This window comes from Phyllobates terribilis, unplaced genomic scaffold (assembly GCF_046119375.1).
Source record: "Phyllobates terribilis strain yellow unplaced genomic scaffold, ASM4611937v1 Scaffold_5__5_contigs__length_657084704, whole genome shotgun sequence".
Lineage (NCBI taxonomy): Eukaryota > Metazoa > Chordata > Amphibia > Anura > Dendrobatidae > Phyllobates > Phyllobates terribilis.
The window spans coordinates 635,987,350-636,059,438 of NW_027362765.1; positions in this window are offsets into that span (position 1 = coordinate 635,987,350).

A 72,089-nucleotide genomic window follows, 5' to 3' on the forward strand; every position below is an offset into this window, starting at 1 on the left:
TCAATGCCCCATCGTAGAGTGGTGGAGGTCGCAGTGGAATAAAAAGACAATATCAATGCCTCGTGGAAAAGATGTGGAGGTCACAGTAGCTTAACAAGACGGTTTTAATGCCCCTTGGAGGAGGGGTGGAGGTCACAGTGGAATAAAAAGACAATATCAATGCCCCTTGGAAGAGTGGTGGAGGTTGCAGTGGAATAAAAAGTCAATATCAATGCCCCGTGGAAGAGACGTGGAGGTCACAGTAGCTTAACAATATAATTTTATTGCCCCTTGGAAGAGTGGTGGAGGATACAGTGGATTAAATAGACAATATCAGTGCCCCTTGAAGGAGATGTGGAGGTCACAGTAGCTTAACATGACGGTTTTATTGCCCCTTGGAATAGTGGTGGAGGTCGCAGCGGAATAAAATGACAATATCAATGCCCCTGGGAAGACTGGTGGAGGTCGCAGTGGAATAAAACCACAATATCAATGCCCCGTGGAAGAGACGTGGAGGTCATAGTAGCTTAACAAGATGGTTTTATTGCCCCTTGAAAGAGTGGTGGAGGTTGCAGTGGAGTAAAAAGACAATAACATTGCCGCGTGGAAGAGACGAGGAGGTCACAGTAGCTTAACAAGACGGTTTTCATGCCCCTTGGAATAGTGGTGGAGGTCGCAGTGGAATTAAAAGACAATATCAATGCCCCTTGGAAGAGTGGTGGAGATTGCAGTGGAATAAAAAGACAATATCAATGCCCCATGGGAGAGTGGTGGAGGTCGCAGTGGAATAAAAAGAAAATATCAATGCCTCGTGGAAGAGACGTGGAGGTCACAGTAGCTTAACAAGACTGTTTTAATGCCTCTTGGAAGAGTGGTGGAGGTCACAGTGGAATAAAAAGACAATATCTATGCCCCTTGCAAGACTGGTGGAGTTCGCAGTGGAATAAAAAGACAATATCAATGCCCCGTGGAAGAGACGTGGAGGTCACAGTAACTTAACAAGATGGTTTTATTGCTCCTTGGAAGAGTGGTGGAGGTTGCAGTGGAATAAAAAGACAATATCAATGCCCCATGGAAGAGTGGTGGAGGTCGCAGTGGAATAAAAAGACAATATGAATGCCTCATGGAAGAGACGTGGAGGTCACAGTAGCTTAACAAGACGGTTTTAATGCCCCTTGGAAGAGTGGTGGAGGTCACAGTGGAATAAAAATACAATATCTGTGCCCCATGGAAGACTGGTGGAGGTCGCAGTGGAATAAAAAGACAATATTAATGCCCCGTGGAAGAGACGTGGAGGTCTCAGTAGCTTAACAAGACAATTTTAATGCCCCTTGGAAGAGTAGTGGAGGTCGCAGTGGAATAAAAAGTCAATATCAATGCCCCGTGGAAGAGACGTGGAGGTCATAGTAGCTTAACACGACAATTGTAATGGCCCTTGGAAGAGTGGTGGAGGATACAGAGGATTAAATAGACAATATCAATGCCCCTTGAAGGAGACGTGGAGGTCACAGTAGCTTAACGTGATGGTTTTATTGCCCCTAGTAAGAGTGGTGGAGGTAGCAGTGGAATAAAAAGACAATATCAATGCCCCGTGGAAGAGACGTGGAGGTCATAGATGCTTAACAAGATGGTTTTAATGCCCCTTGGAAGAGTGGTGGAGGTTACAGTGGAATAAAAAGACAACATCAATGCCCCGTGGAAGAGAAGTGGAGGTCACAGTAGCTTAACATGACGGTTTTAATGCCCCTGGGAATAGTGGTGGAGGTCGCAGTGGAATAAAAAGACAATATCAATGCCCCTTGGAAGAGTGGTGGAGGTTGCAGTGGAATAAAAAGACAATATCAATGCCCCATCGTAGAGTGGTGGAGGTCGCAGTGGAATAAAAAGACAATATCAATGCCTCGTGGAAAAGATGTGGAGGTCACAGTAGCTTAACAAGACGGTTTTAATGCCCCTTGGAGGAGGGGTGGAGGTCACAGTGGAATAAAAAGACAATATCTATGCCCCTTGGAAGACTGGTGGAGGTCGCAGTGGAATAAAAAGACAATATCAATGCCCCGTGGAAGAGACGTGGAGGTCACAGTAGCTTAACAATATAATTTTAATGCACCTTGGAAGAGTGGTGGAGGATACAGTGGATTAAATAGACAATATCAATGCCCCTTGTAGGAGACGTGGAGGTCACAGTAGCTTAACATGACGGTTTTATTGCCACTTGGAAGAGTGGTGGAGGTCGCAGCGAGATAAAAAGACAATATCAATGCCCCTAGGAAGACTGGTGGAGGTCGCAGTGGAACAAAAAGACAATATCAATGCCCCGTGGAAGAGACGTGGAGGTCATAGTAGCTTAACAAGACGGTTTTATTGCCCCTTGAAAGAGTGGTGGCGGTTGCAGTGGAGTAAAAAGACAATATCATTGCCAAGTGGAAGAGACGAGGAGGTCACAGTAGCTTAACAAGACGGTTTTAATGCCCCTTGGAATAGTGGTGGAGGACGCAGTGGAATGAAAAGACAATATCAATGCCCCATGTAAGAATGGTGGAGGTTGCAGTGGAATAAAAAGACAATATCAATGCCCCTTGGAAGAGTGGTGGAGGTCGCAGTGGATTAAAAAGACAATATCAATGCCTCGTGGAAGAGATGTGGAGGTCACAGTAGCTTAACAAGACGGTTTTAATGCCCCTTGGAAGAGTGCTGGAGGTTACAGTGGAATAAAAAGACAATATCAATGCCCCATGGAAGAGAAGTGGAGGTCACAGTAGCTTAACAAGACGGTTTTAATGCCACTTGGAATAGTGGTGGAGGTCGCAGTGGAATAAAAAGACAATATCAATGCCACTTGGAAGAGTGGTGGAGGTTGCAGTGGAATAAAAAAACAATATCAATGCCCCATGGAAGAGTGGTGGAGGTCGCAGTGGAATAAAAAGACAATACCAATGCCTCGTGGAAGAGACGTGGTGGTCACAGTAACTTAACAAGACGGTTTTATTGCTCCTTGGAAGAGTGGTGGAGGTTGCAGTGGAATAAAAAGACAATATCAATGCCCCATGGAAGAGTGGTGGAGGTCGCAGTGGAATAAAAAGACAATATCAATGCCTCGTGGAAGAGACGTGGAGGTCATAGTAGCTTAACAAGACGGTTTTAATGCCCCTTGGAAGAGTGGTGGAGGTCATAGTGGAATAAAAAGACAATATCTATGCCTCTTGGAAGACTAGTGGAGGTCGCAGTGGAATAAAAAGACAATATCAATGCCCCGTGGAAGAGACGTGGAAGTCACAGTAACTTAACAAGACGGTTTTATTGCTCCTTGCAAGAGTGGTGGAGGTAGCAGTGGAATAAAAATACAATATCAATGCCCGTTGGATGAGACGTGAAGGTCAATGTAGCCTAACAAGACGGTTTTAATGCTCCTTGGAAGAGTGGTGGAGGTTGTTGTGGAATAAAAAGAGCATATCAATGCCCCATGGAAGAGACATTAAGATCACAGTAGCTTTACAAGACGATTTTAATACCCCTTGGAAGATCTGTGGAGTTCTGAGTGGTTTAGCAAGACGGTTTTAATGCACCTTGGAAGAGATGTGGAGGTCACAGGAGCTTAACAAGAAGGTTTTAATGCCCCTTGGAAGAGTGGTGGAGGATACAGTGGAACAAAAAGACAATATCAATGCCCCGTGGAAGAGACGTGGAGGTCACAGTAGCTTAAAAAGACTGTTTTAATGCCCCTTGGAAGAGTGGTGTGGGTCGCAGTGGAATAAAAGATAATATCAATGCCCCTTGGAAGAGTGGTGGAGGTTGCAGTGGAATAAAAAAACAATATCAATGCCCCATGGAAGAGTGGTGGAGGTTGCAGTGGAATAAAAAGTCAATATAAATGCCTCGTGGAAAAGACGTGGAGGTCACAGTACCTTAACAAGTTGGTTTTAGTGCCACTTGGAGGAGGGGTGGAGGTCACAGTGGAATAAAAAGACAATATCTATGCCCATTGTAACACTGGTGGAGGTCGCAGTGGAATAAAAAGACAATATCAGTGCCCCGTGGAAGAGACGTGGAGGTCACAGTAGCTTAACAATATAATTTTAATGCCAATTGGAAGAGTGGTGGAGGATACAGTGGTTTAAATAGACAATATCAATGCCCCTTGAAGGAGACGTGGAGGTCACAGTAGCTTAACATGACGGTTTTATTGCCCCTTGGAAGAGTGGTGGAGGTCGCAGCGGAATAAAATGACAATATCAATGCCCCTGGGAAGACTGGTGGAGGTCGCAGTGGAATAAAAAGACAATATCAATGCCCCGTGGAAGAGACGTGGAGGTCATAGTAGCTTAACAAGATGGTTTTATTGCCCCTTGAAAGAGTGGTGGAGGTTGCAGTGGAGTAAAAAGACAATATTATTGCCGCGTGGAAGAGACGAGGAGGTCACAGTAGCTTAAAAAGACGGTTTTAATGCCCCTTGGAATAGTGGTGGAGGTCGCAGTGGAATAAAAAGACAATATCAATGCCCCTTGGAAGAGTGGTGGAGATTGCAGTGGAATAAAAAGACAATATCAATGCCCCATGGAAGAGTGGTGGAGGTCGCAGTGGAATAAAAAGACAATATCAATGCCTCGTGGAAGAGACGTGGAGGTCACAGTAGCTTAACAAGACTGTTTTAATGCCTCTTGGAAGAGTGATGGAGGTCACAGTGGAATAAAAAGACAATATCTATGCCCCTTGCAAGACTGGTGGAGGTCGCAGTGGAATAAAAAGACAATATCAATGCCCTGTGGAAGAGACGTGGAGGTCACAGTAACTTAACAAGATGGTTTTATTGCTCCTTGGAAGAGTGGTGGAGGTCGCAGTGGAATAAAAAGACAATATCAATGCCTCATGGAAGAGACGTGGAGGTCACAGTAGCTTAACAAGACGGTTTTAATGCCCCTTGGAAGAGTGGTGGAGGTCACAGTGGAATAAAAATACAATATCTGTGCCCCATGGAAGACTGGTGGAGGTCGCAGTGGAATAAAAAGACAATATTAATGCCCCGTGGAAGAGACGTGGAGGTCTCAGTAGCTTAACAAGATAATTTTAATGCCCCTTGGAAGAGTGGTGGAGGTGGCAGTGGAATAAAAAGTCAATATCAATGCCCCGTGGAAGAGACGTGGAGGTCACAGTAGCTTAACAAGACAATTGTAATGCCCCTTGGAAGAGTGGTGGAGGATACAGAGGATTAAATAGACAATATCAATGCCCCTTGAAGGAGACGTGGAGGTCACAGTAGCTTAACGTGATGGTTTTATTGCCCCTAGGAAGAGTGGTGGAGGTCGCAGTGGAACAAAAAGACAATATCAATGCCCCGTGGAAGAGAAGTGGAGGTCACAGTAGCTTAACATGACGGTTTTAATGCCCCTGGGAATAGTGTTGGAGGTCGCAGTGGAATAAAAAGACAATATCAATGCCCCTTGGAAGAGTGGTGGAGGTTGCAGTGGAATAAAAAGACAATATCAATGCCCCATGGAAGAGTGGTGGAGGTCGTAGTAGAATAAAAAGACAATATCAATACACCGTGGAAGAGATCTGCAGGTCACAGTAGCTTAAGAAGACGGTTTTATTGCCCCTTGAAAGAGTGGTGGAGGTCGCAGTGGAGTAAAAAGACAATATCAATGCCCCGTGGAAGAGACGTGGAGGTCACAGTAGCTTAAGAAGTTGGTTTTCATGCGCCTTGGAAGAGTTGTGGAGGTCGCAGTGCAATAAAAAGACAATATTAATGCCCCTTGGAAGAGTGGTTTAGGTCGCAGTGGAATGAAAAGATAATATCAATGCCCCGTGGAAGAGACGTGGAGGTCACAGTAGCTTAACAAGACGGTTTTAATGCCCATTGGAAGAGCTGTGGAGTTCTGAGTGGTTTAACAGGAAGGTCTTAATGCCCCTTGGAAAAGACGTGGAGGTCACAGTGGCTTAACAAGACGGTTTTAATGCCCCTTGGAAGAGTGGTGGAGGTTAGAGTGGAATAAAAAGACAATAACAATGCCCCTTGGAAGAGTGGTGGAGTTCGCAGTGGAATAAAAAGACCATATCAATGCCCCGTGGAAGAGACGTGGAGGTAACAGTAGCTTAAACGGTTTTAATGCCCCTTGGAAGAGTGGTGGAGGTCGCAGTGGAATAACAAGACAATATCAATGCCCCGTGGAAGAGACGTGGAGGTCATAGAAGCTTAACAAGACGGTGTTAATGCCCCTTGGAAGAGTGGTGGAGTTTACAGTGGAATAAAAAGACAATATCAATGCCCCGTGGAAGAGACGTGGAGGTCACAGTAGCTTAAGAAGACGGTTTTAATGCCCCTTTGAATAGTGGTGGAGGTCGCAGTGGAAAAAAAAGACAATATCAATGCCCCTTGGAAGAGTGGTGGAGGTTGCAGTGGAATAAAAAGACAATATCAATGCCCCATGGAAGAGTGGTGGAGATCGCAGTGGAATAAAAAGACAATATCAATGCCTCGTGGAAGAGACGTGGAGGTCACAGTAGCTTAACAAGTCAGTTTTAATGCCTCTTGGAGGAGGGGTGGAGGTCACAGTGGAATAAAAAGACAATATCTATGCCCCTTGGAAGACTGGTGTAGGTCGCAGTGGAATAAAAAGACAATATCAATGCCCCGTGGAAGAGAAGTGGAGGTCACAGTAGCTTAACAAGACGGTTTTAATGCCCCTTGGAGGAGGGGTGGAGGTCACAGTGGAATAAAAAGACAATATCTATGCCCCTTGGAAGACTGGTGGAGGTCGCAGTGGAATAAAAAGACAATATCAATGCCCCGTGGAAGAGACGTGGAGGTCACAGTAGCTTAACAATATAATTTTAATGCACCTTGGAAGAGTGGTGGAGGATACAGTGGATTAAATAGACAATATCAATGCCCCTTGAAGGAGACGTGGAGGTCACAGTAGCTTAACATGACGGTTTTATTGCCACTTGGAAGAGTGGTGGAGGTCGCAGCGGAATAAAAAGACAATATCAATGCCCCTAGGAAGACTGGTGGAGGTCGCAGTGGAACAAAAAGACAATATCAATGCCCCGTGGAAGAGACGTGGAGGTCATAGTAGCTTAACAACACGGTTTTATTGCCCCTTGAAACAGTGGTGGCGGTTGCAGTGGAGTAAAAAGACAATATCATTGCCAAGTGGAAGAGACGAGGAGGTCACAGTAGGTTAACAAGTCGGTTTTAATGCCCCTTGGAATAGTGGTGGAGGACGCAGTGGAATGAAAAGACAATATCAATGCCCCTTGTAAGAATGGTGGAGGTCGCAGTGGATTAAAAAGACAATATCAATGCCTCGTGGAAGAGATGTGGAGGTCACAGTAGCTTAACAAGACGGTTTTAATGCCCCTTGGAAGAGTGGTGGAGGTTATAGTGGAATAAAAAGACAATATCAATGCCCCGTGGAAGAGAAGTGGAGGTCACAGTAGCTTAACAAGACGGTTTTAATGCCACTTGGAATAGTGGTGGAGGTCGCAGTGGAATAAAAAGACAATATCAATGCCCCTTGTAAGAGTGGTGGAGGTTGCAGTGGAATAAAAAAACAATATCAATGCCCCATGGAAGAGTGGTGGAGGTCGCAGTGGAATAAAAAGACAATATCAATGCCTCGTGGAAGAGACGTGGCGGTCACAGTAACTTAACAAGACGGTTTTATTTCTCCTTGGAAGAGTGGTGGAGGTTGCAGTGGAATAAAAAGACAATATCAATGCCCCATGGAAGAGTGGTGGAGGTCGCAGTGGAATAAAAAGACAATATCAATGCCTCGTGGAAGAGACGTGGAGGTCATAGTAGCTTAACAAGACGGTTTTAATGCCCCTTGGAAGAGTGGTGGAGGTCATAGTGGAATAAAAAGACAATATCTATGCCCCTTGGAAGACTAGTGGAGGTCGCAGTGGAATAAAAAGACAATATCAATGCCCCGTGGAAGAGACGTGGAAGTCACAGTAACTTAACAAGACGGTTTTATTGCTCCTTGGAAGAGTGGTGGAGGTAGCAGTGGAATAAAAATACAATATCAATGCCCGTTGGATGAGACGTGAAGGTCAATGTAGCCTAACAAGACGGTTTTAATGCTCCTTGGAAGAGTGGTGGAGGTTGCTGTGGAATAAAAAGAGCATATCAATGCCCCATGGAAGAGACATTAAGATCACAGTAGCTTTACAAGACGATTTTAATACCCCTTGGAAGATCTGTGGAGTTCTGAGTGGTTTAGCAAGACGGTTTTAATGCACCTTGGAAGAGATGTGGAGGTCACAGGAGCTTAACAAGAAGGTTTTAATGCCCCTTGGAAGAGTGGTGGAGGTTACAGTGGAATAAAAAGACAATATCAATGCCCCGTGGAAGGGACGTGGAGGTCACAGTAGCTTAAAAAGACTGTTTTAATGCCCCTTGGAAGAGTGGTGTGGGTCGCAGTGGAATAAAAGATAATATCAATGCCCCTTGGAAGAGTGGTGGAGGTTGCAGTGGAATAAAAAAACAATATCAATGCCCCATGGAAGAGTGGTGGAGGTTGCAGTGGAATAAAAAGTCAATATAAATGCCTCGTGGAAAAGACGTGGAGGTCACAGTACCTTAACAAGATGGTTTTAGTGCCCCTTGGAGGAGGGGTGGAGGTCACAGTGGAATAAAAAGACAATATCTATGCCCATTGGAAGACTGGTGGAGGTCGCAGTGGAATAAAAAGACAATATTAGTGCCCCGTGGAAGAGACGTGGAGGTCACAGTAGCTTAACAATATAATTTTAATGCCAATTGGAAGAGTGGTGGAGGATACAGTGGTTTAAATAGACAATATCAATGCCCCTTGAAGGAGACGTGGAGGTCACAGTAGCTTAACATGACGGTTTTATTGCCCCTTGGAAGAGTGGTGGAGGGCGCAGCGGAATAAAATGACAATATCAATGCCCCTGGGAAGACTGGTGGAGGTCGCAGTGGAATAAAAAGACAATATCAATGCCCCGTGGAAGAGACGTGGAGGTCATAGTAGCTTAACAAATGGTTTTATTGCCCCTTGAAAGAGTGGTGGAGGTTGCAGTGGAGTAAAAAGACAATATTATTGCCGCGTGGAAGAGACGAGGAGGTCACAGTAGCTTAAAAAGACGGTTTTAATGCCCCTTGGAATAGTGGTGGAGGTCGCAGTGGAATAAAAAGACAATATCAATGCCCCATGGAAGAGTGGTGGAGATTGCAGTGGAATAAAAAGACAATATCAATGCCCCATGGAAGAGTGGTGGAGGTCGCAGTGGAATAAAAAGACAATATCAATGCCTCGTGGAAGAGACGTGGAGGTCACAGTAGCTTAACAAGACTGTTTTAATGCCTCTTGGAAGAGTGATGGAGGTCACAGTGGAATAAAAAGACAATATATATGCCCCTTGCAAGACTGGTGGAGGTCGCAGTGGAATAAAAAGACAATATCAATGCCCTGTGGAAGAGACGTGGAGGTCACAGTAACTTAACAAGATGGTTTTATTGCTCCTTGGAAGAGTGGTGGAGGTTGCAGTGGAATAAAAAGACAATATCAATGCCCCATGGAAGAGTGGTGGAGGTCGCAGTGGAATAAAAAGACAATATCAATGCCTCATGGAAGAGACGTGGAGGTCACAGTAGCTTAACAAGACGGTTTTAATGCCCCTTGGAAGAGTGGTGGAGGTCACAGTGGAATAAAAATACAATATCTGTGCCCCATGGAAGACTGGTGGAGGTCGCAGTGGAATAAAAAGACAATATTAATGCCCCGTGGAAGAGACGTGGAGGTCTCAGTAGCTTAACAAGATAATTTTAATGCCCCTTGGAAGAGTGGTGGAGGTCGCAGTGGAATAAAAAGTCAATATCAATGCCCCGTGGATGAGACGTGGAGGTCACAGTAGCTTAACAAGACAATTGTAATGCCCTTTGGAAGAGTGGTGGAGGATACAGAGGATTAAATAGACAATATCAATGCCCCTTGAAGGAGACGTGCAGGTCACAGTAGCTTAACGTGATGGTTTTATTGCCCCTGGGAAGAGTGGTGGAGGTCGCAGTGGAACAAAAAGACAATATCAATGCCCCGTGGAAGAGAAGTGGAGGTCATAGATGCTTAACAAGATGGTTTTAATGCCCCTTGGAAGAGTGGTGGAGGTTACAGTGGAATAAAAAGACAATATCAATGCCCCGTGGAAGAGAAGTGGAGGTCACAGTAGCTTAACATGACGGTTTTAATGCCCCTGGGAATAGTGGAGGAGGTCGCAGTGGAATAAAAAGACAATATCAATGCCCCTTGGAAGAGTGGTGGAGGTTGCAGTGGAATAAAAAGACAATATCAATGCCCCATGGAAGAGTGGTGGAGGTCGCAGTAGAATAAAAAGACAATATCAATGCCTCGTGGAAAAGATGTGGAGGTCACAGTAGCTTAACAAGATGGTTTTAATGCCCCTTGGAAGAATGGTGGAGGTCGCAGTGGAATAAAAAGACAATATCAATACACCGTGGAAGAGATCTGCAGGTCACAGTAGCTTAAGAAGACGGTTTTATTGCCCCTTGGAAGAGTGGTGGAGGTCGCAGTGGAGTAAAAAGACAATATCAATGCCCTGTGGAAGAGACGTGGAGGTCACAGTAGGTTAAGAAGTTGGTTTTCATGCGCCTTGGAAGAGTTGTGGAGGTCGCAGTGCAATAAAAAGACAATATTAATGCCCCTTGGAAGAGTGGTTTAGGTCGCAGTGGAATAAAAAGATAATATCAATGCCCCGTGGAAGAGACGTGGAGGTCACAGTAGCTTAACAAGACGGTTTTAATGCCCATTGGAAGAGCTGTGGAGTTCTGAGTGGTTTAACAGGAAGGTCTTAATGCCCCTTGGAAAAGACGTGGAGGTCACAGTAGCTTAACAAGACGATTTTAATGCCCCTTGGAAGAGTGGTGGAGGTTAGAGTGGAATAAAAAGACAATAACAATGCCCCTTGGAAGAGTGGTGGAGTTCGCAGTGGAATAAAAAGACCATATCAATGCCCCGTGGAAGAGACGTGGAGGTAACAGTAGCTTAAACGGTTTTAATGCCCCTTGGAAGAGTGGTGGAGGTCGCAGTGGAATAACAAGACAATATCAATGCCCCGTGGAAGAGACGTGGAGGTCATAGAAGCTTAACAAGACGGTGTTAATGCCCCTTGGAAGAGTGGTGGAGTTTACAGTGGAATAAAAAGACAATATCAATGCCCCGTGGAAGAGACGTGGAGGTCACAGTAGCTTAAGAAGACGGTTTTAATGCCCCTTTGAATAGTGGTGGAGGTCGCAGTGGAAAAAAAAGACAATATAAATGCCCCTTGGAAGAGTGGTGGAGGTTGCAGTGGAATAAAAAGACAATATCAATGCCCCATGGAAGAGTGGTGGAGATCGCAGTGGAATAAAAAGACAATATCAATGCCTCGTGGAAGAGACGTGGAGGTCACAGTAGCTTAACAAGCCGGTTTTAATGCCTCTTGGAGGAGGGGTGGAGGTCACAGTGGAATAAAAAGACAATATCTATGCCCCTTGGAAGACTGGTGTAGGTCGCAGTGGAATAAAAAGACAATATCAATGCCCCGTGGAAGAGAAGTGGAGGTCACAGTAGCTTAACAAGACGGTTTTAATGCCACTTGGAAGAGTGGTGGAAGTCGCAGTGGAACAAAAAGAAAATATCAAAGCCCCGTGGAAGAGACGTGGAGGTCACAGTAGCTTAACAAGACAATTTTAATGCCCCTTGGAAGAGTGTTGGAGGTCGCAGTGGCATAAAAAGTCAATATCAATGCCCCGTGGAAGAGACGGGGAGGTCACAGTAGCTTAACAAGACAATATTAATGCCCCTTGGAAGAGTGGTGGAGGATACAGAGGATTAAATAGACAATATCAATGCCCCTTGAAGGAGACGTGGAGGTCACAGTAGCTTAACGTGACGGTTTTATTGCCCCTTGGAAGAGTGGTGGAGTTCGCAGTGGAATAAAGAGATAATATCAATGCCCCTGGGAAGACTGGTGGAGTTCGCAGTGGAATAAAAAGACAATATCAATGCCCCGTGGAAGAGACGTGGAGGTCATAGGAGCTTAACAAGACGGTTTTATTGCCCCTTGGAAGAGTGGTGGAGGTCGCAGTGCAATAAAAAGACAATATCAATACCCCTTGGAAGAGTGGTTTAGGTCGCAGTGGAATAAAAAGATAATATCAATGCCCCGTGGAAGAGACGTGGAGGTCACAGTAGCTTAACAAGACTGTTTTAATGCCCATTGGAAAAGCTGTGGAGTTCTGAGTGGTTTAATAGGAAGGTCTTAATGCCCCTTGGAAAAGACGTGGCGGTCACAGTAGCTTAACAAGACGGTTTTAATGCCCCTTGGAAGAGTGGTGGAGGTTACAGTGGAATAAAAAGACAATATCAATGCCCCTTGGAAGAGTGGTGGAGGTCGCAGTGGAATAAAAAGACCATATCAATGCCCCGTGGAAGAGACGTGGAGGTAACAGTAGCTTAAACGGTTTTAATGCCACTTGGAAGAAAGGTGGAGGTCGCAGTGGAATAAAAACACAATATCAATACCCCGTGGAAGAGACGTGGAGGTCTCAGTAGCTTAACAAGACAATTTTAATGCCACTTGGAAGAGTGGTGGAAGTCGCAGTGGAACAAAAAGACAATATCAATGCCCCTTGGAAGAGATGTGGAGGTCACAGTAGCTTAACAAGACAATTTTAATGCCCCTTGGAAGAGTGTTGGAGGTCGCAGTGGCATAAAAAGTCAATATCAATGCCCCGTGGAAGAGACGGGGAGGTCACAGTAGCTTAACAAGACAATATTAATGCCCCTTGGAAGAGTGGTGGAGGATACAGAGGATTAAATAGACAATATCAATGCCCCTTGAAGGAGACGTGGAGGTCACAGTAGCTTAACGTGACGGTTTTATTGCCCCTTGGAAGAGTGGTGGAGGTCGCAGTGGAATAAAAAGACAATATCAATGCCCCGTGGAAGAGACGTGTAGGTCATAGAAGCTTAACAAGACGGTGTTAATGCCCCTTGGAAGAGTGGTGGAGGTTACAGTGGAATAAAAAGACAATATCAATGCCCCGTGGAAGAGACTTGGAGGTCACAGTAGGTTAACAAGACGGTTTTAATGCCCCTTGGAATAGTGGTGGAGGTCGCAGTGGAAAAAAAAGACAACATCAATGCCCCTTGGAAGAGTGGTGGAGGTTGCAGTGGAATAAAAAGACAATATCAATGCCCCATGGATGAGTGGTGGAGGTCGCAGTGGAATAAAAAGACAATATCAATGCCTCGTGGAAGAGACGTGGAGGTCACAGTAGCTTAACAAGCCGGTTTTAATGCCTCTTGGAGGAGGGGTGGAGGTCACAGTGGAATAAAAAGACAATATCTATGCCCCTTGGAAGACTGGTGTAGGTCGCAGTGGAATAAAAAGACAATATCAATGCCCCGTGGAAGAGAAGTGGAGGTCACAGTAGCTTAACAAGACGGTTTTAATGCCCCTTGGAAGAGTGGTGGAAGTCGCAGTGGAATAAAAAGACAATATCAATGCCCAGTGGAAGAGACTTGGAGGTCACAATAGCTTAACAAGACGGTTTTAATGCCCCTTGGAAGGGTGGTGGAAGTTGCAGTGGAATAAAAAGACAATATCAATGCCCCGTGGAAGAGACGTGGATGTCTCAGTAGCTTAACAAGACAATTTTAATGCCCCATGGAAGAGTGGTGGAAGTCGCAGTGGAATAAAAAGACAATATCAATGCCCCTTGGAAGAGACCTTGAGGTCACAGTAGCTTAACAAGACAATTTTAATGCCCCTTGGAAGAGTGGTGGAGGTCGCAGTGGAATAAAAAGTCAATATCAATGCCCCGTGGAAGAGACGTGGAGGTCACAGTAGCTTAACAAGACAAATTTAATGCCCCTTGGAAGTGTCGTGGAGGATAAAGAGGATTAAATAGACAATTTCAATGCCCCTTGAAGGAGACGTGGAGGTCACAGTAGCTTAATGTGACGGATTTATTGCCCCTTGGAAGAGTGGTGGAAGTCGCAGTGGAATAAAAAGACAATATCAATGCCCCATGGAAGAGACGTGGAGGTCACAGTAGCTTAACAAGACAATTTTAATGCCCCTTGGAAGAGTGATGGAGGTCGCAGTGGAATAAAAAGACAATATCAATGCCCCGTGGAAGAGAAGTGGAGGTGACAGTAGCTTAACAAGACAATTTTAATGCCGCTTGGAAGAGTGGTGGAGGAGATAGTGGATTAAATAGACAATATCAATGCCCCTCTAAGGAGACGTGGAGGTCACAGTAGCTTAACATGACGGTTTTATTGCCCCTTGGAAGAGTGGTGGAGGTCGAAGTGGAATAAAGAGACAATATCAATGCCCCGTGGAAGAGACGTGGAGGTCATAGGAGCTTAACAAGACGGTTTTATTGCCCCTTGAAAGAGTGGTGGAGGTAGCAGTGGAGTAAAAAGACAATATCAATGCCCTGTGGAAGAGACAAGGAGGTCACAGTAGCTTAACAAGATGGTTTTAATGCCCCTTGGAATAGTGGTGGAGGTCGCAGTGGAATGAAAAGACAATATCAATGCCCCTTGGAAGAGTGGTGGAGGTTGCAGTGGAATAAAAAGACAATATCAATGCCCTGTGGAAGAGACGTGGAGGTCATAGTAGCTTAACAAGACGGTTTAATGCCCCTTGGAAGAGTGGTGGAGGTCGCAGTGGAATAAAAAGACAATATCAGTGCCCCGTGTAAGAGACGTGGAGGTCACAGTAGCTTAACAAGACAGTTTTAATGCCCCTTGGAAGAGTGGTGGAGGTTACAGTGGAATAAAAAGACAATATCAATGCCCTGTGGAAGAGAAGTGGAGGTCACAGTAGTGTAACAAGACGGTTTTAATACCCCTTGGAATAGTGGTGGAGGTCGCAGTGGAATAAAAAGACAATATCAATGCCCCGTGGAAGAGACGTGGAGGTCATAGGAGCTTAACAAGACGGTTTTATTGCCCCTTGAAAGAGTGGTGGAGGTAGCAGTGGAGTAAAAAGACAATATCAATGCCCCGTTGAAGAGACAAGGAGGTCACAGTAGCTTAACAAGATGGTTTTAATGCCCCTTGGAATAGTGGTGGAGGTCGCAGTGGAATGAAAAGACAATATCAATGCCCCTTGGAAGAGTGGTGGAGGTTGCAGTGGAATAAAAAGACAATATCAATGCCCCGTGGAAGAGACGTGGAGGTCATAGTAGCTTAACAAGACGGTATAATGCCCCTTGGAAGAGTGGTGGAGGTCGCAGTGGAATAAAAAGACAATATCAGTGCCCTGTGTAAGAGACGTGGAGGTCACAGTAGCTTAACAAGACAGTTTTAATGCCCCTTGGAAGAGTGGTGGAGGTTACAGTGGAATAAAAAGACAATATCAATGCCCTGTGGAAGAGAAGTGGAGGTCACAGTAGCGTAACAAGACGGTTTTAATGCCCCTTGGAATAGTGGTGGAGGTCGCAGTGGAATAAAAAGACAATATCAATGCCCCTTGGAAGAGTGGTGGAGGTTGCAGTGGAATAAAAAGATAATATCAATGCCCCATGGAAGAGTGGTGGAGGTCGCAGTGGAATAAAAAGACAATATCAATGCCTCGTGGAAGAGATGTGGAGGTCACAGTAGCTTAAAAAGACGGTTTTAATGCCCCTTGGAAGAGTGGAGGAGGTCACAGTGGAATAAAAAGACAATATCTATGCCCCTTGTAAGACTGGTGGAGGTCGCAGTGGAATAAAAAGACAATATCAATGCCCCGTTGAAGAGACGTGGTGGTCACAGTAGCTTAACAAGACGGTTTTATTGCTCCTTGAAAGAGTGGTGGAGGTTGCAGTGGAGTTAAAAGACAATATCAATGCCCCGTGGAAGAGACGAGGAGGTCACAGTAGCTTAACAAGACGGTTTTTATTCCCCTTGGAAGAGCTGTGGAGTTCAGAGTCGTTTAACAAGACCGTCTTAACTCCCTTTGGAGGAGACGTGGAGGTTACAGTAGCTTAACAGGACGGTTTTAATGCCCCGTGTAAGAGGGGTTCAGGTTAGAGTGGAATAAAAAGACAATAACAATGCCCCGTGGAAGAGACGTGGAGGTCACAGTAGCTTAACAAGATGGTTTAAATGCACCTTGGTAGAGTGGTGGAGGTCATAGTGCAATAAAAATACAATATCAATGCCCCTTAGAAGAGTGGTTAACGTCGCAGTGGAATAAAAAGACAATATCAGTACCCCGTGTAAGAGACGTGGAGGTCACAGTAGCTTAACAAGACGGTTTTAATGCCCCTTGGAGCAGCTGTGGAGTTCCGAGTGGATTAACAAGACGGCTTTAATGTGCCTTGGAAGAGATGTTGAGGTCACTGCAGCTTAACAAGCCAGTTTTAATACCCCTTGGAAGAGTGGTGGAGGTTACAGTGGAATAAAAAGACAATATCAATGCCCCGTGGAAGAGACGTGGAGGTCATAGTAGCTTAACAAGACGGTTTAATGCCCCTTGGAAGAGTGGTGGAGGTCGCAGTGGAATAAAAAGACCATATCAATGCCCCGTGGAAGAGACGTGGAGGTAACAGTAGCTTAAACGGTTTTAATGCCACTTGGAAGAAAGGTGGAGGTCGCAGTGGAATAAAAACACAATATCAATACCCCGTGGAAGAGACGTGGAGGTCTCAGTAGCTTAACAAGACAATTTTAATGCCCCTTGGAAGAGTGGTGGAAGTCGCAGTGGAACAAAAAGACAATATCAATGCCCCTTGGAAGAGACGTGGAGGTCACAGAAGCTTAACAAGACAATTTTAATGCCCCTTGGAAGAGTGGTGGAGGTCGCAGTGGACTAAAAAGTCAATATCAATGCCCCGTGGAAGAGACGGGGAGGTCACAGTAGCTTAACAAGACAATATTAATGCCCCTTGGAAGATTGGTGGAGGATACAGAGGATTAAATAGACAATATCAATGCCCCTTGAAGGAGGCGTGGAGGTCACAGTAGCTTAACGTGACGGTTTTATTGCCCCTTGGAAGAGTGGTGGAGGTCGCAGTGGAATAAAAAGACAATATCAATGCACCGTGGAAGAGACGTGTAGGTCATAGAAGCTTAACAAGACGGTGTTAATGCCCCTTGGAAGAGTGGTGGAGGTTACAGTGGAATAAAAAGACAATATCAATGCCCCGTGGAAGAGACGTGGAGGTCACAGTAGGTTAACAAGACGGTTTTAATGCCCCTTGGAATAGTGGTGGAGGTCGCAGTGGAAAAAAAAGACAACATCAATGCCCCTTGGAAGAGTGGTGGAGGTTGCAGTGGAATAAAAAGACAATATCAATGCCCCATGGATGAGTGGTGGAGGTCGCAGTGGAATAAAAAGACAATATCAATGCCTCGTGGAAGAGACGTGGAGGTCACAGTAGCTTAACAAGCCGGTTTTAATGCCTCTTGGAGGAGGGGTGGAGGTCACAGTGGAATAAAAAGACAATATCTATGCCCCTTGGAAGACTGGTGTAGGTCGCAGTGGAATAAAAAGACAATATCAATGCCCCGTGGAAGAGAAGTGGAGGTCACAGTAGCTTAACAAGACGGTTTTAATGCCCCTTGGAAGAGTGGTGGAAGTCGCAGTGGAATAAAAAGACAATATCAATGCCCCGTGGAAGAGACTTGGAGGTCACAATAGCTTAACAAGACGGTTTTAATGCCCCTTGGAAGGGTGGTGGAAGTTGCAGTGGAATAAAAAGACAATATCAATGCCCTGTGGAAGAGACGTGGATGTCTCAGTAGCTTAACAAGACAATTTTAATGCCCCATGGAAGAGTGGTGGAAGTCGCAGTGGATTAAAAAGACAATATCAATGCCCCTTGGAAGAGACCTTGAGGTCACAGTAGCTTAACAAGACAATTTTAATGCCCCTTGGAAGAGTGGTGGAGGTCGCAGTGGAATAAAAAGTCAATATCAATGCCCCTTGGAAGAGACGTGGAGGTCACAGTAGCTTAACAAGACAAATTTAATGCCCCTTGGAAGAGTGGTGGAGGATAAAGAGGATTAAATAGACAATTTCAATGCCCCTTGAAGGAGACATGGAGGTCACAGTAGCTTAATGTGACGGATTTATTGCCCCTTGGAAGAGTGGTGGAAGTCGCAGTGGAATAAAAAGACAATATCAATGCCCCATGGAAGAGACGTGGAGGTCACAGTAGCTTAACAAGACAATTTTAATGCCCCTTGGAAGAGTGATGGAGGTCGCAGTGGAATAAAAAGACAATATCAATGCCCCGTGGAAGAGTAGTGGAGGTCACAGTAGCTTAACAAGACAATTTTAATGCCCCTTGGAAGAGTGGTGGAGGAGATAGTGGATTAAATAGACAATATCAATGCCCCTCTAAGGAGACGTGGAGGTCACAGTAGCTTAACATGACGGTTTTATTGCCCCTTGGAAGAGTGGTGGAGGTCGCAGTGGAATAAAGAGATAATATCAATGCCCCTGGGAAGACTGGTGGAGGTCGCAGTGGAATAAAAAGACAATATCAATGCCCCGTGGAAGAGACGTGGAGGTCATAGGAGCTTAACAAGACGGTTTTATTGCCCCTTGAAAGAGTGGTGGAGGTAGCAGTGGAGTAAAAAGACAATATCAATGCCCTGTGGAAGAGACAAGGAGGTCACAGTAGCTTAACAAGATGGTTTTAATGCCCCTTGGAATAGTGGTGGAGGTCGCAGTGGAATGAAAAGACAATATCAATGCCCCTTGGAAGAGTGGTGGAGGTTGCAGTGGAATAAAAAGACAATATCAATGCCCTGTGGAAGAGACGTGGAGGTCATAGTAGCTTAACAAGACGGTTTAATGCCCCTTGGAAGAGTGGTGGAGGTCGCAGTGGAATAAAAAGACAATATCAATGCCCCGTGTAAGAGACGTGGAGGTCACAGTAGCTTAACAAGACAGTTTTAATGCCCCTTGGAAGAGTGGTGGAGGTTACAGTGGAATAAAAAGACAATATCAATGCCCTGTGGAAGAGAAGTGGAGGTCACAGTAGCGTAACAAGACGGTTTTAATACCCCTTGGAATAGTGGTGGAGGTCGCAGTGGAATAAAAGACAAAATCAATGCCCCGTGGAAGAGACATGGAGGACATAGGAGCTTAACAAGATGGTTTTATTGCCCCTTGAAAGAGTGGTGGAGGTAGCAGTGGAGTAAAAAGACAATATCAATGCCCCGTTGAAGAGACAAGGAGGTCACAGTAGCTTAACAAGATGGTTTTAATGCCCCTTGGAATAGTGGTGGAGGTCGCAGTGGAATGAAAAGACAATATCAATGCCCCTTGGAAGAATGGTGGAGGTTGCAGTGGAATAAAAAGACAATATCAATGCCCCGTGGAAGAGACGTGGAGGTCATAGTAGCTTAACAAGACGGTTTAATGCCCCTTGGAAGAGTGGTGGAGGTCGCAGTGGAATAAAAATACAATATCAGTGCCCCGTGTAAGAGACGTGGAGGTCACAGTAGCTTAACAAGACAGTTCTAATGCCCCTTGGAAGAGTGGTGGAGGTTACAGTGGAATGAAAAGACAATATCAATGCCCTGTGGAAGAGAAGTGGAGGTCACAGTAGCGTAACAAGACGGTTTTAATGCCCCTTGGAATAGTGGTGGAGGTCGCAGTGGAATAAAAAGACAATATCAATGCCCCTTGGAAGAGTGGTGGAGGTTGCAGTGGAATAAAAAGATAATATCAATGCCCCATGGAAGAGTGGTGGAGGTCGCAGTGGAATAAAAAGACAATATCAATGCCTCGTGGAAGAGACGTGGAGGTCACAGTAGCTTAACAAGACGGTTTTAATGCCCCTTGGAAGAGTGGTGGAGGTCACAGTGGAATAAAAAGACAATATCTATGCCCCTTGGAAGACTGGTGGAGGTCGCAGTGGAATAAAAAGACAATATCAATGCCCCGTTGAAGAGACGTGGAGGTCACAGTAGCTTAACAAGACGGTTTTATTGCTCCTTGAAAGAGTGGTGGAGGTTGCAGTGGAGTAAAAAGACAATATCAATGCCCCGTGGAAGAGACGAGGAGGTCACAGTAGCTTAACAAGACAGTTTTTATTCCCCTTGGAAGAGTTTTGGAGTTCAGAGTCGTTTAACAAGACCGTCTTAACTCCCTTTGGAGGAGACGTGGAGGTTACAGTAGCTTAACAGGACGGTTTTAATGCCCCGTGTAAGAGGGGTTCAGGTTAGAGTGGAATAAAAAGACAATAACAATGCCCCGTGGAAGAGACGTGGAGGTCACAGTAGCTTAACAAGATGGTTTAAATGCACCTTGGTAGAGTGGTGGAGGTCGTAGTGCAATAAAAATACAATATCAATGCCCCTTGGAAGAGTGGTTAACGTGACAGTGGAATAAAAAGACAATATCAGTACCCCATGGAAGAGACGTGGAGGTCACAGTAGCTTAACAAGACGGTTTTAATGCCCCTTGGAGCAGCTGTGGAGTTCCGAGTGGATTAACAAGACGGCTTTAATGTCCCTTGGAAGAGATGTTGAGGTCACTGCAGCTTAACAAGACAGTTTTAATACCCCTTGGAAGAGTGGTGGAGGTTACAGTGGAATAAAAAGACAATATCAATGCCCCGTGGAAGAGACGTGGAGGTCATAGTAGCTTAACAAGATGGTTTAATGCCCCTTGGAAGAGTGGTGGAGGTCGCAGTGGAATAAAAAGACAATATCAGTGCCCCGTGTAAGAGACGTGGAGGTCACAGTAGCTTAACAAGATAGTTTTAATGCCCCTTGGAAGAGTGGTGGAGGTCGCAGTGGAATAAAAAGGCAATATCAATGCCCCGTAGAAGAGACGTGGAGGTCACAGTAGCTTTACAACACGGTTTTAATGCCCCTCGAAGAGTGGTGTAGTTCGCAGTGGAAGAAAAAGAGCATATCAGTGCCCTGTGAAAGAGACATGGAGGTCTCAGTAGCTTAATAAGACGGTTTTAATGCCCCTTGGAAGAGCTGTGGAGTGCAGAGTGGTTTAACAAGACGGTTTTAATGCCCTTTGGAAGAGACGTGGAATTCACAGTAGCTTAACAAGACGGTTTTAATGCCCCTTCGAAGAGTGGTGGAGTTTACAGTGGAATAAAAAGACAATATCAATGCCCGGTGGAAGAGATGTGGAGGTAACAGTAGCTTAACAAGACGGTTTTAATGCCCCTTGGAAGAGTGGTGGAGGTCGCAGTGGAATAAGAAGAAAATATCAATGCCCCGTGGAAGAGACGTGGAGGTCATAGTAGCTTAACAAAATGGTTTTAGTGCCCCTTGGAAGAGTGGTGGAGGTCGCAGTTCAATAAAAAGACAATATCAATGCCCCATAGAAGAGACGTTGAGGTCACAGTAGCTTAGCAAGATGGTTTTAAGGCCCTTGGAAGAGTGATGTAGGTCGCTTTGGAATATAAAGACAATATCAATGCCCCGTGGTATAGACATGGAAGTCACAGTAGCTTAACAAGACGGTTTTAATGCCCCTTGGAAGAGCTGTGGAGTTCAGAGTGGTTTAACAAGACGGTTGTAATGCCCCTTGGATGACACATGGAAGTCACAGTAGGTTAAAAAGATGGTTTTAATGCCCCTTGAAAGAGACGTGGAGTTCAGAGTTCTAGACCGAACTACTAGGGAAGCCCACAACAACACCACTATTGCGAACTGATCAGTGTGAACAGGTTATTAATTGGATAGCAGATAATACTTGCAGTCACCTGGGCACCACCACCTCCGGTCTGTCTTCCACACGGTTAAGTCTTAGTAGCCGTGAGTCTCGACCGCATATTCCTCCTCACCCTGATGCTCCTTCCTCCCACCATGCTGAGTGTCGTCAAACAGCAACTGATCCCACATTTGGACACTCTGAAGAGCTGTTCACTGGTTCATTTCCAGATTTGTGCCCCTCTCCTGCTCCGCTTGAAGTGGTGGAAGAGGAGATCCCATGTAGCGATGGCCAAATATTTGAACAGCCAAGGCCACAGGAAGGCGACACTGGCAATTTGTCACAAGAGGTGGACGATGACAAGACACAATTGCCACGAAGTGAGGAGGAGGACCGTGGTACAGAAGTGGAAGAGGAGGAGGTGGTGGATGATCTAGTAACTGACCCAACGTGGCAGGAGGACATGCAGAGCAAGGCCAGCAGCACACAGGGGGAGGGAGGCAGAGTACCGCAATAGGCAGGAAGAAGCAGTGTGGTGGCCACAGACAGAAGGCGGGCAACCATTCCCCGTAACACCAACACGAGGGATGTTGCCAGTACAACCGGTAGGTCTTTCAGAGTCTGGAATTTTTTTAAAGACTCTGCTGATAACCCAAAAAAAAGGCCATTTGTACCACCTGCCAGGCCAGCATCAGCAGGGGTGACAAAACTACCAGCCTGACCACCACCAGCATGATCAGGCACATGTCATCAAAGCACCCGACTTAGTCGGGCTAACCCCAGGGTCCACGACCAGTGTCAACGGGTGTCACCACTGCTTCTTCCGCTGTTGTGCGTGTAAGAGAACCCCCTGTTGTGCGTGCAAGGCAATCCCCGGTCCATACTGCATGCAAAGATGCTCCCTCCTCTCAGACTTCTTGTTATGGCAGTTTCTCAAGAAACAGCATCAATGTCCACGTCCAGGTCCCACCGCAGAGTTCAATTGTCCATATCCCAGACCTTTTAACGAAAGCCCAAATTCACAGCCAACGCCCCACAGGCCACAGTCCTAAATTCGCACATTTCACAACTGCTTGCGTTGGAAATGCTGCATTTTAGGCTGGTGGAGACGGAATCCTTCCGCAACCTTATGGCGGTGGCCGTCCCCTCGGTACTCGGTCCCCAGCCAACACTATTTTGCCCAGTGTGCCATCCCCGCACTACACAATCACGTGTCTCAAAACATCTGCCGTTCCCTCAACAACGCAGTTACTGGGAGAGTCCACCTGACAACGGACACGAGGACAAGTGCTTGTGGCCAAGGACGGTACATCTCCCTGACGACACACTGGGTAAACATAGTGGAAGCCGAGACCCAGTCGGACCTTGGGACAGAACACATCCTCCCCACACCGAGGATTTCGGGCCCTATGTCAGTCAGAGTTGCCCCCACAGTGTACAGCTCCTGCGGATCATCCTCCTCCTCCTCCTCATATTCAGCCCCCATCTCAGATATCACCACACCAGTTACAAGCTGGAAGCACTGCAGTACTGCCTCAGCCAAGCGGCAAGAGGCTGTGCTGAAACTCATAAGCTTAGGGGATAAACCTCACACTGCTTGTGAGTTTTGGACAGCTGTGAAAGAGCAGGCTGATCTGTGGCTGAGACCGCTGAACCCACATCCAGGCATGGTCATGTGTGACAATGGCCATAACATGGTGGCGGCTCTGAGGCGAGGCGAGATCACACACGTACCATGCCTGGCTCATGTGCTTAACCTCGTGGTTCAGCGGTTTCTTAAATCGTACCCCGAGTTGCCAGATCTGCTCGTCAAAGTACGCCGCCTGTCAGCTCATTTTCGGAAGTCGGCTACAGCTTCCGCCACCCTTGCTGTGTTGCAGCAGCGTTTGCAGCTTCCGTCACACCGACTACTGGTGTGTGATGTCCCCACACGTTGGAACTCTACCCTCCACATGTTGCAAAGGATTTGTGAGCAGAAGAGAGGAGTTGTGGAGTACCAGCTGCAACAAGGCCGTCGATATTCAGGTCAGACTCCACACATAAGACCTCAGGAGTGGACCTGGATGTCTGACATATGTACCATCCTGACAAACTTTGAGGAGTCCACCAAGATAGTGAGTGGCGATGACGCCATCATTACCGTCAGAATCCCACTTGTCTGTCTTTTGCAACGCTCTCTGCAGAGAATTAAAGAGGAGGCATTGCAGCCAGAGTATGATGACATGGATCAAGAAGCCGTAGCGGGTGATTACATACAGCCCAGCCTCATCTCATCCCAACGTGCACTGGGGGACAATGAGGGAGAGGAGGAGGAGGAGGCAGAACAGGAGCTGGTATCATGCGCTGTAGATGGTAGTACCTGTACAACTGTCATACTGTCGGTTCAGCGTGGGTGGCCTGAGGACAGGGGGGGAGGAGAAGGAGGAGAGCATGGTCAGTCGTCATCTTGGTGAGGACATGGAAGTCTTGCCCATTACCAGTCTGGCGTGCATGGCTGACTTTATGTTACGCTGCCTTAACCGTGACCCTCGCGTTGTCAAAATGTTGAGTGACAGTCATTACTGGTTGGTGACACTTTTAAACCCCCGCTACAAGGAGTACTTTCACTCTCTTATTCCTGAGGTGGAGAGGTCTACAAAAATGGGGCAGTACCAGAAGGCCCTTTCTGCAGAACTGTTAAAAAAATTCCCACCTGAACAGGCTAGCGGCAGAGGTCACAGTTTGTTACCCAACCAAGGCGTACAGGCAAGAGAGACGCAACTCCAATCCAGCAGAGGCAGGGGAACACTGTCAACGTTCTGGGGCAGCTTTCTGAGACCCGCACAGCTTACAGGCCCTGAGGCGCGGGGTACTCTCACAAGGAGTGGAAAGTTTGAAAAGATGGTGAGGGAGTACCTTGCCGACCGTACGAGCATCCTCCGTGATTCCTTTGTGCCTTTTAATTATTGGGTATCCAAGCTGGACACTTGGAATGAACTCGCTCTGTACGCCTTGGAGGTCCTGGCCTGCCCTGCTGCTAGCGTGTTATCGGAGCGTGTTTTTAGTTCCGCTGGGGGAATTATAACTGATAAGCGCACTTGCCTGTCAACTGACAATGGTGACAAGCTGACCCTTATCAAAATGAACAAGGGCTGGATTGGGCCAGACTTCTCATCACCACCAAATGACAGCAGAGTAACATAAAGTCAAATCCACTGTGTTATTTCGGGAGATGTATTCCCATGCACCGCTTCACACCCAAACATGGGTATACGCTTCCTCATTTTGGCGGTTTTTTGCTCTTCTCCTTATCCTCAGCCTCCACCACTACTATACCACCAGGGTGACCGTGGTCTGTCTTGCCAGCATTGCAAGTTCCTCTGTCCTAATTTTTGGCAGCTTTTGCTTGGAAGGCATAGACAAAGACTATGGGAGACCCACTCCCCAATAATGTGAATAATGTTTTTAATATGCTGTACTGCATGGCTCTTGTAAGTGGCATTAAAATCATCTTGTTAAGCTACTGTTACCTCCACGTCTCTCCCAAGGGTCATTGACATTGTATTTTTATTCCACTGGGACCTTCACGTCTCTTCCAAGGGGCATTGATATTGTCTTTTTATTCCACTGTGACCTCCACGTCTCTTCCAAGGGGCATTAAAACCGTCTTATTAAGATACTGTGACCTCCACGTCTCTTCCAAGGGGCATTAAAACCATCTTGTTAAGCTACTGTCTCTTCCAAGGGTCATTGATATTGTCTTTTTATTCAACTGGGACCTCCACCACTCTTCCAAGGGGCATTGATGTTGTCTTTTTATTCCACTGGGACCTCCACCACTCTTCCAAGTGGCATTGATATTGTCTTTTTATTCCACTGCGACCTCTACCACTCTTTCAAAGGGCATTGAGATTGTATTTTTATTCCACTGCGACCTCCACCACTCTTCCAAGGGGCGTTCATATTGTCTTTTTATTCCACTGTGACCTCCACGTCTCTTCCAAGGGGCATTAAAACCGTCTTGTTAAGCTACTGTGACCTCCACGTCTCTTCCAAGGAGCATTAAAACCGACTTGTTAAACCACTCTGAACTCCACGTCTCTTCCAAGGGGCATTAAAATTGTCTTGTTAAGCTACTGTGACTTCCACGTCTCTTCCAAGGGGCATTGATATTGTCTTTTTATTCCACTGCGACCTCTACCACTCTTCCAAGGGGCATTGATATTGTATTTTTATTCCACTGCGAAGCCCACCACTCTTCCAAGGGGCATTGATATTGTCTTTTTATTCCACTGGGACCTCCACGTCTCTTCCAAGGGGCATTGATATTGTCTTTTTATTCCACTGTGACCTCCACGTCTCTTCCAAGGGGCATTAAAACCGTCTTGTTAAACCACTCTGAACTCCATGTCTCTTCCAAGAGGCATTAAAATCATCTTGTTAAGCTACTGTCTCTTCCAAGGGTTATTGATATTTGTTTTTATTCCACTGGGACCTCCACCACTCTTCCAAGGGGCATTGATATTGTCTTTTTATTCCACTGCGACCTCTACCACTCTTCCAAGGGGCATTGATATTGTATTTTTATTCCACTGGGACCTCCACCACTCTTCCAAGGGGCATTGATATTGTCTTTTTATTCCACTGTGACCTCTACCACTCTTCCAAGGGGCATTGATATTGTATTTTTATTCCACTGCGAAGCCTACCACTCTTCCAAGGGGCATTGATATTGTATTTTTATTCCACTGGGACCTCCACCACTCTTCCAAGGGTCATTGATATTGTCTTTTTATTCCACTGGGACCTCCACCACTCTTCCAAGGGGCATTGATATTGTCTTTTTATTCCACTGTGACCTCTACCACTCTTCCAAGGGGCATTGATATTGTATTTTTATTCCACTGCGAAGCCTACCACTCTTCCAAGGGGCATTGATATTGTATTTTTATTCTACTGCGAAGTCCACTACTCTTCCAAGGGGCATTGATATTGTCTTTTTATTCCACTGGGACCTCCACCACTCTTCCAAGGGTCATTGATATTGTCTTATTATTCCACTGGGACCTTCACCACTCTTTCAAGGGGCATTGATATTGTCTTTTTATTCCACTGCGACCTGCACCACTCTTCCATGGGGCATTGATAATGTATTTTTATTCCACTGCGACCTCCACCACTCTTCCAAGGGGCATTAAAACCGTCTTGTTAAGCTACTGTGACCTCCACGTCTCTTCCAAGGGGCATTAAAACCATCTTCTTAAACCACTCTGAACTCCACAGCTCTTCCAAGGGGCATTGAAATGTTGTTTTTAATTACCTCTAACCTCCATGACTCTTCCAACGGGCATTGCATTTCCTCTTATTTTTGTCAGCTTTTGGTTTTCAATGCATAGGCGAACACTAAGGGAGACCCACTCCCCAATAATGGGTAGAAGGATTTTAATACGCTGTAATCCACGTCTGTTTCAAGGGGCATTGCAGTTCCTCATAATTTTTGTAAAGCCTTCCATTCACTGCTTAGGCCAACAGTGTACAGGAGACCCAGTTGCAATAAATGGAAAAAAAAGGTTTAGTTAAGGCACTCTGACCTCCATGTCACTTCCAAGGGGCGCTGGAGTGCCTTGAAATTTTAGGTAGGCATTGCACTCACTGTATGCCCTATAACTGTGTAGCCGTACTTCTCCTTTTGGTACAGAAACATATGCAAGACATGTGTGGTTGACTGGCCTGATATTGATGTGAATGGTCTATGGTCCTCCTGCTCTTTCTCCTTTGCCACCACCTCATCCATCATTCATCACATGAAGCTTTGTTTTAATGGGAGTCATAGAACTGTGATAGTAGCAGGAAAACATCCAGCAAGGTAGGATATGCACCAAAACGCTGACCACCTCAGGCCTAGCCGCTACTACATACATGCGCTTGCATTCCAAGGAACAGAAAGCTAAGGAGATGGATGGCCTCATGATCATAAATAATTTACTCGTTGTGTAGAAGGCCGACCACTGCTGCTGTCTACCTTCTGAACTTTGTGTTGAAGCCTGATTGACCCAGGACCCGCAATCCTCTATGTCTGGAGGACGTGTTGCATCCAAGTGTCCAACTGTGTCCTGGCTTCCACAATATTAACCCAGTGTGAAGGCGTCAGTGAGATGGACCATCCCAGGCCACATTCACTTGTCCACGAGTTTGTGGTTAGGCTGTCCTTCCCACTAAATGCACTGGGGAAGGCACAGGTAATGTTTTGGTATGCGCGCTTGTGTATAAGGCGCACCGGGACAAATAGGGGCAGCTGGGGACCGAGTGTGGACACCCGGCCGCCGGGCAGCTGGGGACTAAGCGTGGACACCCGACCGCTGGGCAGCTGGGGACTGAGTATGGATACTAGGCCGCCGACGCAGCCATGACGTGGTGGCCAGATTCCGCCTCCACATGCCTAAGAGGCCCAATTTCAAGTGCAAGCAAGCAAGCAGTATGGTATTGCAGCCTGGGGCTGGGTGGGTGGCAGGCTGCATACTTGCGCTTGCATTGCAAGGAATGGGGGAGGTACAATTGAACACAGCCCTGGGACAAGGACTTGAATGGGGATAGTTGAAAGTCTGCAACGACAGGTGCAGGGCGGGAGGCATCTTCGCATGTGCCATGAACAGGGGGTTGGTGTGCACACACTACAGCGGAATAGGCTGTTCATCCCGCTAAATGCACTGGGGAGGGCACAGGTAATGTTTTGGTATGCGCGCTTGTGTATATGGCGCACCGGGACAAATAGTGGCGGATGGGGACCGAGTATGGACACCCGGCCGCCCCCTGGCGGCTGGGGACCGAGTGTGGACACTCGGCCGCTGGGCAGCTGGGGACTGAGTATGGATACCCGGCCGCCGACGCAGCCATGACATGGTGGCCGGCGTCTGCCTCCACAAGCCTAAATGGCCTCATTTCAAGTGCAAGCTAGCAGTATAGTATTGCAGCCTGTGGGTGGGTGAGTGGTTGGCTGCATATTTGCACTTGCATTGCAAGGAATGGGGGAGGTACAATTGAACACTGCCCTGGGACAAGGACTTGCACGGGGATAGTTGCAAGTCTGCATCTTCTGATGCGGCAAGGATCACTTCTGATGGGCACACTTTTAGGCAGTGACCTGGGTGTCAGAGATGCTTCCAGGGGTCTTCCACATGCTGTTCCCGTGTCTTTTCAGCACTGTATGGATGTGTCACACAGCACATTGCCAGATAAGGTTGTAAAATGTTAAAATGACATTTCCCGGTGAATGCATTTGTCACGGTTGAAAGCAATACAAAAGTGCAAAAACACATAAAAAATGCTACTTGTGAACATAGCCCAAGGTGTGGAGGAGTATTTTTGTTTTTGGTTATTTATTTTACCTTATACACAAGTCTTTACCCTGGAAAGGATGTTCCTTAACAAAACAGTTTCAGTTTAGTTTTTGAACGTTTTATTGTGAGCCCGTAAAAGTGGCTTAATACCTCTGACCACATTGTTGACAGCAGTGACCTGGGGGGCAGAAATGCTTCCTGGGGGATCCCCATGCTGTCCCCATGTCATTTGAGCACTGTCACTATCGTTTTGGGCACTTTTTAGGCTTTCTACAGACTGCCGGGGGTGCCGCTACAAAAATGCTCGGGTCTCCCATAGACTAACATTGGGCTCGTTGCTCAGGTCGAGCACCCGAGTATCACGGTGAGCTCGGCCCGAGCTTCGAGCACCCGAGCATTTTAGTGCTCGCTCAACACTAGTCTTTTGGATTTCAACTTTCTTAAAAGGACTGCTGCTACTGGATACCTGTGCTTTCATTGTTTTATCTGCCGTCTAGAGGATCATGGACTGTGGCTACAGACTATACTGGCTGGAGATACGAAATCTGTGGGCCAACCAAAAGTTGGGAGACAGTGAGTATGGCCATATACAAAGCCAGTGGAACTACTGAACCCAGATTGGGAACTTGAGGACTGAGAGAACTGTATTTTGGCCATTTACCTGGAATTGCTTTATTACCATGGCAGTGATCAATAAAATATTGTTGCATCGTAAACCTGCCTAGGTGATTACTTACAACCCACAACCTCAGATCTTTACAGTGGGCTTCCACGTTACTGGTAGTACAAAACTACATTTAGTGTCCACATGTTTGGCAAGGGTATAATTTTCAAAATGGGGCCACTTGAGGGGAGATTCTGCTCTTCTAGCACTTAAGGGCCTTGTATATGGAATCCGCAAACTATTCTAGGAAAATCTGCGCTCCATCAGGCAAATAGCGTTGCGTCCCTCCCGAGTGTCGCCATGTGGCTAAGCAGTACTGTACAGCCACATATGAGGTATTGCCACATTCAGCAGAAATTATGGTTCAAATTTTGGTGTCATTTTTAATCATTATCCCAGTGTGAAAATGTAAAATCTGGGGCTAAAACAATTTTTTTACGGTAAAAATGTAATTATTTTTTCCTCACTGCCCAATGGTATAAAATTCTGTAACACACCCTTGGTGTCAGTATATTCACTGCACCCCTAGATGAATTCATTGAGAGGTGTAGTTTGTAAAATGGGCTCATTTATGGGGGAATTTGCTGTTCTGACACCTCGGGGGCTCTCCCAGTGGGTCATGTCACCGGCAAACCACAACAGTAAAATCTGCACTATAATATGGTGCTCATTCCTTTCTGACCTTTGCACTGTGCCTCAAAAGTAGTTCCCAATTACATGTAGGGTTTTGGCATACTCAGGAGAAAATTGCACAAAAAAATGAGAGGTCAATTTTTCTCCTAGTACCCTTGTGAAAATAAAAAATTTGGGGCTAAAAGAAAATTTGTGATTTTATTATTTTCATGGCTCTACATTGTAAACTTCTGTGAAGCACCTGGGGGTTCAAAGTGCTCACCACACATCTAGATTAGTTCATTGTGGGATCTAGTTTCCAAAATTGGGTCACTTGCGGGGGGTTTCCGCTGTGTAGGCACAACAGGGGCTTTCCAAATGTGACATGGCGTTTTCTGATTATTCCAGCAAATTTTGAATTTAAAAAGTCAAATGGCGTTCTGTCCCATCCGAGCCCTGCCGTGCGCCCAAACAGTGGTTTTCCGCCATATATCAGCATGCTCAGGAGAAATTTCACAATACATTCTGGGGTCCATTTTTATCTGTTACCCTTGTGAAAATAAAAAAATGAGTCTAAATTTAATTTTTTTTTGAAAAAAAGTTAAAGGTTAATTTTTTTCTTCCTCATTGCGTCAGTTCCTGTGAAGCACCTGAAGTGTTAATAAACTTCTTGAATGTGGTTTTGAGCACCTTGATGGGTGCAGTTTTTAGAATGATGTAACTTTTGGGTATTTTCTGTCATATAGACACCTCAAAGTCACTTCAAATGTGTTGTGGTCCCTAAAAAAATGGTTTTGTAAATTTTGTTGGAAAAATGAAAAATCGCTGGTCAACTGTTAACCCTTATAAGTTCCTAATAGTGTTGAGTGAGCAAGCTCGACACTGCTCGGTACTCGCCCGAGCATCACGCTACTCGGGATGTTCGGCGAACACCAAGCATTTCCGGGTTACTTTGGTGGGAGCTCGGGTCTCCGCCCTGCATGTTTGGCGCTCTTTACAGAGCCAATGAACATGCAGTGATTGCCAGCCAGTCACTGTAATGCCAAAGCCATGTTGTTTGTGGGCATTACAGTGATTGGCTGGCCGCACAGCGTCACCTCGAGTATTTAAAACCGGGCGCCGCCATCTTGGACACAGTCGCTCCGGATCAGACAGTGTAATGCTGCAGCCATGTTGGTTGTGGGCATTACAGTGATTGGCTGGCCGCACAGCGTCACCTCGAGTATTTAAAACCGGGCGCCGCCATCTTGGACACAGTCGTTCCGGATCAGACAGTGTAGGGACAGCGCTGCTGATTTAGGGAGAGAAATATCCTGAGAAATAGTTAGTGTAAGGTCTGTAAAGGCTGCCAGATCAAACAGACAGTCCTTCTCAGGACTAATATCCATCCCAGATATCAGGCAGGCAGGCAAGCAGGCTGTATAGGAGACACAGTGGTTATACCAGCAAACGCTGCATTACAGTCCTGTGTGCTCCTGTTGCTGAAATTGCTGGACTTAGCTTCAGGTTTCGGGGGCCAGGAAAAATGCTTTTTTTTCATCTAAATCCTCTTTTTTTTTTCCTCCTTCACACTGTACAAATACCCGTCTTATTAACCTTTTGGTGTACCCCGCCTCACCCCCAAAAAAAAGTGTGTCTCTGATTTTTCAGACACAAATATATCTGTTGAAAATAGTCTGGTGTAGGCCAGAGAGACAGAAGTGTGCTTTTGCTGTTCCACGGTAAAAAATCTCTATTATCCTGCTTTTGGCATTTTTTGCCATAAAAAAATAAATAATAGTGTCTCCTGATTGTTCAGACACAAATATATCTGTTGAAAATAGTCTGGTGTAGGCCCGAGAAATACAAGAGTGGTTTTGCAGTTCCACGGTTCAAACCTCTTATTATCCACTTTTGGGCTATTTGTATCTAAAAAAAACAGTTTGAGTGTGTTGCTCACTGTACAGCCGCAAATATATATATTTTAAAAAGTCTGGTATACACCAGTCAATTATAACTGTGGTTTTGCTGTTCCACGGTAAAAAATCTCTATTATCCTGCTTTTGGCATTTTTTGCCGTAAAAAATAAATAATAGTGTCTCCTGATTGTTCAGACACAAATATATTTGTTGAAAATAGTCTGGTGTAGGTCCGAGAAATACAAGTGTGGTTTTGCAGTTCCACGGTTCAAACCTCTGTATTATCCACTTTTGGGCCATTTGTATCTAAAGAAAACAGTTTGAGTGTGTGGCTCACTGTTCAGCCGCAAATATATATATTTAAAAAAGTCTGGTATACACCAGTAAATTATAAATGTGGTTTTGCTGTTCCACGGTAAGAAATCTCTATTATTCAGCTTTTGGTATTTTTTCCATAAAGAAAAACAGTAATAGTTTCTCCCTGATTGTTCTGATTGTTTAAAAGAGTCGGGTGTAGACCAGAGAAATAGAACTGTGGTTTTCCTCTTCCACGGTTCTAATCTCCTTTTTATTACCCTTTTTCCATTGATAGTGCGAGTGTTAGCTATTTTACTTCCTTTACAATGGGCAAGGTGCGTGGCAAGGGACGTGGAAGTGGACGTTCTGGTGATGGTGCGTGCAGAGGACGGGGCCGTGGCCAAGGAGAAAATGTGCCACAACCAACAGCCACATCTTCTCGCTCCCACTTCTTGACCGAATTACTAGGGAAGCACAGAACAACACCAGTATTGCGAAAGGATCAGTGTGAACAGGTTATTAATTGGATAGCAGATAATACTTCCAGTTACCTGGGCACCACCACTTCCGGCCTGTCTTCCACACAGTCGACTCTTAGTAGCCGTGAGTCTCGACCGCATACTCCTCCTCACCCTGCTGCTCCTTCCCCCCACCATGCCGAGTGTCGTCAGACAGCAACTGATCCCACACTTGGACACTCTGAAGAGCCGTTCACTGGTCCATTTCCAGATTTGTGCCCCTCGCCTGCTCCGCTTGAAGTGGTGGAAGAGGAGATCCCATGTAGCGATGCCCAAATATTTGAACGGTCACAGGAAGTCGACGCTGGCAATTTGTCACAAGAGGTGGACGATGACGAGACACAATTGCCAGGAAGTGAGGAGGATCGTGGTGCGCAAGTGGAAGAGGAGGAGGTGGTGGATGATCTAGTGACTGACCCAACGTGGCAGGAGGACATGCAGAGTGAGGCCAGCAGCACACAGGGGGAGGGAGGCAGAGTACCCCAACAGGCAGGAAGAAGCAGTGTGGTTGCCGCAGACAGAAGGTGGGCAACCGTTCCCCGTAACACCAACACGAGGAACGCTGCCAGTACAACCGGTAGGTCTTCCAGAGTCTGGAATTTTTTTAAAGACTCTGCTGATAACCCCAAAAGGGCCATTTGTACCACCTGCCATGACAGCATCAGCACGGGTGACAAAACTACCAGCCTGACCACCACCAGCATGATCAGGCACATGGCAGCAAAGCACCCCACTTTGTGGGGCGAACCCCAGGGTCCACGACCAGTGTCAGCGTGTGTCACCACTGCTTCTTCCGCTGTTGTGCGTGCAATATAACCCCCTGTTGAGTGTGCAATGCAATCCCCTGTCCATAATGCATGCAAAGATGCCCCCTCCTCTCAGTCTTCACTTGTTATGGCAGTTTCTCAAGAAACAGCATCAACGTCCACGTCCCACCGCAGCGTTCAATTGTCCATATCCCAGACCTTTGACCGAAAGCAGAAATTCACACCTAAATTCGCACATTTCACGACTGCTTGAGTTGGAAATGCTGACTTTTAGGCTGGTGGAGAAGGAATCCTTCCGCAACCTTATGGCGGTGGCCATCCCTCGGTACTCGGTCCCCAGCCGACACTATTTTGCCCGGTGTGCCATCCCCGCACTACACAAGCACGTGTCCCAAAACATCTGCCGTGCCCTCAACAACGCAGTTACTGGGAGAGTCCACCTGACAACGGACACGTGGACAAGTGCTTGTGGCCAGGGACGGTACATCTCCCTGACGGCACACTGGGTAAACATAGTGGAAGCCGGGACCCAGTCGGACCTTGGGACGGAACACATCCTCCCCACACCGAGGATTGCGGGCCCTATGTCAGTCAGAGTTGCCCCCACAGTGTACAGCTCCTGCGCATCCTCCTCCTCCTCCTCCTCATGTTCAACCTCCATCTCAGATATCAACACATCAGTTACAAGCTGGAAGCAGTGCAGTACTGCCTTCGCCAAGTGGCAACAGGCTGTGCTGAAACTCATAAGCTAGGTGAGAAACCTCACACTGCTTGTGAGTTGTGGACAGCTGTGAAAGAGCAGGCAGATCTGTGGCTGAGACCGCTGAACCTACATCCAGGCATGGTCGTGTGTGACAATGGCCGTAACCTGGTGGCGGCTCTGAGGCGAGGCGAGATCACACACGTACCATGCCTGGCTCATGTGCTTAACCTCGTGGTTCAGTGATTTCTTAAATCGTACCCCGAGTTGCCAGATCTGCTCGTCAAAGTACGTCGCTTGTCAACTCATTTTCGCATGTCGGCTACAGCTTCCTTTGTCCTTGCTGTGTTGCAGCAGCGTTTGCAGCTTCCGTCACACCGACTGGTGTGTGATGTCCCCACACGTTGGAACTCTACCCTCCACATGTTGCAAAGGATTTGTGAGCAGAAGAGAGGAGTTGTGGAGTACCAGCTGCAACAAGGCCGTCGATATTCAGGTCAGACTCCACACATAAGACCTCAGGAGTGGACTTGGATGTCTGACATATGTACCATCTTGACAAACTTTGAGGAGTCCACCAAGATAGTGAGTGGCGATGACGCCATCATTAGCGTCAGCATTCCACTTGTCTGTCTTTTGCAACGCTCTCTGCAGAGAATTAAAGAGGAGGCATTGCAGTCAGAGTATGATGAGATGGATTAAGAAACCGTAGCGGTCGATTACACACAGCCCAGCCTCATCTCATCCCAATGTGCTTTGGGGGACAATGAGGGAGAGGAGGAAGAGGAGGAGGAAGAACAGGAGCTTGTATCATTAGACGGTAGTACCTGTACAACTGTCATACCGTCGGTTCAGCGTGGGTAGCTTGAGGACAGGGGGGAGGAGGAGGAGGAGGAGGGCATGGTCAGTCGTCATCTTGGTGAGGACACGAAAGTCTTGCCCGTTACCAGTCTGGCACGCATGGCTGACTTTATGTTACGCTGCCTTAACCGTGACCCTCGCGTTGTCAAAATGTTGAGTGATAGTCATTACTGGTTGGTGACACTTTTAGACCCCCGCTACAAGGAGTACTTTCACTTTCTTATTCCTGAGGTGGAGAGGTCTACAAAAATGGGGCAGTACCAGAAGGCCCTTGCTGCAGAACTGTTAAAAAAAATCCCACCTGAACACGCTAGCGGTAGAGGTCACAGTTTGTTGCCCAACCAAGGCGTACAGGCAAGAGAGACGCAACTCCAATCCAGCAGAGGCAGGGGAACACTGTCAATGTTCTGGCGCAGTTTTCTGAGACCCGCCCAGCTTACAGGCCCTGAAGCGCGGGGTACTCTCACAAGGAGTGGAAAGTTTGAAAAGATGGTGAGGGAGTACCTTGCCGACCGTACCAGCGTCCTCCGTGATTCCTCTGTGCCTTTTAATTATTGGGTATCCAAGCTGGACACTTGGAATGAACTCGTTCTGTACGCCTTGGAGGTCCTGGCCTGCCCTGCCGCTAGCGTGTTATTGGAGCGTGTTTTTAGTTCCGCTGGGGGAATTATAACTGATAAGCGCACTTGCCTGTCAACTGACAATGCTGACAAGCTGACCCTTATCAAAATGAACAAGGGCTGGATTGGGCCAGACTTCTCATCACCACCAAATGACAGCAGAGTAACATAAAGTCAAATCCACTGTGTTTTTTCGGGAGGTGTATTCACATGCACCGCTTCACACCCACACATGGGTATATGCTTCCTCATTTCGGCTGTTTTATGTTCTTCTCCTTATCCTCAGCCTCCACCACCACTATACCACCAGGGTGACCGTGGTCCATGTTGCCATTATTGAAAGTTCCTCCTTATTTTTGTCAGCTTTTGCTTGGAAGGCATAAGCAAAGACTGTGGGAGACCCACTCTCCAATAATGTGAATAATATTTTTAAGATGCTGTACTGTATGGCTCTTGTAAGGGGCATTAAAAGCGTCTTGTTAAGCTACTGGGACCTTCATCACTTTTTCGAGGGGCATTAAAAGCGTCTTGTTAAGCTACTGAGACCTCCATGTCTCTTCTGAGGGGCATTAAAAGCGTCTTGTTAAGCTACTGGGACCTCCACCACTTTTCCGAGGGGCATTAAAACCGTCTTGTTAAGCTACTGGGACCTCCACGTCTCTTCTGAGGGGCATTAAAAGCATCTTGTTAAACCACTCTGAACTCCACAGCTCTTCCAATGGGCATTGAAAAGTTGTTTTTAATTAACTCTAACCTCCACGACTGTTCGAACGGGCATTCCATTTCCTCCTAATTTTTGGCAGCTTTTGCTTGGAAGGCATAAGCAAAGACTATGGGAGACCCACTCCCCAATAGTGGGAATAATGTTTGTAATATGCTGTACTGCATGGCTCTTGTAAGGGGCATTGCAAGTTCTTCCATCCTAATTTTTGGCAGCTTTTGCTTGGAAGGCATAAGCAAAGACTATGGGAGACACACTCCCCAATAATGGGAATAATGTTTTTAATATGCTGTACTGTATGGCTCTTGTAAAGGGCATTAAAACATTCTTGTTAAGCTACTGCGACCTCCACCACTTTTCCGAGGGGCATTAAAACCATCTTGTTAAGCTACTGTGACCTCCACGTCTCTTCCAAGGGGCATTCAAACCATCTTGTTAAGCTACTGTGACCTCCAGATCTTTTCTGAGGGGCATTAAAAGCATCTTCTTAAGCCACTCTGAACTCCACAGCTCTTCCAAGGGGCATTGAAATATTGTTTTTAATTACCTCTAACCTCCACGACTCTTACAACGGGCATTGCATTTCCTCCTAATTTTAGTCAGCTTTTTGCTTTTAAATGAAAAGGCGAAAACTAAGGGAGACCCACTCCCCAATAATTGGTAGAAGGTTTTTAGTACGCTGTAATCCACGTCTGCTTCAAGGGGCACTGCAGTTCCTCAGAATTTTTGGAAAGCCTTCCATTCACTGCTTAGGCCAACAGTGTACAGGAGACCAAGTTGCTATAAATGGAAAAAACGGTTTAGTTTAGGCCCTCTGACCTCCATGTCATTTCCAAGGGGCATTGGAGTGCCTCAAAATTTTTGGTAGGCATTGCACTCATTGTATGCCCTATAACTGTGTAGCCGAACCGCTCATTTTGTTACAGAAACATATCCTACAAGACATATGTGGTTGACTGGCCTGATATTGATGTGAATGGTCCCTGTTCCTCCTGCTCTTTCTCCTTTGCCTCTACCTCATCCATCATTTATCACCTGAAGCTTTGTTTTAACAGGAGTCATAGAACTGGGATAGTAGCAGGAAAACATCCAGCAATCCTCGGAGGAGGTAGGATATGCGCCAAAACGCTGACCACCTCAGGCCTAGCTGCTACTACATACATGCGCTTGCATTCCAAGAAAACAAAGCAGATGCTAACTTCTATCATCATCTTCATCATGGTCCTCACCTTGGCACTCTCAGCTCCCCTGATGGAGAAGCCAGGGCCCAGCGGAAGAGTCTGGTTCTCTGGTGGGCTCGTCCAATGCTGCCCTAAAGCAGGCCGGGCTAAGAAAAGTGTGTGGGGGGATGTTCCATGGAGAAATAGGGGCGGCTGGGGACCGTTTATGGACACCCGGCTGCCCCCAGGTGGCTGGGGACCCTCTGTGGCTGCCCCGGGCGGCTGGGGACTGAGTATGGATACCAGGCCGCCAACGCAGCCATGACGTGGTGGCCAGATTCCACCTCCACATGCCTAAAAGTCCGAATTTCAAGTGCAAGCAAGCAAGCAGTATGGTATTGCAGCCTGGGGGTAGGTGGGTGGGTGGCAGGCTGCATACTTGCGCTTGCATTGCAAGGAATGGGAGAGGTACAATTGAACACTGCCCTGGGACAAGGACTTGAACGGGGATAGTTGCAAGTCTGCAACGACAGGTGCAGGGTGGGAGGCATCTTCGCATGTACCATCAACAGGTGTTTGGCATGCACACACTACAGCGGAATAGGCTGTCCTTCCCACTAAATGCATTGGGGAGGGCACAGGTAATGTTTTGGTATGCGCGCTTAATCTTATGTATAAGGCACACCGGGACAAATAGGGGCGGCTGGGGACTGAGTATGGATACCTCGCTGCCAAAGCAGCCATGAGGTAGTGGCCAGCTTCGGCCTCCTCCAAACTAATAGGCCCCATTTCAAGTGCAAGCTAGCATTATGGCATTGCAGCCTAGGGGTGGGTGGGTGGCAGGCTGCACACTTACGCTTGCATTCCAAGAAAACAAAGCAGATGCTAACTTCTATCATCATCATGGTCCTCACCTTGGCACTCTCAACTCCCCTGATGGAGAAGCCAGGGCCCACCGGAGGAGTCTGGTTCTCTGGTGGGCTCGTCCAATGCTGCCCTAAAGCAGGCCGGGCTAAGAAAAGTGTGTGGAGGGATGTTCCAAGGAGAAATAGGGGCGACTGGGGACTGTTTATGGACACCCGGCTGCCCCCAGGCGGCTGGGGACCGTGTGTGGATACCTGGCCGCAGGGCGGCTGGGGACCGAGTATGGACACCCGGCCGCCCCCTGGCGGCTAGGGACCGAGTGTCGACACCCGGCCGCCGGGTACTGAATATGGATATCAGGCCGCCAACGCAGCCATGACGTGGTGGCCAGATTCTGCCTCCACATACCTAAAAGGCCCAATTTCAAGTGCAAGGAAGCAGTATGGTATTGCAGCCTGGGGGTGGGTGGGTGGCAGGCTGCATACTTGCGCTTGCATTGCAAGGAATGGGGGAGGTACAATTGAACACTGCCCTGGGACAAGAACTTGCACGGGGATAGTTGCAAGTCTGCATCTTCTGATGCGGCAAGGATGACTTCTGATGGGCACACTTTTAGGCAGTGACCTGGGTGTCAGAGATGCATCAAGGGGTCTTCCCCGTGTTGTTCCCATGTCTTTTAGGCACTGTATGCATGTGTCACACAGCACATTGCCAGATAAGGTTGTAAAATGTTAAAATGACATTTCCCGGTGAATGCATTTGTCACGGTTGAAAGCAATACAAAAGTGCAAAAAAGCATAAACAATGCTACTTGTGAACATAGCCCAAGGTGTGCAGGAGTATTTTTTTTTTGTTATTTATTTTACCTTATACACAAGTCTTTACCCTGGAAAGGAACTTCCTTAACATATGTCAAAGGAAAGCAGTTTCAGTTTCGTTTTTGAACGTTTTATTGTGAGCCCTTAAAAGTGGCTTAATACCTCTGACCACGTTGTTGACAGCAGTGACCTGGGGGTCAGAAATGCTTCCTGGGGTGATCCCCATGCTGTCCCTATGTCATTTGAGCACTGTCACTATCGTTTTGGGCACTTGTTAGGCTTTTAAAAGACTGCCGGGGGTGCCGCCGCAAAAATGCTCGGGTCTCCCATAGACTAACATAGGGCTCGTTGCTCGGGTCAAGCACCAGAGTATCACGGCGAGCTTGGCCCGAGCTTCGAGCACCCGAGCATTTTAGTGCTCGCTCAACACTAGCTCCTAACAAAATTTTTTTTTCCCAAAATTGCGCTGATATAAAGTAGACATGTGGGAAACGTTATTCATTAACTATTTTGTGTGACATATCTCTCTGATTTCAGGGCATGAAAATTCAAAGTTTGAAAACTGCAAAATGTTCAAAATTTTCGCAAAATTTCAGTTTTTTTTTAACAAATAAACGCAAGTGATATCAAAGAAATTTTACCACTATCATGAAGTACAATATGTCACGAAAAACAATCTCAGAATCAGCGGGATCAGTTGAAGCGCTCCAGAGTTATTACCTCATAAATTGACAATGGTCAGAATTGAAAAAATTGGCCCGGTCATTAACCTACAAAGTGGCTCGGTCCTTAAGGGGTTAATACAATTGTCAGCTCGCCATTCAAAAAACAAGGCCTCACACAACTGTATGGACTGAAAAACGGAAAGATGACAGGTCTCGAAAAATAGTGACACAAACAAAAAAATGTTTTATTTTTTTGTACAAATTTCAGAATTTTTGTTTTCACCACGAAAATAATAATAAAAAAATTGTGGAAGTTTGATATTGCTGTAATCATCCTGACGTGGATCGTAAGGTTATTGTTACTGCAACATGAAAGCTTAAAAACAACGTTGGAATTGTGTAGGTTTATGTTTGCATTTTCATTGCATTTAGGATTTTTTTCTCCCGGTTTCCAATACATTGTATGGTCAAATGATTGATGTCATTCCCATAAAAAAAATCCAGCAAAAAACAAGCCCTCATACGGCTATGTGGATTGAAAAAAAAATAAAAAAAATGATGGCTCTTGGATGAAAGGGAGGAAAATAACACAAAAAAGGAAAATGGTTGTATCAGGAATGGGATTACAAGGGATTTGTAGCGTGATTAGAAAAGCCAGCACTTGTCACTTTGTGTGTGAACACGGACTGAGGACAATGTGCAATGCGCACACTGTCACCATTCTCCTGTATCGCCAGCACCAGAGGGTGGACACCTGACCACCATTTCTATACTTCTCTCATGTCCCCACTACATTCTCTGGGGCTTTTCTCAATGCTTTTTTATTGTTCTGCTCAGAAAATCCCCTTAATAAGAAGCTAGTTGCAGAGATGTTTTTTTTACAAACACTTTGCAATTTATCCATAAAAGAATTAGTGAATAACATGTTAATGGATGAATTAGAAGCACCAGTGAGTCAGGTCTTAGGGGGCTGTGCCTAGACCCCTTCACTGTCTCTGCCAATATTATATCAGCATATACTGCTGTAGGAAGCCATTATGGCAGCACTCAGAGATGAGAGGACGCCCCCCTCACACGTGTCACTGTACAGTATCCGCCCCCCTGTAATACAGCCTGGAGCTGCCGGGAGGTGGTCGTCACTACAGCACAGACGACTAGACGAGCACCGTGAACGACTGGCTGAATGATTGTCTCCTCACCATGTCTGGAGGCCGTCAGCAAGGAGCCGACAGGAGCTGGTGAGGAGCGGGCTGTGTGCGGGGATATGGCTGACTAGTGGCTGCTTACACTGCAGCGCGGGGTACAGACTGCTACTGTCCTTGCTTCTGCTCTGCTATTATTGTTGTGGGTGTATTAGAAAGGTTTTATTATGGCAGGAGAGAGGCCTGCTCAGGAGAAGGCTGTTATGTCGGTGATTAGGACGTTATGTCGGTGATTAGGACGTTATGTCGGTGATTAGGACGTTATGTCGGTGATTAGGACGTTATGTCGGTGATTAGGACGTTATGTCGGTGATTAGGACGTTATGTCGGTGATTAGGACGTTATGTCGGTGATTAGACATTATGTCGGTGATTAGGACATTATGTCGGTGATTAGGACGTTATGTCGGTGATTAGGACGTTATGCCGGTGATTAGACATTATGTCGGTGATTAGGACGTTATGTCGGTGATTAGGACGTTATGTCGGTGATTAGACATTATGTCGGTGATTAGGACGTTATGTCGGTGATTAGGACGTTATGTCGGTGATTAGACATTATGTCGGTGATTAGGACATTATGTCGGTGATTAGGACGTTATGTCGGTGATTAGGACGTTATGTCGGTGATTAGGACGTTATGTCGGTGATTAGACATTATGTCGGTGATTAGGACATTATGTCGGTGATTAGGACGTTATGTCGGTGATTAGACATTATGTCGGTGATTAGGACATTATGTCGGTGATTAGGACGTTATGTCGGTGATTAGACATTAAGTCGGTGATTAGGACGTTATGTCGGTGATTAGGACGTTATGTCGGTGATTAGGACGTTATGTCGGTGATTAGACATTATGTCGGTGATTAGGACGTTATGTCGGTGATTAGGACGTTATGTCGGTGATTAGGACATTATGTCGGTGATTAGACATTATGTCGGTGATTAGGACGTTATGTCGGTGATTAGGACATTATGTCGGTGATTAGACATTATGTCGGTGATTAGGACGTTATGTCGGTGATTAGACATTATGTGGGTGATTAGGACGTTATGTCGGTGATTAGGACTGCATGTCGGTGATTAGACATTATGTCGGTGATTAGGATGTTATTTCGGTGATTAAGACGTTATGTCGGTGATTAGGACGTTATGTCGGTGATTAGGACATTATGTCGGTGATTAGACATTATGTCGGTGATTAGGACGTTATGTCGGTGATTAGGACTGCATGTCGGTGATTAGACATTATGTCGGTGATTAGGATGTTATGTCGGTGATTAAGACGTTATGTCGGTGATTAGGACGTTATGTCAGTGATTAGGACGTTATGTCGGTGATTAGGACATTATGTCGGTGATTAGACATTATGTCGGTGATTAGGACATTATGTCGGTGATTAGGACGTTATGTCGGTGATTAGGACGTTATGTCGGTGATTAAACATTATGTCGGTGATTAGGACGTTATGTCGGTGATTAGGACGTTATGTCGGTGATTAGGACGTTATGTCTGTGATTAGGACGTTATGTCGGTGATTAGGACGTTATGTCGGTGATTAGACGTTATGTCGGTGATTAGGACGTTATGTCGGTGATTAGGACGTTATGTCGGTGATTAGACGTTATGTCGGTGATTAGGACATTATGTCGGTGATTAGGACGTTATGTCGGTGATTAGGACGTTATGTCGGTGATTAGGACGTTATGTCGGTGATTAGACATTATGTCGGTGATTAGGACGTTATGTCGGTGATTAGACATTATGTCAGTGATTAGGACGTTATGTCGGTGATTAGGACATTATGTCGGTGATTAGGACGTTATGTCGGTGATTAGGACGTTATGTCTGTGATTAGGACGTTATGTCTGTGATTAGGACGTTATGTCGGTGATTAGGACGTTTTGTCGGTGATTAGGACGTTATGTCGGTGATTAGACATTATGTCGGTGATTAGGACGTTATGTCGGTGATTAGGACTGCATGTCGGTGATTAGACATTATGTCGGTGATTAGGATGTTATGTCGGTGATTAAGACGTTATGTCGGTGATTAGGACGTTATGTCAGTGATTAGGACGTTATGTCGGTGATTAGGACATTATGTCGGTGATTAGACATTATGTCGGTGATTAGGACATTATGTCGGTGATTAGGACTGCATGTCGGTGATTAGACATTATGTCGGTGATTAGGATGTTATGTCGGTGATTAAGACGTTATGTCGGTGATTAGGACGTTATGTCAGTGATTAGGACGTTATGTCGGTGATCAGGACATTATGTCGGTGATTAGACATTATGTCGGTGATTAGGACATTATGTCGGTGATTAGGACGTTATGTCGGTGATTAGGACGTTATGTCGGTGATTAGACGTTATGTCGGTGATTAGGACCTTATGTCGGTGATTAGAACCTTATGTCGGTGATTAGGACCTTATGTCGGTGACTAGACATTATGTCGGTGATTAGGACGTTATGTCGGTGATTAGGACATTATGTCGGTGATTAGACATTATGTCGGTGATTAGGACGTTATGTCGGTGATTAGGACATTATGTCGGTGATTAGACATTATGTCGGTGATTAGGACGTTATGTCGGTGATTAGGACGTTATGTCGGTGATTAGACATTATGTCGGTGATTAGCACGTTATGTCGGTTATTAGGACTGCATGTCGGTGATTAGACATTATGTCGGTGATTAGGACGTTATGTCGGTGATTAAGACGTTATGTCAGTGATTAGGACGTTATGTCGGTGATTAGGACGTTATGTCGGTGATTAGGACATTATGTTGGTGATTAGACATTATGTCGGTGATTAGGACGTTATGTCGGTGATTAGGACATTATCTCAGTGATTAGGACGTTATGTCGGTGATTAGGACTGCATGTCGGTGATTAGACATTATGTCGGTGATTAGGATGTTATGTCGGTGATTAGGACGTTATGTCGGTGATTAGGACTGCATGTCGGTGATTAGGACATTATGTCGGTGATTAGACATTATGTCGGTGATTAGGACGTTATGTCGGTGATTAGGACGTTATGTCGGTGATTAGACATTATGTCGGTGATTAGGACGTTATGTCGGTGATTAGGACTGCATGTCGGTGAATAGACATTATGTCGGTGATTAGGATGTTATGTCGGTGATTAGGACGTTATGTCGGTGATTAGGACGTTATGTCTGTGATTAGGACGTTATGTCGGTGATTAGACATTATGTCGGTGATTAGGACGTTATGACGGTGATTAGGACGTTATGTCTGTGATTAGGACGTTATGTCTGTGATTAGGACGTTATGTCGGTGATTAGGACGTTATGTCGGTGATTAGGACTGCATGTCGGTGATTAGGACGTTATGTCGGTGATTAGGACGTTATGTCGGTGATTCGGACGTTATGTCGGTGATTAGGACGTTATGTCGGTGATTAGGACGTTATTTCGGTGATTAGGACGTTATGTCGGTGATTAGGACGTTATGTCGGTGATTAGGACGTTATGTCGGTGATTAGGACTGCATGTCGGTGATTAGGACTGCATGTTGGTGATTAGGACGTTATGTCGGTGATTCGGACGTTATGTCGGTGATTAGGACGTTATGTCGGTGATTAGGACGTTATTTCGGTGATTAGGACGTTATGTCGGTGATTAGGACGTTATGTCGGTGATTAGGACGTTATGTCGGTGATTAGGACGTTATGTCGGTGATTAGACATTATGTCGGTGATTAGGACATTATGTCGGTGATTAGGACGTTATGTCTGTGATTAGGACGTTATGTCTGTGATTAGGACATTATGTCGGTGATTAGGACGTTATGTCGGTGATTAGGACGTTATGTCGGTGATTAGACATTATGTCGGTGATTAGGACATTATGTCGGTGATTAGGACGTTATGTCGGTGATTAGACATTATGTCGGTGATTAGGACGTTATGTCGGTGATTAGGACGTTATGTCGGTGATTAGACATTATGTCGGTGATTAGGACGTTATGTCGGTGATTAGGACCTTATGTCGGTGATTAGGACGTTATGTCGGTGATTAGGACCTTATGTCGGTGATTAGGACCTTATGTCGGTGATTAGGACCTTATGTCGGTGATTAGGACGTTATGTCGGTGACTAGACATTATGTCGGTGATTAGGACGTTATGTCGGTGATTAGACATTATGTCGGTGATTAGGACGTTATGTCGGTGATTAGGACGTTATGTCGGTGATTAGACATTATGTCGGTGATTAGGACGTTATGTCGGTGATTAGGACATTATGTCGGTGATTAGACATTATGTCGGTGATTAGGACGTTATGTCGGTGATTAGGACGTTATGTCGGTAATTAGGACGTTATGTCGGTGATTAGAACGTTATGTCGGTGATTAGGACATTATGTCGGTGATCAGACATTATGTCGGTGATTAGGACGTTATGTCGGTGATTAGGACTGCATGTCGGTGATTAGGACTGCATGTCGGTGATTAGGACTGCATGTCGGTGATTAGACATTATGTCGGTGTTATGTCGGTGATTAGGACGTTATGTCGGTGATTAGGAAATTATGTCGGTGATTAGACATTATGTCGGTGATTAGGACATTATGTCGGTGATTAGAACGTTATGTCGGTGATTAGGACGTTATGTCGGTGATTAGGACGTTATGTCTGTGATTAGGACGTTATGTCGGTGATTAGGACGTTATGTCGGTGATTAGGACTGCATGTCGGTGATTAGGACGTTATGTCGGTGATTAGGACGTTATGTCGGTGATTAGGACGTTATGTCGGTGATTAGACATTATGTCGGTGATTAGGACGTTATGTCGGTGATTAGGACGTTATGTCTGTGATTAGGACGTTATGTCGGTGATTAGGACGTTATGTCGGTGATTAGGACGTTATGTCGGTGATTAGGACTGCATGTCGGTGATTAGGACTGCATGTCGGTGATTAGGACGTTATGTCGGTGATTAGGACGTTATGTCGGTGATTAGGACGTTATGTCGGTGATTCGGACGTTATGTCGGTGATTAGGACTGCATGTCAGTGATTAGGACATTATGTCGGTGATTAGGACGTTATGTCGGTGATTAGGACGTTATGTCGGTGATTAGGACGTTATGTCTGTGATTAGGACGTTATGTCGGTGATTAGACATTATGTCGGTGATTAGGACGTTATGTCGGTGATTAGGACGTTATGTCTGTGATTAGGACGTTATGTCTGTGATTAGGACGTTATGTCGGTGATTAGGACGTTATGTCGGTGATTAGGACGTTATGTCGGTGATTAGGACTGCATGTCGGTGATTAGGACGTTATGTCGGTGATTAGGACTGCATGTCGGTGATTAGGACGTTATGTCGGTGATTAGGACGTTATGTCGGTGATTCGGACGTTATGTCGGTGATTAGGACGTTATGTCGGTGATTAGGACGTTATGTCGGTGATTAGGACGTTATGTCGGTGATTAGACGTTATGTCGGTGATTAGGACCTTATGTCGGTGATTAGAACCTTATGTCGGTGATTAGGACCTTATGTCGGTGACTAGACATTATGTCGGTGATTAGGACGTTATGTCGGTGATTAGGACATTATGTCGGTGATTAGACATTATGTCGGTGATTAGGACGTTATGTCGGTGATTAGGACATTATGTCGGTGATTAGACATTATGTCGGTGATTAGGACGTTATGTCGGTGATTAGGACGTTATGTCGGTGATTAGACATTATGTCGGTGATTAGCACGTTATGTCGGTTATTAGGACTGCATGTCGGTGATTAGACATTATGTCGGTGATTAGGACGTTATGTCGGTGATTAAGACGTTATGTCAGTGATTAGGACGTTATGTCGGTGATTAGGACGTTATGTCGGTGATTAGGACATTATGTTGGTGATTAGACATTATGTCGGTGATTAGGACGTTATGTCGGTGATTAGGACATTATCTCGGTGATTAGGACGTTATGTCGGTGATTAGGACTGCATGTCGGTGATTAGACATTATGTCGGTGATTAGGATGTTATGTCGGTGATTAGGACGTTATGTCGGTGATTAGGACTGCATGTCGGTGATTAGGACATTATGTCGGTGATTAGACATTATGTCGGTGATTAGGACGTTATGTCGGTGATTAGGACGTTATGTCGGTGATTAGACATTATGTCGGTGATTAGGACGTTATGTCGGTGATTAGGACTGCATGTCGGTGAATAGACATTATGTCGGTGATTAGGATGTTATGTCGGTGATTAGGACGTTATGTCGGTGATTAGGACGTTATGTCTGTGATTAGGACGTTATGTCGGTGATTAGACATTATGTCGGTGATTAGGACGTTATGTCGGTGATTAGGACGTTATGTCTGTGATTAGGACGTTATGTCTGTGATTAGGACGTTATGTCGGTGATTAGGACGTTATGTCGGTGATTAGGACGTTATGTCGGTGATGAGGACGTTATGTCGGTGATTAGGACTGCATGTCGGTGATTAGGACGTTATGTCGGTGATTAGGACTGCATGTCGGTGATTAGGACGTTATGTCGGTGATTAGGACGTTATGTCGGTGATTCGGACGTTATGTCGGTGATTAGGACGTTATGTCGGTGATTAGGACGTTATTTCGGTGATTAGGACGTTATGTCGGTGATTAGGACGTTATGTCGGTGATTAGGACTGCATGTCGGTGATTAGGACTGTATGTCGGTGATTAGGACGTTATGTCGGTGATTAGGACGTTATGTCGGTGATTCGGACGTTATGTCGGTGATTAGGACGTTATGTCGGTGATTAGGACGTTATTTCGGTGATTAGGACGTTATGTCGGTGATTAGGACGTTATGTCGGTGATTAGGACGTTATGTCGGTGATTAGACATTATGTCGGTGATTAGGACATTATGTCGGTGATTAGGACGTTATGTCGGTGATTAGGACGTTATGTCTGTGATTAGGACGTTATGTCTGTGATTAGGACGTTATGTCTGTGATTAGGACATTATGTCGGTGATTAGGACGTTATGTCGGTGATTAGGACGTTATGTCGGTGATTAGACATTATGTCGATGATTAGGACATTATGTCGGTGATTAGGACGTTATGTCGGTGATTAGACATTATGTCGGTGATTAGGACGTTATGTCGGTGATTAGGACGTTATGTCGGTGATTAGACATTATGTCGGTGATTAGGACGTTATGTCGGTGATTAGGACCTTATGTCGGTGATTAGGACGTTATGTCGGTGATTAGGACGTTATGTCGGTGATTAGGACCTTATGTCGGTGATTAGAACCTTATGTCGGTGATTAGGACCTTATGTCGGTGACTAGACATTATGTCGGTGATTAGGACGTTATGTCGGTGATTAGGACATTATGTCGGTGATTAGACATTATGTCGGTGATTAGGACGTTATGTCGGTGATTAGGACATTATGTCGGTGATTAGACATTATGTCGGTGATTAGGACGTTATGTCGGTGATTAGACATTATGTCGGTGATTAGGACGTTATGTCGGTTATTAGGACTGCATGTCGGTGATTAGACATTATGTCGGTGATTAGGACGTTATGTCGGTGATTAAGACGTTATGTCAGTGATTAGGACGTTATGTCGGTGATTAGGACGTTATGTCGGTGATTAGGACATTATGTTGGTGATTAGACATTATGTCGGTGATTAGGACGTTATGTCGGTGATTAGGACATTATCTCGGTGATTAGGACGTTATGTCGGTGATTAGGACTGCATGTCGGTGATTAGACATTATGTCGGTGATTAGGATGTTATGTCGGTGATTAGGACGTTATGTCGGTGATTAGGACGTTATGTCGGTGATTAGGACATTATGTCGGTGATTAGACATTATGTCGGTGATTAGGACGTTATGTCGGTGATTAGGACGTTATGTCGGTGATTAGACATTATGTCGGTGATTAGGACGTTATGTCGGTGATTAGGACTGCATGTCGGTGATTAGACATTATGTCGGTGATTAGGATGTTATGTCGGTGATTAGGACGTTATGTCGGTGATTAGGACGTTATGTCTGTGATTAGGACGTTATGTCGGTGATTAGACATTATGTCGGTGATTAGGACGTTATGTCGGTGATTAGGACGTTATGTCTGTGATTAGGACGTTATGTCTGTGATTAGGACGTTATGTCGGTGATTAGGACGTTATGTCGGTGATTAGGACGTTATGTCGGTGATTAGGACTGCATGTCGGTGATTAGGACGTTATGTCGGTGATTAGGACGTTATGTCGGTGATTCGGACGTTATGTCGGTGATTAGGACGTTATGTCGGTGATTAGGACGTTATGTCGGTGATTAGGACGTTATTTCGGTGATTAGGACGTTATGTCGGTGATTAGGACGTTATGTCGGTGATTAGGACGTTATGTCGGTGATTAGGACTGCATGTCGGTGATTAGGACTGCATGTCGGTGATTAGGACGTTATGTCGGTGATTCGGACGTTATGTCGGTGATTAGGACGTTATGTCGGTGATTAGGACGTTATTTCGGTGATTAGGACGTTATGTCGGTGATTAGGACGTTATGTCGGTGATTAGGACGTTATGTCGGTGATTAGGACGTTATGTCGGTGATTAGGACATTATGTCGGTGATTAGGACGTTATGTCGGTGATTAGGACGTTATGTCTGTGATTAGGACGTTATGTCTGTGATTAGGACATTATGTCGGTGATTAGGACGTTATGTCGGTGATTAGGACGTTATGTCGGTGATTAGACATTATGTCGGTGATTAGGACATTATGTCGGTGATTAGGACGTTATGTCGGTGATTAGACATTATGTCGGTGATTAGGACGTTATGTCGGTGATTAGGACGTTATGTCGGTGATTAGACATTATGTCGGTGATTAGGACGTTATGTCGGTGATTAGGACCTTATGTCGGTGATTAGGACGTTATGTCGGTGATTAGGACGTTATGTCGGTGATTAGGACCTTATGTCGGTGATTAGGACCTTATGTCGGTGATTAGGACGTTATGTCGGTGACTAGACATTATGTCGGTGATTAGGACGTTATGTCGGTGATTAGGACATTATGTCGGTGATTAGACATTATGTCGGTGATTAGGACGTTATGTCGGTGATTAGAACATTATGTCGGTGATTAGACATTATGTCGGTGATTAGGACGTTATGTCGGTGATTAGGACGTTATGTCGGTGATTAGACATTATGTCGGTGATTAGGACGTTATGTCGGTTATTAGGACTGCATGTCGGTGATTAGACATTATGTCGGTGATTAGGACGTTATGTCGGTGATTAAGACGTTATGTCAGTGATTAGGACGTTATGTCGGTGATTAGGACGTTATGTCGGTGATTAGGACATTATGTTGGTGATTAGACATTATGTCGGTGATTAGGACGTTATGTCGGTGATTAGGACATTATCTCGGTGATTAGGACGTTATGTCGGTGATTAGGACTGCATGTCGGTGATTAGACATTATGTCGGTGATTAGGATGTTATGTCGGTGATTAGGACGTTATGTCGGTGATTAGGACTGCATGTCGGTGATTAGGACATTATGTCGGTGATTAGACATTATGTCGGTGATTAGGACGTTATGTCGGTGATTAGGACGTTATGTCGGTGATTAGACATTATGTCGGTGATTAGGACGTTATGTCGGTGATTAGGACTGCATGTCGGTGATTAGACATTATGTCGGTGATTAGGACGTTATGTCGGTGATTAGGACGTTATGTCGGTGATTAGGAAGTTATGTCGGTGATTAGGACATTATGTCGGTGATTAGACATTATGTCGGTGATTAGACATTATGTCGGTGATTAGGACGTTATGTCGGTGATTAGGACATTATGTCGGTGATTAGGACGTTATGTCGGTGATTAGGACATTATGTCGGTGATTAGGACGTTATGTCGGTGGTTATGTCTGTGATTAGGACATTATGTCTGTGATTAGGACGTTATGTCGGTGATTAGGACGTTATGTCGGTGATTAGGACGTTATGTCGGTGATTAGGACATTATGTCGGTGATTAGGACTGCATGTCGGTGATTAGGACTGCATGTCGGTGATTAGGACTGCATGTCGGTGATTAGGACATTATGTCGGTGATTAGGACGTTATGTCGGTGATTAGGACATTATGTCGGTGATTAGGACGTTATGTCGGTAATTAGACATTATGTCGGTGATTAGGACGTTATGTCGGTGATTAGGACGTTATGTCTGTGATTAGGACGTTATGTCGGTGATTAGGACGTTATGTCGGTGATTAGGACGTTATGTCTGTGATTAGGACGTTATGTCGGTGATTAGGACGTTATGTCGGTGATTAGGACGTTATGTCGGTGATTAGGACGTTATGTCGGTGATTAGGACGTTATGTCGGTGATTGGGACTGCATGTCGGTGATTAGGACTGCATGTCGGTGATTAGGACGTTATGTCGGTGATTAGGACGTTATGTCGGTGATTAGGACGTTATGTCGGTGATTAGGACGTTATGTCGGTGAATAGACATTATGTCGGTGATTAGGACGTTATGTCGGTGATTAGGACGTTATGTCGGTGATTAGGACGTTATGTCGGTGATTAGGACGTTATGTCGGTGATTAGGACGTTATGTCGGTGATTAGGACGTTATGTCGGTGATTAGGACGTTATGTCGGTGATTAGGACTGCATGTCGGTGATTAGGACTGCATGTCGGTGATTAGGACTGCATGTCGGTGATTAGGACGTTATGTCGGTGATTAGGACGTTACGTCGGTGATTCGGACGTTACGTCGGTGATTAGGACGTTACGTCGGTGATTCGGACGTTACGTCGGTGATTCGGACGTTACGTCGGTGATTCGGACGTTATGTCGGTGATTAGGACATTATGTCGGTGATTAGGACATTATGTCTGTGATTAGGACGTTATGTCGGTGATTAGACATTATGTCGGTGATTAGGACATTATGTCAGTGATTAGGACGTTATGTCGGTGATTAGGACGTTATGTCTGTGATTAGGACGTTATGTCTGTGATTAGGACGTTATGTCGGTGATTAGGACATTATGTCGGTGATTAGGACGTTATGTCGGTGATTAGGACGTTATGTCGGTGATTCTGACGTTATGTCGGTGATTAGGACGTTATGTCGGTGATTAGGACGTTATGTCGGTGATTAGGACTGCATGTCGGTGATTACGACATTATGTCGGTGATTAGGACGTTATGTCGGTGATTAGGACGTTATGTAGGTGATTAGGACATTATGTCGGTGATTAGGACGTTATGTCGGTGATTAGACATTATGTCGGTGATTAGGACATTATGTCGGTGATTAGGACGTTATGTCGGTGATTAGGACGTTATGTCGGTGATGAGGACGTTATGTCTGTGATTAGGACGTTATGTCGGTGATTAGGACGTTCTGTCGGTGATTAGGACGTTATGTTCGTGATTAGGACGTTATGTCGGTGATTAGGACGTTATGTCGGTGATTAGGACGTTATGTCGGTGATTGGGACTGCATGTCGGTGATTAGGTCTGCATGTCGGTGATTAGGACATTATGTCGGTGATTAGGACGTTATGTCGGTGATTAGGACGTTATGTCGGTGATTAGACATTATGTCGGTGATTAGGACGTTATGTCGGTGATTAAGACGTTATGTCGGTGATTAGGACGTTATGTCTGTGATTAGGACGTTATGTCGGTGATTAGGACGTTATGTCGGTGATTAGGACGTTATGTCGGTGATTAGGACTGCATGTCGGTGATTAGGACTGCATGTCGGTGATTAGGACGTTATGTCGGTGATTCGGACGTTATGTCGGTGATTAGGACGTTATGTCGGTGATTCGGACGGTATGTCGGTGATTAGGACGTTATGTCGGTGATTAGGACGTTATGTCGGTGATTAGGACGTTATGTCGGTGATTAGGACATTATGTCGGTGATTAGGACATTATGTCGGTGATTAGGACGTTATGTCGGTGATTAGACATTATGTCGGTGATTAGGACATTATGTCGGTGATTAGGACGTTATGTCGGTGATTAGGACGTTATGTCTGTGATTAGGACGTTATGTCGGTGATTAGGACTGCATGTCGGTGATTAGGACGTTATGTCGGTGATTAGGACGTTATGTCGGTGATTAGGACGTTATGTCGGTGATTCGGACGTTATGTCGGTGATTAGGACGTTATGTCGGTGATTGGGACTGCATGTCGGTGATTAGGACTGCATGTCGGTGATTAGGACATTATATCGGTGATTAGGACGTTATGTCGGTGATTAGGACGTTATGTCGGTGATTAGGACGTTATGTCGGTGATTAGGACATTATGTCGGTGATTAGGACGTTATGTCGGTGATTAGACATTATGTCGGTGATTAGGACGTTATGTCGGTGATTAGGACGTTATGTCGGTGATTAGGACGTTATGTCTGTGATTAGGACGTTATGTCTGTGATTAGGACGTTATGTCGTGATTAGGACATTATGTCGGTGATTAGGACGTTATGTCGGTGATTAGGACTGCATGTCGGTGATTAGGACGTTATGTCGGTGATTAGGACGTTATGTCGGTGATTAGGACGTTATGTCGGTGATAAGGACTGCATGTCGGTGATTAGGACGTTATGTCGGTGATTAGGACGTAATGTCTGTGATTAGGACGTTATGTCGGTGATTAGGACGTTATGTCGGTGATTAGGACGTTATGTCGGTGATTAGGACTGCATGTCGGTGATTAGGACGTTATGTCGGTGATTAGGACTGCATGTCGGTGATTAGGACTGCATGTCGGTGATTAGGACGTTATGTCGGTGATTAGGACGTTATGTAGGTGATTCGGACGTTATGTCGGTGATTAGGACGTTATGTCGGTGATTCGGACGTTATGTCGGTGATTAGGACATTATGTCGGTGATTAGGACGTTATGTCGGTGATTAGACATTATGTTGGTGATTAGGACATTATGTCGGTGATTAGGACGTTATGTCGGTGATTAGGACGTTATGTCGGTGATTAGGACGTTATGTCTGTGATTAGGACGTTATGTCGGTGATTAGGACTGCATGTCGGTGATTAGGACTGCATGTCGGTGATTAGGACGTTATGTCGGTGATTAGGACGTTATGTCGGTGATTAGGACTGCATGTCGGTGATTAGGACTGCATGTCGGTGATTACGACGTTATGTCGGTGATTACGACGTTATGTCGGTGATTAGGACACGTTATGTCGGTGATTAGGACATTATGTCGGTGATTAGGACGTTATGTCGGTGATTAGATATTATGTCGGTGATTAGGACATTATGTCGGTGATTAGGACGTTATGTCGGTGATTAGGACATTATGTCGGTGATTAGACATTATGTCGGTGATTAGGACGTTATGTCGGTGATTAGGACATTATGTCGGTGATTAGACATTATGTCGGTGATTAGGACGTTATGTCGGTTATTAGGACTGCATGTCGGTGATTAGACATTATGTCGGTGATTAGGACGTTATGTCGGTGATTAAGACGTTATGTCGGTGATTAGGACGTTATGTCGGTGATTAGGACGTTATGTCGGTGATTAGGACGTTATGTCGGTGATTAGGACATTATGTTGGTGATTAGACATTATGTCGGTGATTAGGACGTTATGTCGGTGATTAGGACATTATCTCGGTGATTAGGACGTTATGTCGGTGATTAGGACTGCATGTCGGTGATTAGACATTATGTCGGTGATTAGGATGTTATGTCGGTGATTAGGACGTTATGTCGGTGATTAGGACTGCATGTCGCTGATTAGGACATTATGTCGGTGATTAGACATTATGTCGGTGATTAGGACGTTATGTCGGTGATTAGGACGTTATGTCGGTGATTAGACATTATGTCGGTGATTAGGACGTTATGTCGGTGATTAGGACTGCATGTCGGTGATTAGACATTATGTCGGTGATTAGGATGTTATGTCGGTGATTAGGACGTTATGTCGGTGATTAGGACGTTATGTCGGTGATTAGGACATTATGTCGGTGATTAGACATTATGTCGGTGATTAGGACATTATGTCGGTGATTAGGACATTATGTCGGTGATTAGGACGTTATGTCGGTGGTTATGTCTGTGATTAGGACATTATGTCTGTGATTAGGACGTTATGTCGGTGATTAGGACGTTATGTCGGTGATTAGGACTGCATGTCGGTGATTAGGACTGCATGTCGGTGATTAGGACGTTATGTCGGTGATTAGGACGTTATGTCGGTGATTCAGACGTTATGTCGGTGATTAGGACGTTATGTCGGTGATTGGGACTGCATGTCGGTGATTAGGACTGCATGTCGGTGATTAGGACATTATGTCGGTGATTAGGACGTTATGTCGGTGATTAGGACATTATGTCGGTGATTAGGACATTATGTCGGTGATTAGGACGTTATGTCGGTGATTAGACATTATGTCGGTGATTAAGACGTTATGTCGGTGATTAGGACGTTATGTCTGTGATTAGGACGTTATGTCGGTGATTAGGACGTTATGTCGGTGATTAGGACGTTATGTCGGTGATTAGGACGTTATGTCGGTGATTAGGACGTTATGTCGGTGATTAGGACTGCATGTCGGTGATTAGGACTGCATGTCGGTGATTAGGACTGCATGTCGGTGATTAGGACGTTATGTCGGTGATTCGGACGTTATGTCGGTGATTAGGACGTTATGTCGGTGATTGGGACTGCATGTCGGTGATTAGGACTGCATGTCGGTGATTAGGACATTATGTCGGTGATTAGGACGTTATGTCGGTGATTAGGACGTTATGTTGGTGATTAGACATTATGTCGGTGATTAGGACATTATGTCGGTGATTAGGACGTTATGTCGGTGATTAGGACGTTATGTCGGTGATTAGGACGTTATGTCTGTGATTAGGACGTTATGTCGGTGATTAGGACGTTATGTCGGTGATTAGGACGTTATGTCGGTGATTAGGACTGCATGTCGGTGATTAGGACTGCATGTCGGTGATTAGGACGTTATGTCGGTGATTAGGACGTTATGTCGGTGATTCGGACGTTATGTCGGTGATTAGGACGTTACGTCGGTGATTCGGACGTTACGTCGGTGATTCGGACGTTATGTCGGTGATTAGGACGTTATGTCGGTGATTAGGACGTTATGTCGGTGATTAGGACGTTATGTCGGTGATTAGACGTTATGTCGGTGATTAGGACATTATGTCGGTGATTAGGACGTTATGTCGGTGATTAGGACGTTATGTCGGTGATTAGGACGTTATGTCTGTGATTAGGACGTTATGTCGGTGATTAGGACATTATGTCGGTGATTAGGACGTTATGTCGGTGATTAGGACGTTATGTCGGTGATTAGGATGTTATGTCGGTGATTAGGACGTTATGTCGGTGATTAGGACGTTATGTCGGTGATTAGGACTGCATGTCGGTGATTACGACATTATGTCGGTGATTAGGACGTTATGTCGGTGATTAGGACGTTATGTAGGTGATTAGGACGTTATATCGGTGATTAGGACGTTATGTCGGTGATTAGACATTATGTCGGTGATTAGGACATTATGTCGGTGATTAGGACGTTATGTCGGTGATTAGGACGTTATGTCGGTGATGAGGACGTTATGTCTGATTAGGACGTTATGTCGGTGATTAGGACGTTCTGTCGGTGATTAGGACGTTCTGTCGGTGATTAGGACGTTATGTCGGTGATTAGGACGTTATGTCGGTGATTAGGACGTTATGTCGGTGATTGGGACTGCATGTCGGTGATTAGGACTGCATGTCGGTGATTAGGACATTATGTCGGTGATTAGGACGTTATGTCAGTGATTAGGACGTTATGTCGGTGATTAGGACATTATGTCGGTGATTAGGACGTTATGTCGGTGATTAGACATTATGTCGGTGATTAGGACGTTATGTCGGTGATTAGGACGTTATGTCGGTGATTAGGACGTTATGTCGGTGATTAGGACGTTATGTCGGTGATTAGGACTGCATGTCGGTGATTAGGACTGCATGTCGGTGATTAGGACGTTATGTCGGTGATTCGGACGTTATGTCGGTGATTAGGACGTTATGTCGGTGATTCGGACGTTATGTCGGTGATTAGGACGTTATGTCGGTGATTAGGACATTATGTCGGTGATTAGGACGTTATGTCGGTGATTAGACATTATGTCGGTGATTAGGACATTATGTCGGTGATTAGGACGTTATGTCGGTGATTAGGACGTTATGTCTGTGATTACGACGTTATGTCGGTGATTAGGACTGCATGTCGGTGATTAGGACGTTATGTCGGTGATTAGGACGTTATGTCGGTGATTAGGACGTTATGTCGGTGATTAGGACTGCATGTCGGTGATTAGGACGTTATGTCGGTGATTAGGACGTTATGTCGGTGATTCGGACGTTATGTCGGTGATTAGGACGTCATGTCGGTGATTAGGACGTTATGTCGGTGATTAGGACTGCATGTCGGTGATTAGGACTGCATGTCGGTGATTAGGACGTTATGTCGGTGATTAGGACGTTATGTCGGTGATTAGGACATTATGTCGGTGATTAGGAAGTTATGTCGGTGATTAGGCATTATGTCGGTGATTAGGACGTTATGTCGGTGATTAGGACGTTATGTCTGTGATTAGGACGTTCTGTCGGTGATTAGGACGTTCTGTCGGTGATTAGGACGTTCTGTCGGTGATTAGGACGTTATGTCGGTGATTAGGACTGCATGTCGGTGATTAGGACGTTATGTCGGTGATTAGGCATTATGTCGGTGATTAGGACGTTATGTCGGTGATTAGGACGTTATGTCGGTGATTAGGACGTTCTGTCGGTGATTAGGACGTTCTGTCGGTGATTAGGACGTTATGTCGGTGATTAGGACTGCATGTCGGTGATTAGGACTGCATGTCGGTGATTACGACGTTATGTCGGTGATTAGGACACGTTATGTCGGTGATTAGGACATTATGTCGGTGATTAGGACGTTATGTCGGTGATTAGACATTATGTCGGTGATTAGGACTGCATGTCGGTGATTAGGACGTTATGTAGGTGATTAGGACGTTATGTCAGTGATTAGGACGTTATGTCTGTGATTAGGACGTTGTGTCGGTGATTAGGACGTTATGTCGGTGATTAGGACGTTATGTCGGTGATTAGGACTGCATGTCGGTGATTAGGACGTTATGTCGGTGATTAGGACGTTATGTCGGTGATTCGGACGTTATGTCGGTGATTAGGACGTTATGTCGGTGATTGGGACTGCATGTCGGTGATTAGGACTGCATGTCGGTGATTAGGACATTATGTCGGTGATTAGGACATTATGTCGGTGATTAGGACGTTATGTCGGTGATTAGGACGTTATGTCGGTGATTAGGACATTATGTCGGTGATTATGACGTTATGTCGGTGATTAGACATTATGTCGGTGATTAGGACGTTATGTCGGTGATTAGGACGTTATGTCGGTGATTAGGACGTTATGTCTGTGATTAGGACGTTATGTCTGTGATTAGGACGTTATGTCGGTGATTAGGACGTTATGTCGGTGATTAGGACGTTATGTCGGTGATTAGACATTATGTCGGTGATTAGGACGTTATGTCGGTGATTAGGACTGCATGTCGGTGAATAGACATTATGTCGGTGATTAGGATGTTATGTCGGTGATTAGGACGTTATGTCGGTGATTAGGACGTTATGTCTGTGATTAGGACGTTATGTCGGTGATTAGACATTATGTCGGTGATTAGGACGTTATGACGGTGATTAGGACGTTATGTCTGTGATTAGGACGTTATGTCTGTGATTAGGACGTTATGTCGGTGATTAGGACGTTATGTCGGTGATTAGGACTGCATGTCGGTGATTAGGACGTTATGTCGGTGATTAGGACGTTATGTCGGTGATTCGGACGTTATGTCGGTGATTAGGACGTTATGTCGGTGATTAGGACGTTATTTCGGTGATTAGGACGTTATGTCGGTGATTAGGACGTTATGTCGGTGATTAGGACGTTATGTCGGTGATTAGGACTGCATGTCGGTGATTAGGACTGCATGTTGGTGATTAGGACGTTATGTCGGTGATTCGGACGTTATGTCGGTGATTAGGACGTTATGTCGGTGATTAGGACGTTATTTCGGTGATTAGGACGTTATGTCGGTGATTAGGACGTTATGTCGGTGATTAGGACGTTATGTCGGTGATTAGGACGTTATGTCGGTGATTAGACATTATGTCGGTGATTAGGACATTATGTCGGTGATTAGGACGTTATGTCGGTGATTAGGACGTTATGTCTGTGATTAGGACGTTATGTCTGTGATTAGGACATTATGTCGGTGATTAGGACGTTATGTCGGTGATTAGGACGTTATGTCGGTGATTAGACATTATGTCGGTGATTAGGACATTATGTCGGTGATTAGGACGTTATGTCGGTGATTAGACATTATGTCGGTGATTAGGACGTTATGTCGGTGATTAGGACGTTATGTCGGTGATTAGACATTATGTCGGTGATTAGGACGTTATGTCGGTGATTAGGACCTTATGTCGGTGATTAGGACGTTATGTCGGTGATTAGGACCTTATGTCGGTGATTAGGACCTTATGTCGGTGATTAGGACCTTATGTCGGTGATTAGGACGTTATGTCGGTGACTAGACATTATGTCGGTGATTAGGACGTTATGTCGGTGATTAGACATTATGTCGGTGATTAGGACGTTATGTCGGTGATTAGGACGTTATGTCGGTGATTAGACATTATGTCGGTGATTAGGACGTTATGTCGGTGATTAGGACATTATGTCGGTGATTAGACATTATGTCGGTGATTAGGACGTTATGTCGGTGATTAGGACGTTATGTCGGTAATTAGGACGTTATGTCGGTGATTAGAACGTTATGTCGGTGATTAGGACATTATGTCGGTGATCAGACATTATGTCGGTGATTAGGACGTTATGTCGGTGATTAGGACTGCATGTCGGTGATTAGGACTGCATGTCGGTGATTAGGACTGCATGTCGGTGATTAGACATTATGTCGGTGTTATGTCGGTGATTAGGACGTTATGTCGGTGATTAGGAAATTATGTCGGTGATTAGACATTATGTCGGTGATTAGGACATTATGTCGGTGATTAGAACGTTATGTCGGTGATTAGGACGTTATGTCGGTGATTAGGACGTTATGTCTGTGATTAGGACGTTATGTCGGTGATTAGGACGTTATGTCGGTGATTAGGACTGCATGTCGGTGATTAGGACGTTATGTCGGTGATTAGGACGTTATGTCGGTGATTAGGACGTTATGTCGGTGATTAGGACGTTATGTCGGTGATTAGACATTATGTCGGTGATTAGGACGTTATGTCGGTGATTAGGACGTTATGTCTGTGATTAGGACGTTATGTCGGTGATTAGGACGTTATGTCGGTGATTAGGACGTTATGTCGGTGATTAGGACTGCATGTCGGTGATTAGGACTGCATGTCGGTGATTAGGACGTTATGTCGGTGATTAGGACGTTATGTCGGTGATTAGGACGTTATGTCGGTGATTCGGACGTTATGTCGGTGATTAGGACTGCATGTCAGTGATTAGGACATTATGTCGGTGATTAGGACGTTATGTCGGTGATTAGGACGTTATGTCGGTGATTAGGACGTTATGTCTGTGATTAGGACGTTATGTCGGTGATTAGACATTATGTCGGTGATTAGGACGTTATGTCGGTGATTAGGACGTTATGTCTGTGATTAGGACGTTATGTCTGTGATTAGGACGTTATGTCGGTGATTAGGACGTTATGTCGGTGATTAGGACGTTATGTCGGTGATGAGGACGTTATGTCGGTGATTAGGACTGCATGTCGGTGATTAGGACGTTATGTCGGTGATTAGGACTGCATGTCGGTGATTAGGACGTTATGTCGGTGATTAGGACGTTATGTCGGTGATTCGGACGTTATGTCGGTGATTAGGACGTTATGTCGGTGATTAGGACGTTATGTCGGTGATTAGGACGTTATGTCGGTGATTAGACGTTATGTCGGTGATTAGGACCTTATGTCGGTGATTAGAACCTTATGTCGGTGATTAGGACCTTATGTCGGTGACTAGACATTATGTCGGTGATTAGGACGTTATGTCGGTGATTAGGACATTATGTCGGTGATTAGACATTATGTCGGTGATTAGGACGTTATGTCGGTGATTAGGACATTATGTCGGTGATTAGACATTATGTCGGTGATTAGGACGTTATGTCGGTGATTAGGACGTTATGTCGGTGATTAGACATTATGTCGGTGATTAGCACGTTATGTCGGTTATTAGGACTGCATGTCGGTGATTAGACATTATGTCGGTGATTAGGACGTTATGTCGGTGATTAAGACGTTATGTCAGTGATTAGGACGTTATGTCGGTGATTAGGACGTTATGTCGGTGATTAGGACATTATGTTGGTGATTAGACATTATGTCGGTGATTAGGACGTTATGTCGGTGATTAGGACATTATCTCAGTGATTAGGACGTTATGTCGGTGATTAGGACTGCATGTCGGTGATTAGACATTATGTCGGTGATTAGGATGTTATGTCGGTGATTAGGACGTTATGTCGGTGATTAGGACTGCATGTCGGTGATTAGGACATTATGTCGGTGATTAGACATTATGTCGGTGATTAGGACGTTATGTCGGTGATTAGGACGTTATGTCGGTGATTAGACATTATGTCGGTGATTAGGACGTTATGTCGGTGATTAGGACTGCATGTCGGTGAATAGACATTATGTCGGTGATTAGGATGTTATGTCGGTGATTAGGACGTTATGTCGGTGATTAGGACGTTATGTCTGTGATTAGGACGTTATGTCGGTGATTAGACATTATGTCGGTGATTAGGACGTTATGTCGGTGATTAGGACGTTATGTCTGTGATTAGGACGTTATGTCTGTGATTAGGACGTTATGTCGGTGATTAGGACGTTATGTCGGTGATTAGGACGTTATGTCGGTGATGAGGACGTTATGTCGGTGATTAGGACTGCATGTCGGTGATTAGGACGTTATGTCGGTGATTAGGACTGCATGTCGGTGATTAGGACGTTATGTCGGTGATTAGGACGTTATGTCGGTGATTCGGACGTTATGTCGGTGATTAGGACGTTATGTCGGTGATTAGGACGTTATGTCGGTGATTAGGACGTTATTTCGGTGATTAGGACGTTATGTCGGTGATTAGGACGTTATGTCGGTGATTAGGACTGCATGTCGGTGATTAGGACTGTATGTCGGTGATTAGGACGTTATGTCGGTGATTAGGACGTTATGTCGGTGATTCGGACGTTATGTCGGTGATTAGGACGTTATGTCGGTGATTAGGACGTTATGTCGGTGATTAGGACGTTATGTCGGTGATTAGGACGTTATGTCGGTGATTAGACATTATGTCGGTGATTAGGACATTATGTCGGTGATTAGGACGTTATGTCGGTGATTAGGACGTTATGTCTGTGATTAGGACGTTATGTCTGTGATTAGGACGTTATGTCTGTGATTAGGACATTATGTCGGTGATTAGGACGTTATGTCGGTGATTAGGACGTTATGTCGGTGATTAGACATTATGTCGATGATTAGGACATTATGTCGGTGATTAGGACGTTATGTCGGTGATTAGACATTATGTCGGTGATTAGGACGTTATGTCGGTGATTAGGACGTTATGTCGGTGATTAGACATTATGTCGGTGATTAGGACGTTATGTCGGTGATTAGGACCTTATGTCGGTGATTAGGACGTTATGTCGGTGATTAGGACGTTATGTCGGTGATTAGGACCTTATGTCGGTGATTAGAACCTTATGTCGGTGATTAGGACCTTATGTCGGTGACTAGACATTATGTCGGTGATTAGGACGTTATGTCGGTGATTAGGACATTATGTCGGTGATTAGACATTATGTCGGTGATTAGGACGTTATGTCGGTGATTAGGACATTATGTCGGTGATTAGACATTATGTCGGTGATTAGGACGTTATGTCGGTGATTAGACATTATGTCGGTGATTAGGACGTTATGTCGGTTATTAGGACTGCATGTCGGTGATTAGACATTATGTCGGTGATTAGGACGTTATGTCGGTGATTAAGACGTTATGTCAGTGATTAGGACGTTATGTCGGTGATTAGGACGTTATGTCGGTGATTAGGACATTATGTTGGTGATTAGACATTATGTCGGTGATTAGGACGTTATGTCGGTGATTAGGACATTATCTCGGTGATTAGGACGTTATGTCGGTGATTAGGACTGCATGTCGGTGATTAGACATTATGTCGGTGATTAGGATGTTATGTCGGTGATTAGGACGTTATGTCGGTGATTAGGACGTTATGTCGGTGATTAGGACATTATGTCGGTGATTAGACATTATGTCGGTGATTAGGACGTTATGTCGGTGATTAGGACGTTATGTCGGTGATTAGACATTATGTCGGTGATTAGGACGTTATGTCGGTGATTAGGACTGCATGTCGGTGATTAGACATTATGTCGGTGATTAGGATGTTATGTCGGTGATTAGGACGTTATGTCGGTGATTAGGACGTTATGTCTGTGATTAGGACGTTATGTCGGTGATTAGACATTATGTCGGTGATTAGGACGTTATGTCGGTGATTAGGACGTTATGTCTGTGATTAGGACGTTATGTCTGTGATTAGGACGTTATGTCGGTGATTAGGACGTTATGTCGGTGATTAGGACTGCATGTCGGTGATTAGGACGTTATGTCGGTGATTAGGACGTTATGTCGGTGATTAGGACGTTATGTCGGTGATTAGGACGTTATGTCGGTGATTAGGACGTTATTTCGGTGATTAGGACGTTATGTCGGTGATTAGGACGTTATGTCGGTGATTAGGACGTTATGTCGGTGATTAGGACGTTATGTCGGTGATTAGGACTGCATGTCGGTGATTAGGACTGCATGTCGGTGATTAGGACGTTATGTCGGTGATTCGGACGTTATGTCGGTGATTAGGACGTTATTTCGGTGATTAGGACGTTATGTCGGTGATTAGGACGTTATGTCGGTGATTAGGACGTTATGTCGGTGATTAGGACGTTATGTCGGTGATTAGGACATTATGTCGGTGATTAGGACGTTATGTCGGTGATTAGGACGTTATGTCTGTGATTAGGACGTTATGTCTGTGATTAGGACATTATGTCGGTGATTAGGACGTTATGTCGGTGATTAGGACGTTATGTCGGTGATTAGACATTATGTCGGTGATTAGGACATTATGTCGGTGATTAGGACGTTATGTCGGTGATTAGACATTATGTCGGTGATTAGGACGTTATGTCGGTGATTAGGACGTTATGTCGGTGATTAGACATTATGTCGGTGATTAGGACGTTATGTCGGTGATTAGGACCTTATGTCGGTGATTAGGACGTTATGTCGGTGATTAGGACGTTATGTCGGTGATTAGGACCTTATGTCGGTGATTAGGACCTTATGTCGGTGATTAGGACGTTATGTCGGTGACTAGACATTATGTCGGTGATTAGGACGTTATGTCGGTGATTAGGACATTATGTCGGTGATTAGACATTATGTCGGTGATTAGGACGTTATGTCGGTGATTAGAACATTATGTCGGTGATTAGACATTATGTCGGTGATTAGGACGTTATGTCGGTGATTAGGACGTTATGTCGGTGATTAGACATTATGTCGGTGATTAGGACGTTATGTCGGTTATTAGGACTGCATGTCGGTGATTAGACATTATGTCGGTGATTAGGACGTTATGTCGGTGATTAAGACGTTATGTCAGTGATTAGGACGTTATGTCGGTGATTAGGACGTTATGTCGGTGATTAGGACATTATGTTGGTGATTAGACATTATGTCGGTGATTAGGACGTTATGTCGGTGATTAGGACATTATCTCGGTGATTAGGACGTTATGTCGGTGATTAGGACTGCATGTCGGTGATTAGACATTATGTCGGTGATTAGGATGTTATGTCGGTGATTAGGACGTTATGTCGGTGATTAGGACTGCATGTCGGTGATTAGGACATTATGTCGGTGATTAGACATTATGTCGGTGATTAGGACGTTATGTCGGTGATTAGGACGTTATGTCGGTGATTAGACATTATGTCGGTGATTAGGACGTTATGTCGGTGATTAGGACTGCATGTCGGTGATTAGACATTATGTCGGTGATTAGGACGTTATGTCGGTGATTAGGACGTTATGTCGGTGATTAGGAAGTTATGTCGGTGATTAGGACATTATGTCGGTGATTAGACATTATGTCGGTGATTAGACATTATGTCGGTGATTAGGACGTTATGTCGGTGATTAGGACATTATGTCGGTGATTAGGACGTTATGTCGGTGATTAGGACATTATGTCGGTGATTAGGACGTTATGTCGGTGGTTATGTCTGTGATTAGGACATTATGTCTGTGATTAGGACGTTATGTCGGTGATTAGGACGTTATGTCGGTGATTAGGACGTTATGTCGGTGATTAGGACATTATGTCGGTGATTAGGACTGCATGTCGGTGATTAGGACTGCATGTCGGTGATTAGGACTGCATGTCGGTGATTAGGACATTATGTCGGTGATTAGGACGTTATGTCGGTGATTAGGACATTATGTCGGTGATTAGGACGTTATGTCGGTAATTAGACATTATGTCGGTGATTAGGACGTTATGTCGGTGATTAGGACGTTATGTCTGTGATTAGGACGTTATGTCGGTGATTAGGACGTTATGTCGGTGATTAGGACGTTATGTCTGTGATTAGGACGTTATGTCGGTGATTAGGACGTTATGTCGGTGATTAGGACGTTATGTCGGTGATTAGGACGTTATGTCGGTGATTAGGACGTTATGTCGGTGATTGGGACTGCATGTCGGTGATTAGGACTGCATGTCGGTGATTAGGACGTTATGTCGGTGATTAGGACGTTATGTCGGTGATTAGGACGTTATGTCGGTGAATAGACATTATGTCGGTGATTAGGACATTATGTCGGTGATTAGGACGTTATGTCGGTGATTAGGACGTTATGTCGGTGATTAGGACGTTATGTCTGTGATTAGGACGTTATGTCGGTGATTAGGACATTATGTCGGTGATTAGGACGTTATGTCGGTGATTAGGACGTTATGTCGGTGATTAGGACTGCATGTCGGTGATTAGGACTGCATGTCGGTGATTAGGACTGCATGTCGGTGATTAGGACGTTATGTCGGTGATTAGGACGTTACGTCGGTGATTCGGACGTTACGTCGGTGATTAGGACGTTACGTCGGTGATTCGGACGTTACGTCGGTGATTCGGACGTTACGTCGGTGATTCGGACGTTATGTCGGTGATTAGGACATTATGTCGGTGATTAGGACATTATGTCTGTGATTAGGACGTTATGTCGGTGATTAGACATTATGTCGGTGATTAGGACATTATGTCAGTGATTAGGACGTTATGTCGGTGATTAGGACGTTATGTCTGTGATTAGGACGTTATGTCTGTGATTAGGACGTTATGTCGGTGATTAGGACATTATGTCGGTGATTAGGACGTTATGTCGGTGATTAGGACGTTATGTCGGTGATTCTGACGTTATGTCGGTGATTAGGACGTTATGTCGGTGATTAGGACGTTATGTCGGTGATTAGGACTGCATGTCGGTGATTACGACATTATGTCGGTGATTAGGACGTTATGTCGGTGATTAGGACGTTATGTAGGTGATTAGGACATTATGTCGGTGATTAGGACGTTATGTCGGTGATTAGACATTATGTCGGTGATTAGGACATTATGTCGGTGATTAGGACGTTATGTCGGTGATTAGGACGTTATGTCGGTGATGAGGACGTTATGTCTGTGATTAGGACGTTATGTCGGTGATTAGGACGTTCTGTCGGTGATTAGGACGTTATGTTCGTGATTAGGACGTTATGTCGGTGATTAGGACGTTATGTCGGTGATTAGGACGTTATGTCGGTGATTGGGACTGCATGTCGGTGATTAGGTCTGCATGTCGGTGATTAGGACATTATGTCGGTGATTAGGACGTTATGTCGGTGATTAGGACGTTATGTCGGTGATTAGACATTATGTCGGTGATTAGGACGTTATGTCGGTGATTAAGACGTTATGTCGGTGATTAGGACGTTATGTCTGTGATTAGGACGTTATGTCGGTGATTAGGACGTTATGTCGGTGATTAGGACGTTATGTCGGTGATTAGGACTGCATGTCGGTGATTAGGACTGCATGTCGGTGATTAGGACGTTATGTCGGTGATTCGGACGTTATGTCGGTGATTAGGACGTTATGTCGGTGATTCGGACGGTATGTCGGTGATTAGGACGTTATGTCGGTGATTAGGACGTTATGTCGGTGATTAGGACGTTATGTCGGTGATTAGGACATTATGTCGGTGATTAGGACATTATGTCGGTGATTAGGACGTTATGTCGGTGATTAGACATTATGTCGGTGATTAGGACATTATGTCGGTGATTAGGACGTTATGTCGGTGATTAGGACGTTATGTCTGTGATTAGGACGTTATGTCGGTGATTAGGACTGCATGTCGGTGATTAGGACGTTATGTCGGTGATTAGGACGTTATGTCGGTGATTCGGACGTTATGTCGGTGATTAGGACGTTATGTCGGTGATTGGGACTGCATGTCGGTGATTAGGACTGCATGTCGGTGATTAGGACATTATATCGGTGATTAGGACGTTATGTCGGTGATTAGGACGTTATGTCGGTGATTAGGACGTTATGTCGGTGATTAGGACATTATGTCGGTGATTAGGACGTTATGTCGGTGATTAGACATTATGTCGGTGATTAGGACGTTATGTCGGTGATTAGGACGTTATGTCGGTGATTAGGACGTTATGTCTGTGATTAGGACGTTATGTCTGTGATTAGGACGTTATGTCGTGATTAGGACATTATGTCGGTGATTAGGACGTTATGTCGGTGATTAGGACTGCATGTCGGTGATTAGGACGTTATGTCGGTGATTAGGACGTTATGTCGGTGATTAGGACGTTATGTCGGTGATTAGGACTGCATGTCGGTGATTAGGACGTTATGTCGGTGATTAGGACGTAATGTCTGTGATTAGAACGTTATGTCGGTGATTAGGACGTTATGTCGGTGATTAGGACGTTATGTCGGTGATTAGGACTGCATGTCGGTGATTAGGACGTTATGTCGGTGATTAGGACTGCATGTCGGTGATTAGGACTGCATGTCGGTGATTAGGACGTTATGTCGGTGATTAGGACGTTATGTAGGTGATTCGGACGTTATGTCGGTGATTAGGACGTTATGTCGGTGATTCGGACGTTATGTCGGTGATTAGGACATTATGTCGGTGATTAGGACGTTATGTCGGTGATTAGACATTATGTTGGTGATTAGGACATTATGTCGGTGATTAGGACGTTATGTCGGTGATTAGGACGTTATGTCGGTGATTAGGACGTTATGTCTGTGATTAGGACGTTATGTCGGTGATTAGGACTGCATGTCGGTGATTAGGACTGCATGTCGGTGATTAGGACGTTATGTCGGTGATTAGGACGTTATGTCGGTGATTAGGACTGCATGTCGGTGATTAGGACTGCATGTCGGTGATTACGACGTTATGTCGGTGATTACGACGTTATGTCGGTGATTAGGACACGTTATGTCGGTGATTAGGACATTATGTCGGTGATTAGGACGTTATGTCGGTGATTAGATATTATGTCGGTGATTAGGACATTATGTCGGTGATTAGGACGTTATGTCGGTGATTAGGACATTATGTCGGTGATTAGACATTATGTCGGTGATTAGGACGTTATGTCGGTGATTAGGACATTATGTCGGTGATTAGACATTATGTCGGTGATTAGGACGTTATGTCGGTTATTAGGACTGCATGTCGGTGATTAGACATTATGTCGGTGATTAGGACGTTATGTCGGTGATTAAGACGTTATGTCGGTGATTAGGACGTTATGTCGGTGATTAGGACGTTATGTCGGTGATTAGGACGTTATGTCGGTGATTAGGACATTATGTTGGTGATTAGACATTATGTCGGTGATTAGGACGTTATGTCGGTGATTAGGACATTATCTCGGTGATTAGGACGTTATGTCGGTGATTAGGACTGCATGTCGGTGATTAGACATTATGTCGGTGATTAGGATGTTATGTCGGTGATTAGGACGTTATGTCGGTGATTAGGACTGCATGTCGCTGATTAGGACATTATGTCGGTGATTAGACATTATGTCGGTGATTAGGACGTTATGTCGGTGATTAGGACGTTATGTCGGTGATTAGACATTATGTCGGTGATTAGGACGTTATGTCGGTGATTAGGACTGCATGTCGGTGATTAGACATTATGTCGGTGATTAGGATGTTATGTCGGTGATTAGGACGTTATGTCGGTGATTAGGACGTTATGTCGGTGATTAGGACATTATGTCGGTGATTAGACATTATGTCGGTGATTAGGACATTATGTCGGTGATTAGGACATTATGTCGGTGATTAGGACGTTATGTCGGTGGTTATGTCTGTGATTAGGACATTATGTCTGTGATTAGGACGTTATGTCGGTGATTAGGACGTTATGTCGGTGATTAGGACTGCATGTCGGTGATTAGGACTGCATGTCGGTGATTAGGACGTTATGTCGGTGATTAGGACGTTATGTCGGTGATTCAGACGTTATGTCGGTGATTAGGACGTTATGTCGGTGATTGGGACTGCATGTCGGTGATTAGGACTGCATGTCGGTGATTAGGACATTATGTCGGTGATTAGGACGTTATGTCGGTGATTAGGACATTATGTCGGTGATTAGGACATTATGTCGGTGATTAGGACGTTATGTCGGTGATTAGACATTATGTCGGTGATTAAGACGTTATGTCGGTGATTAGGACGTTATGTCTGTGATTAGGACGTTATGTCGGTGATTAGGACGTTATGTCGGTGATTAGGACGTTATGTCGGTGATTAGGACGTTATGTCGGTGATTAGGACGTTATGTCGGTGATTAGGACTGCATGTCGGTGATTAGGACTGCATGTCGGTGATTAGGACGTTATGTCGGTGATTCGGACGTTATGTCGGTGATTAGGACGTTATGTCGGTGATTGGGACTGCATGTCGGTGATTAGGACTGCATGTCGGTGATTAGGACATTATGTCGGTGATTAGGACGTTATGTCGGTGATTAGGACGTTATGTTGGTGATTAGACATTATGTCGGTGATTAGGACATTATGTCGGTGATTAGGACGTTATGTCGGTGATTAGGACGTTATGTCGGTGATTAGGACGTTATGTCTGTGATTAGGACGTTATGTCGGTGATTAGGACGTTATGTCGGTGATTAGGACGTTATGTCGGTGATTAGGACTGCATGTCGGTGATTAGGACTGCATGTCGGTGATTAGGACGTTATGTCGGTGATTAGGACGTTACGTCGGTGATTCGGACGTTACGTCGGTGATTCGGACGTTACGTCGGTGATTAGGACGTTACGTCGGTGATTAGGACGTTATGTCGGTGATTAGGACGTTATGTCGGTGATTAGACGTTATGTCGGTGATTAGGACATTATGTCGGTGATTAGGACGTTATGTCGGTGATTAGGACGTTATGTCGGTGATTAGGACGTTATGTCTGTGATTAGGACGTTATGTCGGTGATTAGGACATTATGTCGGTGATTAGGACGTTATGTCGGTGATTAGGACGTTATGTCGGTGATTAGGACGTTATGTCGGTGATTAGGACGTTATGTCGGTGATTAGGACGTTATGTCGGTGATTAGGACTGCATGTCGGTGATTACGACATTATGTCGGTGATTAGGACGTTATGTCGGTGATTAGGACGTTATGTAGGTGATTAGGACGTTATATCGGTGATTAGGACGTTATGTCGGTGATTAGACATTATGTCGGTGATTAGGACATTATGTCGGTGATTAGGACGTTATGTCGGTGATTAGGACGTTATGTCGGTGATGAGGACGTTATGTCTGATTAGGACGTTATGTCGGTGATTAGGACGTTCTGTCGGTGATTAGGACGTTCTGTCGGTGATTAGGACGTTATGTCGGTGATTAGGACGTTATGTCGGTGATTAGGACGTTATGTCGGTGATTGGGACTGCATGTCGGTGATTAGGACTGCATGTCGGTGATTAGGACATTATGTCGGTGATTAGGACGTTATGTCAGTGATTAGGACGTTATGTCGGTGATTAGGACATTATGTCGGTGATTAGGACGTTATGTCGGTGATTAGACATTATGTCGGTGATTAGGACGTTATGTCGGTGATTAGGACGTTATGTCGGTGATTAGGACGTTATGTCGGTGATTAGGACGTTATGTCGGTGATTAGGACTGCATGTCGGTGATTAGGACTGCATGTCGGTGATTAGGACGTTATGTCGGTGATTCGGACGTTATGTCGGTGATTAGGACGTTATGTCGGTGATTCGGACGTTATGTCGGTGATTAGGACGTTATGTCGGTGATTAGGACATTATGTCGGTGATTAGGACGTTATGTCGGTGATTAGACAT